We start from the raw sequence: 72,089 nt of genomic DNA, 5'->3' as shown, positions 1-72,089 counted from the left end.
TGACCTATCTGTTTCCTATAAGGTCATTGTTGTGTTCCTTTCTGAGGTTGTTGGCAAAATTTGTGTGTGTCTATCCAAGTGAAGACATACATGATTCTTGCCAGAACAGAGGAGAGAAGTGATACCTGTAGAGTGTAAGTGTAGAAGGTGAAGAAGAGATAAAGGGGATCTGCATTGGCATTGAGTGTTGTTACCATATTATTGTAATACCTATTGATCTCTAACCACCTCAATAGTTGGAAAATCCCTTGACAGGGTAGCTCTAACCAGCTTATTGAAAATCCTTTAATAGGGTGACTCAAATTCATTGAGTTCTTGAAATCCTCTAACAAGGTAACCTTTAACAGGGTTTAACCCTTAACCGGGTATCTTAGCTATCCCTTAACCGGGTGATCCCTAGCAAGATTGGTTCCTAACAGAACCTGTTGTAATAAGTCTTTAACTGGACTAGGCTCCTAACAGAGCGGACTTCTAAAGAGTTCAAAACAGCTTGTGGGTATTCATCCCCACCATGGTTTTTCCCAGTTGGGTTTCCACATGAAAAATCTGTGTGTCATGTGTGGTGTTATTCATGTGATGGTTTAAGTGATTTGTGTCTGAAGGTAAATCATGTTGATCTATCTATTTATATATGTTTGATGATAGGTTGCATGTTCATGTACTAGGGTGAAATGGAAATGAAGTATTAGATTGTATGAAAAGATAAGTGTCAACCAGTTTATGCTTGTCTCAGCTATTTTGGGTTTTGTCGGTTGTACTCTGTTTAATACCGGTGTTACTGTTTGTCTGCCAAAGCATAATGTCTGTTGACTAACCAGTTTGAAGATTGTGTTTTTGTCTATACTAATTCACCCCCCCCTCTCAGTACCGGTTTGGTACTATCCGTTCATCATTGAGTTATTAGGGCTTGCCAACATTTTATGGACCAACAGCACGTACGCGATTATTAATGTAGCATGTACATGATACATAGACATAGTTTTAGTTGCCCAAGAGCCTCAATGGTCTCAAAAGAAGTTTTTGAGGTCATTAAAGGCCCCACTGGAACTGTGTCTACACTTCTATCATTGTTTTATACATAGAAGTAAGTGAATTTTTTATTTTTACACGATTTCAAATAATTGAATTGTTGTTCTTATTAGTTTTGTCAATAGTGTTGTGATTGTTTACTAGTTTGATTCCAAAAAATAGTGATAAGATGCATATTTATGGTTATTTGTTTGTTTATGAACTTTTGTTTACATATATATGTAATATGATTCTATTTAGGACAACCGATATCAACCATGGGAAAGAACAAGTGAGGAACGATGGAACAACAAGAGGCTCAAAAGGAAAGACAAAGGCAGCGTATGAAGAAATTATGTGACATAAGAACAATGGAAGAAGAACGTATGTCATCCTCAACATCTCAATTTAATTTACCAAACGAATATAATGCACCTAATGCAATTGAAGAAGAGACATTTGATTTACCGTATGAACCTAATGCAATTGAAGAAGATACCACATTCAATAATCAATTAAATGATGAACATACACCTTCTCTACTTGATGAATTGAATGTACATAATGCACCGATGTTAACACCTCCTAGAATCATTCGTAGGAAACAAAAGTATCTAATTGACATTGATGATAATATATTGAAGCCAATGCCCAATAAAATGAATGAACGAACTTGTAGGAGAATGGTTAATAGAATATGGCAAAACTATTTTGGAAACTTAAATCAAACTGCAAGATGTCAATTAATTGTTCAAATGATTAAAAATTTGAATTTTAGAGAGAGAATGAAAATCGTAGGCCTAAGATCATTTGAAAGTAACAGTGAAAGAACTATTGTGAGAAATCTATTTGATGCATATCAAGCTATTGGTTCAAAATCACGTACTAAAGATTCTAATGCTACTCGACTTGTCATTACATCAACCATAATGAGCAAGAAAATAAAAAACAATCGTTTGATAAGAAAAACAAGTAAGTCATTAAACGTTAGTAGAATGACATTAAGTAAAGCATTAATGAGGCAGGAAAAAATAGAGTAACCTAACAATAATTCTCTTTGGGCATTTTTGGGTAGACTACCACGCAAAGACAAGGTTGTTGTTGATGCACTAAAAACATTAATTGAAAAATTTTGGCACGACAACACAAGAGTTTTGCCCAACCAAAGAGATGTTGTTAGAAGGCGAATTAGGTCTACAAATCGTGAGCCACATGCCAAACACTATTTGGATATGACTCAAACTAAATTTTATGAAAGATTCCTTCAAAAGTTTCCTCAAATAAGAATTTCTCAAAGATTTTTTGAAATGACAAAACCTTTTTATATTAAGATTAATAATGTATGCACCACATGTTGTTGTAGGATGCATATTGAATTTTCCATGCATTATGATATTTTTCATCATATTTGTTCTACTTTGCACACTAACGATGTTTTGCAGGAATGTAATATACAAGCATCTCCTAAGTTGGTAAGAGAATTTATTTCAAGTGTGCTATGTAATAGACATGATGGTTGCATTTATTATAAGATGCCTTGTTTGGAAGGTTCTTGTGCTATATGTGGTGGTTTGCCACGTTTACCAAGATGCGTACATTTGGAGAGTACACATGAAATTGGTACGAAACTAGTTTCTTTCAGAAAATACAAGATATTCACATATGGAGTTAAAGATGGAAAAGATTTGAAGAGATGTGAGCTAGTGAAAATGATATATGTGTAGCTCAATTTATGAAAATGTTTTAAGAGAAACTAGTTTATGAGTACATAATGCATACACATGGAGCTCAATGGTTAGATGAACAATTCAAGTTATGTAAGGACACATTTCCTCTTGGCACCATTGTCTCTATCATTGATTTCGCTGAAAATTATACGCTACAACCTCAAAATGAAGTGCAAACCATGTATTATCACTCTACACAAGTTTCTATTTTTGTACACATAGCATTCATGCATGCAGATGATGACACAGCGGAGGATAGAAAAGTTGTAAGAGAGTATCACTTCTACATAAGTGATGATCATACTCATTCATCAGATTTTGTACAAGGATGCTTTAAAGTTTTCTATGATAGTTTAAGGGAAAGGAACATATGATACAACTGACACTTAATATGGTTAGATAATTACACCGCACAATTCAAGAATGCAAGGATGTTTTATTGGTTGACAAGGATGCATATGACAAGTGGTGTACAACATTTTTGGAATTTTACTAAGGTTGGACATGCTAAGGGAGAGCACAATGGTGCAGGAGCATGTGTGAAAAGAGCCCTAGCTAGGGAATTATTGAAGTACGAAGGTGGTGCTGAGTTGATAGATGCAGAAACAATTATGCGATGGTGTAAGTCTATGATGAGTCCAGGTAATCCAAGTACATCAAAGGTTCATAGATATTTTTTTTTGATCACTGAATCTAACATTGAAAACTATCTAGATTGTTGTACAGTTGCAGGATCGAGTGAATGCACTCATTTATGAGTTCAAATTCAAGTTCATTGGTAATTTATACGAGACAGATGGTATGTTTTTGCTCTTCATGCATGTATTGTTTATGGGAAGAATGTGAATCACAAGAGTGGGTTGACAAATGGTCTTGTAGACTGTTGGTTCCCATTGATTCATATCAAATTCCCAAAGCACTACAATTGAGCCAGATGGAGACATCAGTGGATTTTGACCATGTATCTAACCTAGTGGATTCGGGTGATTGTTTGAGTTAATTTTTTTGCAAGTATTCTTTTTGGTTCATTTTGTTGTACATCATACTTTATTTTTGGTATTAATTAACACTTTATAAAATGCAGGTCATGTGTATGCAGTTGTTGTAGAAGAGAACAATGAAGAAGGAACAGATTACTATTTGTGTCGTTGTGTTGAGCCTAAAAGAAAATTGAAAACCACAGTCATTGATAGACAGGGTATTGAGTACCCAATAGGGTCTGTTGTCGTGACAGGAACATGGCTTCGTAGATAACCTATCAAGAATTCTGATGTTTGGTTGTTCGAGAACTTTGAAACACATAGACATATTCTTCATTTCTCTAACCTTGTTGTTGCAACAAATATTCATTTGATTAAGTATCGTGGTAGACCTCATAACAAGATTATGGAAAGTTTGTGAATCTGACCATGAGGCAATACTTGACACAATACAAGTTAGAGCCAATCCTGAAGGCTCACTTGATTGATTCTACAGTTCAGAGTAGAATGATTTTGAGAATTTTATATAGATCGGCGACGAATTGTTCTATATTCATTTTTTGTATATATAAATGCCCATGAGCTGATTTTTACATGTTTAGGGGCATAATTTTGTATATTTAAATGGTAGTGAGCTGATTTGTACATATGTACATGCCAAATTTTATATATTAAAATGGTGATGAGCTAAATCACACATATTGTAATGCCAAATTTTGTATAAAAGCCCATGAGATTATTTGTATATTAAAATGGTGATGAGTTGAATCGCACATATTGTAATGCCAAATTTTGTATAAAAGCCGATGAGATGATTTGTAAGACTTTTTTTTGTATAATCAAATAGCCAAGAGCTGATTTGACCATATTTAGAGGCAAATTTTTGAATAATATGTGACAATGTTTTGTGACTATTTTGTGTGTCAATATTTTGTGACTATGTTTTGAGTATATGTGATGTGTCCCTGGTCAATCATGAGCATTCTTGATTCTTGTATAATCATGGAGAATTATTTGAGTCATTATCGGGTCATAGGGATCATAGATTGAGACTAGATACAATTTGAGCAAAAATTGTCATTGTTGTCAAAAAAGTTGTCAAGCAACTTCTACATTGCATCGGTAGGGTATGACTCTCGACGTTCCAACACTTTGTAATGCATGATAGGGGCATTCCTAGCATAAAACTGCCCACCCAGATGCACTTGTGACGTCGGTTTTTGCACACGACGAACTGAATCAATTCTAGTCAATCCTGCAACTTTACATTGCATGCAACTAACAGCTTTTGCAGCAGGCGAAAAAATGCTACCAATTGAAAATGGCTCCAAGTCGTCAAAAATTGAGATAGGCCATTGTAGCAAAGCCTCACGCAACCCTATGTGTTCAAATAGATCAACCATATGTGTCCTGGATTTGAAGAAACAGTCCATCAAATTTTGACAATTTTTTGTACTCGGGGCACTTGAGAGATCGCACCGGTATGGTATGACTCTCGACGTTCTGGCACTTTGGGATGCATGATAGGGGGATTCCTAGCATAAAAATTCCCACCTGAATGTGCTCGTGACGTCAGTTTGTGCACATGATGAATCGAATCAATTCTAGCCAATCCTGCAACTTTGCATTGCATGTAACTAACGACTTTTGCAGCAGGCAAAAAATGCTACCAATTGAAAATGGCTCCGATTCATCAAAAACTAAGATAGGTCATTGTATAGGAGCCTCACGTGACCCCACGGGCTCAAACGGATTGACCATATGTGTCCTAGATTTGAAGAAATAGTTTGTCAAATTTTAATAATTTTTTGGACTCAAGGCACTTGAGAGATCGCACCGGTATGGTACGACTCTCAATGTTCTGATGCTTTGGGATGCACAATAGGGGCATGCCTGCGTAAACTTTCCCACCCAAATTCACTCACAACGTCGGTTTGTGCACACGACGAACCAATTCAATTCTAGCCAATCTTGCAACTTTGCATTGCATGCAACTGACAGTTTTTGCAGCAAGAAAAAAAATGCTACCAAATTAAAATGGCTCTGAGTCATCAAAAACTGAGATAGGCCATTGTAGAGAAGCCTCACACGACCCCACTGATTCAAACAGGTTGACCATATGTGTGTTGGGTTTGAAGAAACATTCTGTCAAATTTTGACAATTTTTTGGACTCATGGCACTTGAGAGATCGCCCCAGTACAATATGACTCGACGTTCTGGCACTTTGGGATGCACAATAGGGGCATGCCTAGTGTAAAGCTTCCCAACCAGACGCACTTGTGATGTCTATTTGTGCACATGACAAACCGAATCAAGTCTAGCCAATCTTGCAACTTTGCATTGCATGCAACTGACAGTTTTTGCAGCAGGCGAAAAAATGCTACCAATTGAAAATGGCTCCGAGTCATAAAAAACTGAGATAGGCCATTGTAGAGGAGCCTCACATGACCCCACGGGTTCAAATGGATTGACCATATGTATCCTAGATTTGAAGAAATAGTCCGTCAAATTTTGATAATTTTTTAGACTCAGGGCACTTGAGAGATCGCACCGGTATGGTATGACTCTCGACATTCCAACGCTTTGGGATGCATGACAAGGGCATGCCTAGCATAAACCTACCCACCCGGATGTGCTCGCGATGTCGGTTTGTGCACATGATGAACAAAATTTGACCATTTTGAGCATGATAGTGCTCTCGCACCAAACACATATTGTTGTTTATATTCATATTGTTGATTACAGCAAATACACAATAATGAACTGAATACAAGGATTTTTGTAGGGTTAATTCAACATTTTAGAAATTTTATCAAATCATATTCCATGATTGCAATGTTTTATATCATATATTTTTGTTGTTTATATTCATATTGTTGATTACATATGCAAATATTCATTTAAATTTATAAAAGGACAACCACAAAATACAACGAATGCAAAATAATGAACTCAGTACATATTTATTGGATCGAATATCAATATTTATATATAAAAAAAGGCATGTCTGCCAAGTCAATACAAGTATTACAAAAATGCAGCATATGCCATGTCCAAATCGATATACAATATAAATGTAGAATATATCCACATGTATTGGTCATTCTATGACCAAAACTAACACTATATGATCCTAAACTTTTGGTGGATCATCAAAATCAAGCCTCTTTGATGCAGTACGTGGCTCTATAGATGGCTGCAAAACCACAATTCAAAAGCCAAGTTAGAATTCTTTAGTAGAAAATAGTTCACAATTAACAACATAACTATGCATTTAACTATAATTCCTTTACAATTGAAATGTAAATTACCTCATCGGCTAATCTAGGAGCTAATGTCTTCACTCTCCTCTCCTTGTCACTCTTAGGAGTTTTTTTGAAGACATACTTTAATGGATCCACGTTATGGTCATACCGCGAAGGGGTTTATTGTAGATTAAATGTATAATTAATACAATGTACTAACATAAATATATCAAAAACACTTAAAAGCTATAATATAGAAAACAATGATGTACATGTGCCTGAGATGCTTCTCCAATGGACTGAGGATGGCTCACCATCGATGTAGAAACTGTCGCTATTACCTATACAAAAAATGTTCAAATATTAAATACAATTAATATAATGATAAGTATTGAAGGTTAAAAACAATTAATTTTACATATCAAACAAAAGTGTACTGGATCCTGAGATGCTTCTCCAGTGCACGGAGGAGGGTTCGCCATTGATGAAATATGTATGGATATTTCATGTATGAAAAAATTATAAGATTATAATATATCACAAGTTCACATGTACGCGTGCATATAATCATGAAATCAAGAAAATAAAGTAGAGATACATACCTCCACCCTCTCTTGATCCATGGGTGAATTAGGTGCATTCAACAATCTACATAGCTCAATGGCCGTTGTACATGTAAAATAGACAGAAAACACTAATCAATCTACAAACCCCAACTAATACTTGATTTCAACATTTTCAAACAATTGTACAACTAAAAATGTGTTCAATTACCTTCTTGCCACGTTTTGGCATCTTCGAGGAATTATTTTTCTTAGGACAAGCCTAGATGCGGAGGGGGTACCCTAAAAAAACAAAATTAACATGAGATATTAGTACAGATAATAAATTAAACATAATTTTAAAAATCTAAAATGAAATGACTTGCATATTCCATCAAAACAATACATAAAAAGGGTTGTACAAAATATGATACCGTATAGCCTTGTAGGCAAAAATCGATCGCTGAGAGCGTGATGTCATCAATCTATGACATTTTGTCCCCTGTCAACACCTACAAACCAAAAATTGGACCAAGCATTAAAGATAGTTAGTATATCTTGTATTTTTTTGAATTCAAAGTGTACTATTCTATTTTAACATGTTACAGAATTTATACCTCAGGTATTAAAGTTGCAGCTATAGTAACTGGGGGAGGAGTATGGGATACCACTACTGCATCTTGAAATGCATATTATTTGTCTCAATTTAAATCGATGTATAAATAAAAATTCATTTATATAATTACAAATTTAAAGTGACTGATAAATAAAATGCTATGAATTCAAATCAACACACCTACGCATGTCGCTCATGGGCAAACACCATGTCCATCAACTCATCTATCAGCGTGAAATCCTCAATCATGTGAGCCTGACATTTACTCCCGCAAATCATGCACAGATGAGATGAGGATCCATTTGCACCATCTGCATCATCTATCCCCAAGCATATCCCCGAGCAACTAACACACATATGTTGGATGGGCTCTATGTCACCACCTAATGGCTCATCATCCAATACAATAGGGTGTGCTAATGACGTTCCATGATGGATGATGGCACTAGTCAATGTTATGGCCGCCTAAAGAGTCTATAGCTCCATCGACTCTTTCAGCTACTGGGATAGCCCGATGCACCTTGGGTTTGGGTGCTAGGGGATGGTGACTCTCCGCGGGTAATCACCTACGGGCTCTAGGTCTATCTTCGGCAGAGCCACCACCTCTACCATGGAACTCTCTTATGTCAAAATAGTTTGGGCGCACATTGAGAACAAACTCACAATATACTTTTCTCAAAAAATATAATGGTACCTCATAATTATTACAAGGTGGATCATCAAAGACCATCCACCACCTCTGCCAAAAAAGATTCTTCATTTGCATATTGGTACACCAATATATGGGAAACCTCTTTGCATTAAGAGGTAATGACTGACCAGTTTTGGAATCAATGAAAAGGGCACATATTTGTTGTTTAGTAATATTTTTGTTTTTTACTCCATCATATGATAGCCCATCGACATAGAATTAATGACACTTATCCCTAAAGCTTCCCCGTTTAGTAATTTGTATGGAAATAGCTATGGCACCGCTAGCTAATGTTTCTAGGCTAGTGGCGAGGGATTGATGATGCTCAAGTTTAGAAGTTTTCAATTTAACAATCAGTTTATTGATTTTAGACATATTTTGTCCTAACCGATTAATTAATTGCTTCTGTGTTTCGGGTGTGTGATCAAAAGGAGGAATTGGAGGTTGTTCTTATGTGTTTTCAGGAGGTGCATTTGGTTGTTCTTGTTGTGGATTAGAAGAATCTGGTTTTTGAAACAAAAAATGAAAAACCTAATCAAAATTAATGAAATTAAATTAAAAATGTAAAACAAATTGAACAAACACGAAAGAAAGACAAAAATAAACAAAAACTAACCTTGATCCATAGCTTGGAGGATAAATCTAGCACCCCGTTCGTGGTTTAGGAGAGGAAATGAAAAAAAACAAAGTAAAAACATGCTATTCACGAGTAAATGAGACCCAGTTTTTTTTTTTAACTTTTTTTAACAGGCACCACGTACATAGTTATATTTGGATTATTAGCACGTACGTGCTCATTTTCCTATGAGCAACGTGTACACACTCATTTTCCTAGGTATAGGGCGTATGCATTCATTTTCCTAAAAGAAGCACGTACGTGCTACCTTCTCTAGGCTCAGGAAGAACAAACCTAAGGGCGTATGCGGGAATTTCAAATTTTAGAACCGCATATGTGTTGCTTGTTTTTCCATGTTGTTTTTGGGTGGTGTCCACTTTTCTGACCACCATCTTTGTGCACATACCCATCTACAAGATCTTTTCCTCAATTTGTTAGGCTTTTACATTAAGAGGACCTGAGATGCTCTGATACCAATTGATGGTATGATGAAAGAATAAGTATCTGGTAGAATATTGAGAGGGGGGGTGGTGAATCAGTATATTGAAAAACTGATACAAAGTTCCCAAACTCAAACCGAGTTAAACAAAGTAAACATATCTCAATCAAGATCAATATTCATAAGAATACTTAACATCAACCAGTTTAACTATTATGACAACTTAATAATAAACAACTTCAATATTGTAAACATCAACAATGCTTAATCATAACCCCACATATTCATCTCTCAATTCTTAGGTGCTTATCATGCCTTATCAGAAGTTAATCAAATCAACAAATAAAATCACAACCACAAAAGCATTCACCACTTGACACAAATGTTTATACGTGGAAAACCTAGATAGGTAAAAACCACGGTGAGATGAGACTCACAAGGATAGCTATCTAAACTCTTCTGAAGTTCACCCTGTTAGGAGCCAAGCCTATTAAAGCTTTACAATAAGTCTTGTTAAGAACTAATTCCAGTTAGGAATCACTCGGTTAAGGGATTTACAAGTATGCCTTGATGAAAAGCACAATACCCTGTTAGGAGTAACCTCACTGGAGGATTTAAGAATACAAGCTAGTGGACCACCTTGTTAGAGGATTTAATGAGTAACCAAGCTTGTTAGAGCTTACCCGATCAAGGGATTTCACTTCTGCTATAATTGTTAGAAAACAACAGGTTTTCTTGATCTATCTGAGTAGCACTACATTTGCTTGATCGGATCCTTCTAAGCTTCAATCTGCATTCACTCAAAGTGCAGATCCATTCACTGGTTAGGTAGCTACACACTCAACTAGTTTCAATAAATCTTGCCAACCACCTTTACAAATATCTTCATTGACCTTAAATACAAATCAATTAGGTTGGTAACACAACAAAAACCTAATTCTCATCATCGAGATTACAAACAAGTCGGTATAATCTTGACCGTTAGAAATCATGACAATCTCTTCACATTCTTCAAGAAAATTCCATCCGCTCCATGATCACCGCTTCATCAAACTTTGTAACTCATCACACGTTGTGCATTAGATATAATCCACTTTTCTCCTTCCCTAGACAAAAACAAACGTGTCAAAACAATTTGAACATATCCTCATACAATGATCACATGTGTCTTCATCATTACTACTTATCAGATAATAAACCATCAAACTTGATCGGTTAGGGTTTTAACAGTTGATAGGGTTTACCGATTACATTGCTTAGAAAGTTTTAACCCTTTACACTAGTTCACCAGTTCAACTCACAAACTTTACATACTGGTTTACAACATCTTCCACAAAGCTCTTCTTACCAGTTACTAGCCAATATCAAAAACAACAATATTAGCAATAACATGAATACCATTACCGGTTCAATTGACATCAATGACAACATATCATTAATGCAATCTCTATGCAAAATGCCAACAATAACATTCAAGATAAGATCTAACATGTGAGTTTTATGTATGCGGGATCATTTGTATGCGAAAGCAATATTTTGTAATGATCTATAGATTATTTCTAAGGTACTCATAAAGTGTATGTTATTCCAACAAGGGTTTAGGGTTTAAGAATTGAAACAATCAGAGTCTTAACCAGAACTCATTCAGGCATAGCAAATGCATTAAATGAGTTCAGTTTTGCAGTTTTTTAAATCAAAAATTGATTGTAGTCAGTGAGACTCTTTGTGATGAGTAGTGTTCTCTAGGCAGTGTGCCTTCCTACATGTGCGGGCCCCTATTGTATGTAATATCTCTTCATCTGGCCAGTGAACTGATATTGTGGGGATGACGAATCCCACTGTGGTTTTTCTTCATGGAGGTTTTCCACATATAAATTCTCCTGTGTTATGTTGTTCATTTATGTGATTGCATTATTTGTTTCAGTTACATGTATTTATGTTTACCGGTTGATGAATGAATGTTTTGATAAGGCTAAAATCTTATATTCTAGTAGAACACTGATTCACCGCCCCCTCTCAGTGTTCTTGGATTCCAACAGATTATAGATATGGATAGATAGAGAGGGAGAGAGAAAGATGGATATATATATATAGGGGTTATAGAGAAGGATGGGGGGAGATAGCCAAAGATATATAGACAGTGATTAAATAAAGAGATAAAGGTAGAGAAAAGGAGAGATATAGAGAGAGGGCAATAGAGGAAGTGAGGGAGAGGTGGATTAATCATTTATAGAGGAAGAGATATAAATATAGAGGGACAAATAGAAAGAGAGATGGATAGGAAAAGAGATAGAGATACGAAGATGGAGGGAGAGATAGATATGGATATAAAGTGATAGAGAGTAGGACAAATGGAGGGAGAGATGGAGTGAATATGTGAGATTTAGAGATAATGAGATATAAATAAACATGAAGATATATCTATAGGGAGATAGAGATAGAGGGACAAGACAGGGAGAGAAAGGAGGTGATAACGATGATAAATAAATAGGTATAGGTAGGATAAGGTAGAGAGGGAAAGATAAATAGAGAGAAGAGATATTATTAGAGAGATATAGAAGTAAGGAGTGACAAGGATAGAGTGGGAGAGGGAGAGATAGGAATAGGAAGAGAGAAATATATGTAGAGATAGATGTAACTTGGGAAATATCTAGATGGGATGAGAAAAGGAGTGAGATAAGTAGAGAAGGAAGAAATAGATAAAAGATATTTATAGAATTATAAGAAAAGTGATATATAAAGGAGGTGATAGGAAAAAAGAGAGACTTTGTATGGAAAATTTATGAGTATTTAAAGTTTTAAAAAATGAAGGATTAACTTCAAATGATTTTATTTAATTTTTGGTCTATAATATAATAAATTACCTTATCCATTTGATGGGTCTCTGAATTACCTTTCCAATTCCTATAAAAGATCAAAATTTCAATAAGAAACACAAAAGCTATTCTCATTTTACTAAAGTATGTTTTTTATGTTGAGCAAAACAGATATCTATTTTGGAAAACATGGTCCACCACAATAATGATGTCACAAAATAGATATTCGTTTTGTTTTGGTTTGGTATTATTAAAAACCAAATTCAAATTTCGGCCAACCCATACAAAAAGTCAAAGCAGAATTTGTTGTGTTTGGGAAAGTTTAAAACATGTTTTTTTCCCCATTACCACTTTTTGGCCCCTCATGATCCTACACATACCCACTTCTAAGACTAGACCTCTGAATTTTATTCTCAAGGCCCTTCATGTACATACTATCCAATCTGGTTGGACCTTCCATATTCAAATTTATCCTTTAGACCATTCAACAAAGACGTTGTGTCCTAGCTTGGCAAAGTAGTTTGGCGCAAAGAACCTTTAGAAAAAATTTCTAGCTTACAATTCCATCCAAGAGTGTGTGTAGAAATGGATCTGGACAAACCACTACCTAATATATTATATTGTTTGGTCCTAGGTTTGAATTCGAGTAGCCAATAGTTTACTTGAACAAACCTAATGCATGTTTCTTTTGCCAACAAGAATGCGACCTTATTCGAGATTTTCTTGAGGAAGTCTAGACTCCCCCTTTCCCACTCATCCTTGGCTCATCTCCAAAAATATGCTAAACATGATTCTCCGAGCCCTTTTCAGATGCCAAAATTGTTGCTTCTACTCCCTCTCAAGCTAATACTTCTCCCTCTACCTCTATTGTCCAACCTCCTTGTATTGCCTAGTAAAACACATGCGCCTTATAAAGATGGTATTATATGTCATATGAGGGGATAACTATGAGGAAGAGAAAGGAACCCTCAACTTCTATAATTATATTTCTAGTCCTCATTGCACTTCTAGAGACCCTTACTCAACTCATTCCTCTATTCTCCAAAAGTCTCCTAAAAGGATATCTCTTTCTCCTCCTCCCAACTCTCAGCAAAGATAAAGGCCACCATCATTATTTTTGGATGAACAACAAAATTAGGAGCATTCTATCTCCCTCTCTAATATCTTTGGAGTGTTGCCACAAGAAGATGATAATATTATTCTTAGTTCATGTCATGAACTATAAAATATTATCATGGAATGTTAGAGGGTTATCCCTCCCTTAGTGAAAATTTAGAGTGAAAGAGATCTTGTTGAAATGGAAACTAAATGTTTTATTCCTACACAAAGTCAAATTAAGAAACGTTTGCCTCAAATTTTCTCTATTCAAATTATGGAAGGAAGCTACTTTCTTTCATACTTCGCATAGAGAGGGTAGTGGTAGGGTTGTTATTGGTTTGGCTCTTGGATACCTAAATTTGACATTGATAATGATAAAAACCCTTCTCATAGTTGTGTTTGGGCCCTTACTTTTATCAATGAATGGCCTATTTGTTTCTACTCTCTCTATGCTCCTAATGATCTTAAAAGAAAATATATTCTTTGGGATTGGATGGCCAAAAATCACCCTAATGATGATTGGGTGTTGGGAGGTTATTTTAATAGGGTGGAGTATCATGAAGATCGAAGTTGGTATAATTATTGTAGACTTAGCAATGAAGAATTTGACAGATGGATTTATTATCACAATTTAATTGCAGTGGTGCACCCCATCCAACATAATTTGCAAGCAATATTAACAATTGGTTTACTTGGTCGAATTGCAAATTTGGTTTTGATAGGAAGATGAGAAAAATGGACAAATTTATTTATCACATAATCTCCAATTGGAATACTCCTCTTCCATGGATTTTGTGTTAGTATATTACTACCCTATCTAATCATTTTCCTATTTTCCGCTCCATTTCCACTTCTTAAAAGTCAAACTTTCCATCTCATCTCCCCCACAAACTTAATATTTACCACCTAACAAATCCTAAATGTGTTGCTACATTAATAGGAATTTAGAATTCTATTCCTAAACCTTAGAAGGGGGATTCATAGATTGAGTGGTTGTGTCTTTCTTTGAGCCAATGTGTGAGTTTTTTTTAATTATTTGGATGTAGAATAGGCTTGGTGACAAAAATGCAAAGAAAAATCTCTTCATGGAAAGTTTTATCATGCTAGGAAAATTCTTAATGTCAATTATAATAATAAAAATATTCAAACCTTTGTTTCTATTATTAAAACTCGACTACAAAAGATAAACAATTGCAAAGGCCAAGGCACTAAGATAAGGGCTCGACCTAATTGGATCAAGGAAGTAAATAGGGATTCTAAATTATTCTTTCAATATCTCAATTATAAGCATAAAAATGAGAGAAACGGTGTCATATTAGATGAGAGTGGATTACATACTAATCCTACTGATATATCTATGGTATTCCAAAACAAATATGAAAAAAAATTCAAGGAAGAGAAAAATTGGATGAATGTGCAACCAACATTGGAAGAGATCATTAATGAGTATATCCCCAATATAATTAACCTTGGATATAATTGGATGAATGTGCAACCAACATTGGAAGAGATCATTAATGAGTATATCCCCGATATAATTAACCTTGGATATAGTCTTTATTTGGATCATATCCTTTCCTTAGAAGACTTAGAATGTTCTCTTTTCTTAAAACCTTACAAGAGTCAAGGTTTTGATGGTCCCCTTATTGATTTCTATCAAATTATGTGGAATCTTATCAAGGAGGATTTTTATATGCTCTATTTGGAGGCCTTCCATAATGGATCTCTAGGACTTAACATCAATAGAGGGTTAATCAAGTTGATTAATGAAGGGAAGAATGAAAATATTATTGCTAGTTGGAGACTAATCACCCTATATAATATAAACAAAAATAAGAACTAAAAATATCAAGGTTTTATAGTTACTAGATACTTGAGCTCAAGATAATATTTTTGTAGTCTTTTAAAGGAAAATATTTAATGTGGGTTAAATTTTATTTTTAGGTTAAGATGAGGAGCTTTTCAAATCTCTCATATAATTATGACACATATGTATATTGGGAGAAACAATGAACATGAATGACAAATCAAAAGAGGTATATGTTGAGAGGGTCCCACATGAGCCACCTTAGTGGCCAATGCTTAGTTTGTATTGTTTAAGTTGGGCCCATTTCTTAAACTCTTCTACGATCTCCTGAACCATTTTCTTAGATTCTACTCAAGACCTTACCCAACAAATTTCAATGATTACTAGAGATGCACCAAATGGTTTTTTTCTTAAAAAAGTTTTAGGAGTTCCTACACAAATGATATTTTGATGAAATATTAATTTTCCTATCTTGGCAACATTTTTTTCCACTCTTGATTAATTGTAGCCAAAGGTAAAAGTGAATTCCCTCTAGCAACATTTGTCTCCCCTGTTTTCTCCAACTCCTCTACTACTATGGCTATTTTTATCCTCCTCACAAAAACACACCACAATGGGTGAAAGAAGGTATGTAACTTATATATGTATATACATGCATACACACACACACACACACACATACATATACATACATACATACATACACACACATATATATGTATGTATATTTATATGTATATGTCTATATATGTGTGTGTGTATATGTTTATGTATGTATGTATGTATGTATGTATGTATATACATACATATGTACATACATATATATACATACACATGTAATAGATACATACATATATGCATGTACACACACATATGTATGTATGTACACACACACATACATTAGAAAGGCATCAAAAAATGAACACAAACTCATGACAATATACAAGCTAACTCCTTCATGTGTAAAATGCATTAGCATGCAGTCAAATCACAACTCTGTGCAAGTGTGTAGATCTTCAAGGTTAATATTGATCATCTACCACATTGTTGCCATCTGACATCTTCTCTTGGATGATACTTTCCCTCAACATATTGAAGGGAAAAAATACTTTCCTAAATTCATCTCACATCAATACAAATGGTAGCATGTCCATCATTGATATTATAATTCCAAATAAAACAAATTAATATCAAAGCAAATACCCAATCTTAAAATATGTCTAAAGTAGATGATTAAAAATGGGATGTAACAATTATGTATAGATGCACTAAATAAAAATAGGCACCGACATAGAACAAAAGAAACCAAATTTTATATTAGAATGACCCAACATATTTTCTTTGCTTTTTGGAATTCAAAATAATTATTGAACTTATCATTTTTACATATGGGTTATAATGGAAGGTATGGTCACCATGTAACCATGATATCCAAAATGTTGAGTGAAAAGCTAAATGAATCATTAGGTAGCATTTATTAGTTGTAGACTTGTGGCATCACTTAAGTTAGTATTTCAGGAATAAATTTTCATAAAGATTATAGAGTACTTTGTGCTTTAGATCTTCCAAGGACATGTTTGTGTTGAAATCATTACCCCCTTGTTCTTTAATTCTATTTATTCATAAGATGTTAAGTCAGTTGAATAAAAACTTGCCTAAATTTCAATTTATTTGTACACTTTTTTATATTTACTACCTTTTAAAAAGAACAACAAGAAATAGTTAGAAATTAGTTAAAATATTATCAAACCACACAATTAATAATAATAAAAATATTTAACTTATTCCTCTTCTCTGATGATGTCAAATCTATTGTTGAACCCTTCAACGTGGAAACCTTATGGGAATGTGATTGCCTGTATCTATGTAGAGGATTACTCTCTTGAAAACTTCAAAACTTCTTGCTTGGATCTAGTGCACATCCTAGTTTGGAGTCTCTTACCCAATCGAATGTTGTTGATCAAAGGGCTTTAGGAAATAGTCTTGTTCACTCGTAGTGCTTGACAACAGAGTAAAAGTGAATCTCATTGGGTGCCTCTTTTGACCACTTCACCTGGGAAGCTCATTAAACCCTTGGTTGAGAAGGAGAGATTTAGGGTAACCAATAATGATTATGAGGACATGGAAAGACCCATCGAAGGTTCTATTAAGCTCATCTCTCTGGTCTTTGGTGAGGATGTTAAAAAAATAAATTGTAAAAAATCAAGATTCTATAAAGCATGGGCTAATCTACATATTCAGTCGTTTATAGCCCTATCTCTTAGAATTTCACTAATGGATCACAAAAACTAGCAACTTGCCTAGAAAGAAAAGCTAGAAATTTATCCATGTGCTAGCAATTTCTTTATTATGATATTTGATTGTGTGGAGGAATAAAACACTATGCTTCACAACTTGTGGGCTTGGGGTCAACATCTTCTCTTGATCAAACTATGGTACCCTACTTTCAACCCCCCCATAGAATCCTTTAGTGTTAAGCCAGTTTAGATTTGTGTCCCTAATTTGCAACTTCATTTTGGGAGTGATTATTACTTTGAAGCAATTGGTGATTCATTGGGAAACCATTTGGCTATTGATAATCAGTCTTCATATTTCATTCACATGACCTTTGCCTGCATTTTGGTAGATATAGACACTTCTAAGGATCTCTTAGCAGATATTATCCTCAATGTGGATGGCCAAAGATGGGTTAAACCCTTCAATTATGAAGGGTTGCCTTTTCATTGTCAAAGATTCTTTAACATTGGCCATCTGACAATAGATTTCCCTCACTACAAATCTAAAACAAAGTGTCCTACCACATGGTGGAAAAAGGTTACCCCTCACAACTACATAGTTAGCAACCTGAAAGATGATCTAGAAATTCTTTCAAAGCTTGGGCAGAATGGAAACAATATTGCACACACATGAAGCAATTCACGACCAAAGGAAATCTAGCAAGATGGATGTGGCTCCTAAACAGTTTGTAGTTGTCGACTTGATGGACATGAGTCCTCACACTTGGGTTACTACAAATCTTGGACAAAAGGGTAGGTCTACAACTTTCATCCCAAACCAAGAATAAACCCAATGAAGTGAATAGGCTCCACCTATGACTGAAAATGATCTTTAGTTTGGTGGGTGGGGGACATCCCCTTCCAGGTTTGAAAATGAAGGAGATTGAGGTGAGGTTTGCAAAGTGGTGAAAAAGAAAAAGAAAACTTTTAGCAAAGGTTATAATGCTAGCCACAACATGCACTCGTGCTCTCATTCTAAGAATTGTGTTAATCTCTCCAAACTAGATTAGTTGTTTCAATGTTCATTAAAGTTAGGACTTATGAGTTCTGAGTGTGTTAGCACGGCCATCTATATCAATTTATCAATGTCAAAATCGGTGATACTGGTTGGAGGAGGCCAGAACGATAAAAATACAGATTATGGCCAAGCTCCACAATCATTCTGCAAAATTCACTTGTGTGTTACGAGCAATAGTCAATGCAAAATTTACAACTTCCACGATACCAAAATTAGAAGAAACAGCTCTGGCTTTAGATTCAAATACCATTGCTGGAAACCACAACGCCTATGAATCTCTGTTAGATGCCTACAGCGCCTCCAAGGCTTTGACACCAGGCAAGCAAGTCCATGCTCACATTATACTCACTGGACTAAACCAAGACAGTTTTTTGAAGTCTAAGCTTCTCAATTTCTATGTTATGTGTGAGAACTTGAAGGATGCACGCCAACTGTTTGACACAATACCCAAGCAAATTACCCATGCCTTCTTGTGGAATGTTATGATTAAGGGGTATGCTAGCGGTGGGTTCTCTGAGAAAGCTATTGGTATGTATTACCAAATGTATTTGGTGGGTATTGAACCGGATAATTTCACCTTTCCCTTTGTTCTCAAAGCTTGTACAGATATTTCTGCTCTTCAAGAGGGTATGGAAATTCAGGGTTATATAATTAAGGGAGGATTTGAGTCTGATGTTTATGTAGGGAATGGGTTTATTGCGTTGTATATGAAATGCGGTTGCACAGAGGATGCACGACAGGTGTTTGACAAAATGGCTGCAAGAGACGTGGTGTCGTGGAATTCAATGATTGCAGGTTATGCACAGAATAGGTGTTGTTATGAAGCCCTCGAATTGTTTAATCAAATGGAAAGTGCTGGCGTGATACCCAATCATGTGACCTTGGTGAGTGTTCTTCCGGTATGTGCTGATTTAGAAGCTCTGCAAGAGGGCAAGAATATCCATGACTCTATATGTAGATTTGGGTTTGATTCTCATGTTACAGTCGGAAATGCCCTTATAGATATGTATGCAAAATGTGGGGTTTTAGAGGCTGCATGCCAAGTGTTTGACAACATGTCTGAAAGAAATGTCATTTCATGGAATGCAATTATTGCAGGTTTTGCCCGGGCAGGTTACAGTGATAAGTCTTTGGACAAGTTTTGTCATATGCAGAAAGCAGGTGTTGAGCCTGATGCAATCTCTGTTGCTAATGTTCTCCCATCATGTACCCTTTTAGGAGCTCTGCGGCAGGGTAAGGAGATTCATAATTATGCAATCAAGAATGGACTCGATTCTGTTGTTTTTGTAGCAAATTCTCTTATTGACATGTATTCTAAATGTGGGATGGTAGAAATTTCTCGTCGAGTGTTTGATAGACTTAATGGCAGAAATGCAGTCTCCTGGAGTGTCATGATTGCAGGGTATGCTCAGAATTGTCTAGATCAGGAAGCATTAAACTTTTTCCGGCAAATGCAAATAATAGGTTCCAAAATGGCTTCAACCACTATCACAAACTTTCTCCCAGTATGTGCCCGCCTTGCTTCTCTGTATTTGTGTAGGGAGATTCATGGTTACATAATAAGAAATGGATTTGATTCAGATACCTTTGTAAACAATGGCCTTATAGACATGTATGCAAAGTGCAGAAGCCTAGAGTTGGCCTACAAAGTTTTTGATATAATGTCACCAAAAGATATAATCTCATTCAATTCAATGATTGCAGGTTATGCTCAAAGTTCTCACCACACTAGGGCTCTTGAACTCTTTCGTCAAATGGAACAGTCAGGTATGAAACCTGACTCAGTAACTATTCTGAGTATCCTTATGGCATGTGCCCATTTATCAACACCGCGACAGGGAAAAGAGATCCACAATTACATAATTAGAAATGCATATGAGTTGCATGTGTTTGTGTCAAATTCCTTAATAGACATGTATGCCAAATGTGGAAATATAGAAACTGCAAAGCTGTTGTTTGATAGAATGCCTCAAAGAGATGTGGCCTCGTGGAATACCATGATTTCTGCATATGGCATCCAGGGTCGCAGTAAAGATGCTCTTCAACTTTTCCATCAAATGGAGCATGCAGGTTTGAAACCCAATCACATCACCTTCGTTGCAGTTCTGTTTGCCTGCAGCCATGCAGGCTTAGTTGATGATGGCTGGCGATATTTCGATTGCATGTGTCAAAATTGTATCCCTCCACAAAGAGAACACTATGCATGCATGGTTGATCTTCTAGGCCGTGCTGGACAGCTCAATGAAGCACTGGACATCATTAATAAGATGCCTTTTGAACCTGACGCCAATATGTGGGGAGCACTGCTTGCTGCCTGTAGAATCCACAGTAATATAGAGCTAGGAGAACGTGTGGCAGATCATCTTTTCGAGATGGATCCTGAAAATACTGGATACTATGTACTGATGTCGAACATTTATGCTGCAGCTGGAAGGTGGGGTGATGTAACAAAAGTGAGAAAATTGATGGAAGAAAGGGGATTGAAAAAGAAGCCAGGATGGAGCTGGATAGAGGTTGATAGCAGGGTGCATGCATTCCTTATCGGAGACACATCACACCCACAATCTGAAAATATCTATGCAATACTGAAGAGCTTGTCTCTGCGGATGAAAGAGGTGGGGTATGTTCCAGATACAAGATTTGTTTTACATGACGTAGAGGAGTATACTTAAAATATATACAGCAGTCACAATTGAACATTTGGTTAATCATGCCTAGTAGGCATGTGGAGGGAAACTTGCTAAATTTCATCAACAGTTGTTGCTGAGGAAATTTAGAAAACTTTGGCAGCTGAATGGTATCCTGGGATATGGATTCCTTTCAGCCCCTCTACGTTATCAGGAGCTCCTGTCCTCAGTTTCAATTCCATTTGGTGGACAATTATCTGAAAATTTAAACCAGAGATAGGCTGCCTCCTGGCAATACCTTAAGCAGGTGCTGCAAACTTTCAGCCCCTCTCCAGAAGCTGCTGAAAATCTCCCTCTTAAATGGCAGTAATTCTGATTTATAATTTATGAAGAATCATTTTTCATAAGGTGGTAACCTGCAACATGAAAATTCGAGCAGTAGCGCCCTCCATGGGATCTCACTCTTGGATGAATTCATCGAGGACAATGATAGTGAGACAGTCGTTTAGTAAGATGTCACTTCCACACTATATCACTTTATGCGAGCATCCATTCTAAAGGAAAATCCTTAGGAGTGGGCTATTCCTACATGCAGAGGGACTGACTAAAAGTCCTTAACACGTGCTGCTGAGAAAATTTAGGAACCTTTTATGGATAAATAGTTTCTTGAATCTTTTAATTATTTTATTTTTGAGAAATTTAGATGAATTGAAATTCTAGGTGAGAATTATAAGAATTAAATGCAAATAGCTGATCCAGATTTTTAAATAAAATTAGTAGTCTGAAACAAGATGTCATGCAAGATGCCTAATAAACAAAGTTCTTGGTTGGAATACTTGCAACCTATCCTCCCATGCATAGGAGAATTTATGGGCTCAAAAGATATTCATATTATAGAGGAAAAGATTTATTTTATTATTATATTTGTATTTTTTCAATATTATGGATTAATTCTAAAGTAAAAATAGAAGTTAAAAGCTTCTTTTTTACTGAGATTATTTTGAAGGTTTATTGACCTATTCAAATTTTTTACATTTGGTTTCTTTTGGACTAAACTCGACTTTTATTCATAGGGCCTTATTTTAAGTTGTCCACAAGTTGACAAAACTATTATATTCACCTTCACTCATCTATTATATGATGGCAATGTCTATCTAGCCGACAGAATGACCCTTTCATTTAATAGTCAAGCACTTTAGCCATTTCATTATATGATAGCCTTGATACCAATCATTAGTCTATCATAGTCATTGGCCACATCACATGTTTTTTTGATAGATTGTGATGGTGGCATCACTATATGTTTCTATTTCACAAAATGCATCACTAATTCTAATATGAAATAAGTAATTTTTTTATAAAGTTATGTTACATGAGTATCTATTTTTGATTTGTTAATCATTCTCTATTAGAGTTTCTTAATTATAGAGATCAATAAGAAAATGTTTGAAATCATCATTTTTACCATTACATGATTGTTACCATCAAAATTTATAATTCATGATCATATTTTTGGAAATATTGTTTCATGTCAAATGTGCTTGAGGAGGCTATCACACTAATATTATGATAATAATAATAATACTCATTACTAAATAAATATAGGATGACTTTGTATTAGAAATAAAGACCACACTCATTAGGAAGAAGTTTACTTTTAAAAGTAATTATCTAAATTATTTCAACTAATTGTGATCAACATATATTATGTATTCCCCAAACTTAGAGAAAGGTCTAAGTCTATCTTTATTCCAAAATAAATAAAAATAAATTGTTAAAGCTTAGACTTGTTTGCAGATTTATCTAGCTTGAGTGATCGACCACAAATTTGGTTATAATACATAAACAACCACAAGCAATTCAATAACATTACATTATCTTGTGTTATATTACTAGCTTATCAATTTATCAATAAACTTTTCTAGGCATGCTATCTGATTTTGTTGAGTTCCATATTTGGAATCCAAATTTGAAACCTATCTTCAAGAAAAGTATGGAATGTCATGGCAAACACAATGAGTTGTGATAGGAATTCCATACTAATGTTGGGTTTATGATTCTCGTGAATTCATTTAAGGTTATTTTATGTGAAGAAGAATTGAGAGGTCATCATACTCACAAAAGAAAATTCTCCAGTTTGGAGTAGGAAAAATACATATAAACCAATAAAAGAAGTGTGTTAACAATATTAATACAAGCCCATGTTTGATCAAAGAGTAAACTCCACAAGCAATGACAAAAAAATCAGTATGTTAGTGGTTTCAACAAATACCAAACAATAGATTATTTAGTACTAAATATTAACAAAATGAGAAAACATGTGTGAATATTGCTGCTTGAGATACTGAATCTATGAACTTTATATATGCATCGTTCAAGATACAAGTTATGGGTGTAAAAATATGCAATTGCAAGTAACACATACCAGGTATATATTCACCTATGTAAGTTACACAAATTGATATGGTGTAACACAAGTGTTGGTAACTCAAAAGGACCCAACAAAATTGGTTTTTCAATTAACATTCCTTCCTAAAACTCAAACTAGTAGGGCCAAAGGAAAGTGATACTTTGGCCAATGCTTTAGATATGTTGGTCTTAAACATCCCTTCGTGGTAGTTTTTGATGGACTAAGCAACCTATATCTTTAAAAAGTAATTATATGTCTACATATATATGAAATTGAGCATCTTTTGTACTTTCGTTCTTCATGAAGTACTACAAAGGAATCCTTGATAATCTTAATTATCACTCATAAAGAGATATCTCATATTCTAATTAATTGCTTTTGAAACCTCATCTAACTCAAAACAATACGCTGATCACTTGAGGATTTTAATTAGTTATTATTAATGCTTCTTGTGAATATGAATATGTAAGAAGCCAACTATTACAAGCTACTAAATCACTGTTGTTAAAGTCCCCATGAATTCGGCAACAAGTTGATCGTTATAAATTACTAATTACGTGTAGAACCTAATCATGAATAACACAATTTGATCATTAAAAACTTCAAGTTGAGTATGGATTAGGCTGTCTTACCGGAGGATTCTTGCTCTTCTTATGATTAGGCTTTGCATTGCTCTGTCCAGAACCAAAGGATTCTCCTTTCTCAAATCCAAGTCCTCTCATGTCTTTTCCATGTCTCTAACTATCCAGCATCTCATCAAGCCTTATTGAGCTAGCATTAAATTTGTCTTTGTATTCATTTTGAGTAGCAAGTTCATCTCTTAGGGCAACAATTTGTCTTTCAAGTTCTTGACCATTATTCCTTGATTGTGTCAACTCAAGCTTCAACTGATCATTCTCATAGGTAAGCCTGAAGCATTCATTCGATCTGTCTTTCAATGATTGGGTCAAACTTTCTTCATTCTTCTTTCGGTCTTCAATCTCCTTAGTCAGCTTCATGATAATGGATTGCATCTCATTCTTCAATACAACATTCTCTCTAGCAAGTTTATCACATTCATCAACTTTGTTCTGATTTTCCATGGTTTGTTCTTCTTTCTCCTTTAGCTTGTCTATTAGCTCTTTCCTCTTGTCTCTTGAATTGTTCACTTGATCTTTCAAATCATTAATGAAGTCTTCTATTGTATTCATGTTTTTCTTTAATAAACTTATTTCATTTCTCGTTGCATCAAGATCCTCAAGTGCCACCAAAAGTTGTCTCTGCAAACCGGAATCCATTGATTCAATCTCCTAGACCTTCCTCAAGTAGTTAGGCTTCCTCAGAGGAAGTAGGTTCTGATACCAATTGCTGGAATCAAGGAACACTTAGAGAGGGGGTGAATTAGTGTTCTACCGGTAAATAATTTTTCTGTAAAGTGGAAAATTGAACCCTAGTGACTCACCACCTAGGAGAGAGAAGGGAAGTCACTAGAATTGTTTTCACTTGAGAGAAACTTTACATTCAAAAGAGGGGCTTGAATCCACTAGATCCAAATCCAAGGGGAACAAGGATATGAATTCCAAGTGGATTGCAAGGGTTGGAAAGTGATTTGCCCTCTTTTTGCAAATAGATATATTGATTTGTTGACTATGTAGAAAAGAGAGATAAAACAGATGAAATGAGGAGCTACCAGTTCGGGATCACACTATAATTTTGGATCTAAGATATTCAGAATGATACGGATCTACCTTGCAAATTTGGAGAAAAATCATCAGGACCATGTTGAAAGTGCACACGGTCCTCCGAAAAATCCTTGCACCAAAAAGGGTTTTTCCATCTCTATAAATGGAGTCCAAACCTGCAATTACAGTTGTGCACATGCAACCTACACACATAAAAGAAGGGAAGAAAGGTTGTGCATAGGGATTTTCCTCAGTCAAACCCCATTTGAGGAATCAACCTTGAAATAAAGTAATTGCAAATGCTTAAAATGTAAATGATAGAAATGTATGTACCTTGTAGATCTGCAATTGATTGATGATGATTGCTTTGCTTCTTGAATGTAATCACAAATGTTGTATGCAATGGCATGTAACATGACAAAACTGTAACACACACACATGCTTGCAAATGAATGTTGTAATGTTGCTCCAATGGATGAATGAAGAAGACACATGAAGAAGAGAACTTGGTGGATTCTTGAAGACTTGAACACTTGATGCTTGAATTTCGCCTATCATGTATGTCATGTAAATCACCTATATGCAAATGAGAAGACTAACTCTCTTGTACACATACCTTAGAGAATTAATTCACCTCACCAAGGGTCGACATTAGGGAGGTTTGAAATGTCGAAATGAAGATAGGGTTGGAGGGACCTATCTTGGGGCCACCCTAAGAGGGGGGGATAGGGGCGCCACGCCCCTGTCTTGCCTTATCTTGGGGTATGGACAGGGTCCTGCGGTAGTCTCAGGGCTAAAAATGGGAGGAACTTGGGGTGAAGGTGCAGAGAGGGTTCTCGACTGAGAGAGGAGATGTTGTCACCTAGGTGAGGACCTAAAATGTGGTCAAAATTACAGGGGTCACAATTTCATGATGCTACATTTTCAAACTTATTCTTAGACCACTGAAATAAAATGCAAGAAAGTAAAATGCAGAAACACAAGATAAGCAACCGCATAATCATAACACTAGGATTTTTACGTGGAAACCCAGAAAGGGAAAAACCACGGTGGGATTCGAACCCACAAAATTCATATACTACGATCAGGAGTACATAAATATTACATAAGGGGAATGCACTTGCATTCAGGCACATTGCCTAGAACCAAAGGTTCAATTACAATATGGAAGTCTCACTGACTTATAGATCAATTACAATGATAACTACAATTATTGAACTCCAAAATAGTACCAAACAATGCCTGAATGAGTTTCAGTTAAGTGCAAAAAGTCTGACTGTAACACCTCTACAACTTTGCTATGTTATGCTTCTCAGTTAGCTACCGGATCAAGAATGCAAACATGAAATTGCACCAAATAGGGTTCTCAATCTCAACTCACTCATATCATCACCAAAAAGATCTTTTACATCGGTCATATATATCTGCAATCAATAAATAAAACATTCATCAAATTGACCAAGCACAATATATAATGTAATGCGTAACTGGGTGTCATTTTAGACTGGATCACAAAACACATGCAGATCAACCAAATAATGTCCAAATGATTTCCATATATCGACCCTATCACCCCATGCATGAATCTGACCACTGCAATCACCACCAAGATTCCAGACCAAAAATGCTCTGTTTATCTTGAAATACCGGAGATAGATTACCGAACCACTTTCTCCACCGGATATCAAAGTCCATGACTACTAGATAGGATTTCCAAGAAGAGTTGCCATCAATGACAACCCTAATCCATTATCAATGCATTAGAATTCACCAGATGAGTGTCAATTGCTAAAAATCTCCCCCTTTGGCATTGAAGGCAACACTCATGAAAAAAAATGACTAAGTGTTGAAACCTATATACTAGATCAAAATTTCTAAGGCTCCCCCTTAGACCAAAAACTCAAAACTTGCATCATCTCTGTACATTTCTCACTCTACTCTCCCCCTTTGACAATAATGCCAAAGTTGGGGTGCAACACAAAAAATTATACACAAGGGTATATACTGGATACTCTATACAATATACTTGAAGATATCTACAAAGGTGGTCTTCAAAAATCATGTGTACAGTGTCCAATCCATTCTTCAATTTGTCCAAAACTTTAATGAAGGCACTGAAAACATAGGCATATATCTCTACATCTTCCAATTCATACGAAACTGGTTGTGCCATTGTCTTCAAGAAATCAACTTTATTCCTCAACATGGTGTCTATCCAGGGAGCAATAAGGTTCCGAAGCTCACCGACCCGCCTCAAAATTCTCTCCTTTTCTGAATTGAGGCTCGAGATTTGATCAGTTAGAGCCATCACCTCACCTTCTATGTTGCTCACAAGAACAACATTGGAATCAAATATCTGATATATACTGTCAAGCTTGCCCTGGAAAACACTGATCTGCTTATCTATATCTAAGGTGAATTTGGACAGTATAAGGCACGACTTGTATATCTTCCCTCCTTCACTTAATGCCTCAAAGATAGTCTGCAGTCCTTTGTTCAACCTAACTCTATCATCTTCAATCATCTTCTAGAATGTCTATATTCGCACCTCTTTGAATCTATCCAATACCTTCTTGATGGTTGCCTTTTCTAGTGATTCAAAATTGGTATTGATGTTATTGATTAACTTTAAAATCTTACCAGAGGGGTTCGAGTTTGGATCAAGTTGCAGTTCTGGTACCACCTTTTGCAAAATACTCACAAACATATCAATCAACTTTTTATCCTCGGTCTCAAATTTGACCAATTCCTGACTAGCTTGAGCCTAGACTGTTGCAGCTACCATTAGCCTTTATGCCAAAGACATCTATCCAATGTCAAGTGGTTTATCAAAATTAATGGAGATTTGTGGGAGAACTCTTTTCCCTTTGTCCTTCAAGAGTGTCAATTGCCATGATTACCGGTACATTGTAAGTTTTTTGCTCTTCCTTATCGACCTCTTCTTCCTTATCATGAACCATGTTCTTCTCTGCTTCTTCTCTTTCTACAACCTTTCCTTCTTTATCCTTTTCCTTTTCTTGTGCACCTTTGTCACCACTTTGTGCAGTGACATCATGAGCCATTTCACCTTTCATTTCCATTGTCTCTATATGATCAATTGGAGGATTTTTACTATCTTCTGCATCAAGGGTAGGATTGGACTAGTCTACCGGATGTGAAGTATCATCCTTCTAAGATTCATCATCATTGATTGGCACCCAGTTTTTCTTTAAGAACATTTTCCATATTTCTTCAGTTTCTTTTCTTACTTCCTCTACCCTACCAACCATGAGCCTTTTTACTCTTTTTTTGCTTCTGAATTCCTTTTTGTTGGCTAACTCCATGAGTCTACTAGTTTTCTCAAAATATGCTAAGCATCAACCTCATAGCCCATCAACATTATCCATACTATCCTAGGCTCTACTGCCTCCATATGGCATTGGTCTTTGTCCACCATGAAACATATAGTATCTACATATTTATCCACCACTTCCTTAGGGATCCTTACTCTATTCTTCATTTTGCCTTGAAAGGTTTTGAAGAAGCTCCACAAGGTAGCTATCTGGTTCTTTCTATTTCCCAATCTCTACAAATCTTGTTTAATCTGTGTGGCCACCAGTAAGTCATAAGCCCATTAGACCCTGCTTGTGCCAGGGATTTCATTCATGAATTATAGTGCTAGACAAACAATCAGTGAACCAAATTTGAAAACATTCTTCTTGTCAGTTTTGATTTTCTGTAAGTTGCTCAAGAGTTCTTCAAGAAGAACTGTGCACAAATCATACTGCATATCGTCTTTTACCATCTGATAGGCTGCATATATCATTATACCAAAGACTGAAATCAATCTGCTAGACTGATAAAGTTTGTACCCAATGATCATAGATGAAAATCTGACATCATGTTATAAGATATCATCAATTGTCATTGACCTACTGTCAAATTGAGCACCGATTAGCTTTGTGACAATCAGATTTGTTACCTTCCTCAAATTAGGTTTTCCACCGGTTTGATTCAGGCAAGTGACTGCATGGCTTGCATGCTTAGTTATCTTGTAGGGTTTGTCCAACCATATGAATTCATTATGGATATGAATCAAAATGTACCTTACCCACTCATCCTCATCGAATATCGAAAAGTGAACAAACTGCATGAAACCCTTCCTTTGCAACTGTGCATATTTCGATTTGGGATTTCCAACTTCATCCATTATCTACTTAGTATACAAGATTAGGATATCCTTGTTTCCACTTTCCTCAATTGTGCAGTGAATGTATGCTCTCACATCATCAACATGCAAAACTTTGTAGGGAATGGATGAAAAAGCACCATTGGCATTATCATCAATAGACTTAAAAGGACGTCTTTTAAATTGTGGTCTTGATCGCTCAAAAACCTCTACTACCAAAGGTGTATCAATAGAAGAAGATGCCATTTTGAAAAATATAGGGTTCAAACACTTCGATAAATACTTTTTTGCCTTCTGATTGCCTCAAGCCTTCTGATCGCCTTGGAAACTGGTTCGCCTCACTCTGCAGTCTCAACTCTTCCTTCATAGTGTGAGAAATGATTCACATTTTGCCCCTTTTAACTTCACAAACCTTAACTTTAAGTTGAAATAAATGCAACTATAAAGCTCAACCAGATGTCCTATTCAAAATAGTCCATTTAATCAGATTCCAAGAATAGTATGAATAATAATCTCCAAGCATCTACAATCAACCTTGATCGATCATAGATCTCTCTAGGGGGTTTCACAAGATTATTCATGAAGATTCCACCCCCTAAGGATGAATGCCTTAGTTACGGGATGAAGATCTTGCACCGGATTCAAGTGTAGATCCATTGTCTACTTTGGATTCATATTTTCTAACCCATATCTTCTCATGCTTGTTTCGGATCTCTTGTACCTTTGCCTTTCCTTTCTCATTTGATTTCCCTTTGTTTACCAGATTATCGTTCTTGCTTCTACAATATTTTACAATGTGACTAGTTTTGTTGCATGCATAGCAAAAAACATTTCTCTGCATAGGTCTGAAATTCATCTGATTTGGTCTCATCTTGCAGTGGTTAGAGATATGTCCAAACATCCCGCACGCATAACATCTATTGCTCTAAAAATTGTTCAATACTGCTCTGCACATGTTTGACTTGTGACCAAAATTATTGCATATGAAACACTGACCCGTAAAGGTACAACCATTGTTCATACTATTCATTCCATTATTCATCCTACTTCTGCATTGATTTGTCATATGACCAAATTTATTGCAAGTAAAACATCTACCATTGAATTTATGGGCATTAGGTTGTCTTACCGAAGGATTCTTGCTCTTCTTATGATTAGGCTTTGCATTGCTCTTTCCAGAACTGGAGGATTCTCCTTTCACAAATCCAAGTCCTCTCGTGTCTTTTCCATGTCTCTGACTATCTAGCATCTCATCAAGCCTTTTTGGGCTAGCATTGAATTTGTCTTTGTATTCATTTGCAGTAGCAAGTTCATCTCTTAGGGCAACAATTTGTATTTCAAGTTCTTGACCATTATTCCTTGATCGTGTCAACTCAAGCTTCAACTGATTATTCTCATAGGTAAGCCTGAAGCATTCATTTGATCCGTCTTTCAATGATTGGGTCAAAATTTCATAATTCTTCTTCTAGTCTTCACTCTCCTTAGTCAGCTTCATCACAATGGATTGCATCTCATTCTTCAATACAACATTCTCTCTAGCAAGTTTATCACATTCATCAGTTTTGTCCCGATTTTCCATGGTTTGTTCTTCTTTCTGCTTCAACTTTACCATCAGCTCTGTCTTCTTGTCTCTTCAACTATTGACTTGATAATTCAAATCATTAATGAAGTCTTTTGTTGTATTGAAGTTTTTCTTTATGGAACTTATTTCATTTCGTGCTGCATCAAGATCCTCAAGTGTCACACAAAGTTATCTCCGCAAACCAGAATTCATTGATTCAATCTCCTAGACCTTCCTCAAGTGGTTAGGCTTCCTCAGAGGAAGTAGGCTCTAATACCAATTGTTGGAATCGAGGAACACTAAGAGGGGGGCATGAAACAGTGCTCTACCAGTACATAAATTTTCAAACTTATTCTCGGACCACCATAAGCAAATGCAAGAAAGTAAAATACAGAAACACAAGATAATCAACCACAAAATCATAACACCAAGATTTTTACGTGGAAACCCGGAAAGGGAAAAACCATAGTGGGATTGGAACCCACAATATTCATATATTGTGATCAGAAGTACATAAATATTACATATGGGGAATGAACTTGCATTCAAGCACATTGCCTAGAACCAAAGGTTCAATTACAATATGGAAGTTTCACTAACTTATAGATCAATTACACTGATAACTACAATGATTGAACTCGAAAATAGCATCAAACAATGCCTGGATGAGTTTCGATTAGGTGCAAAAAGTCTGACTGTAACACCTCTATAACTTTGCTTTGTTCTGCTTCTCAATCGGCTATCAGATCAAGAATGTGCACAAGAAACTGCGCCAAATAGGTTTCTCGATCTCAACTCACTCATATCATCACCAAAAAGATCTTCTACATCGGTCATATATATTTGCAATAAAAAATAAAACATTCATCAAGTCGGCCAAGAAAAATATGTAATGTAACATATAACTAGGTGTTGGCTTAGACCGAATCACAAAAACACATGCAGATCAACCAAATAATGTCCAAATGATTTCCATATGTCGGTCCTATCATCCCATGCATGAATCTAACCACTGCAATCACCACCAAGATTTTGGACAAAAAATGCTTTACTTATCTTGAAATACTAGAGATAGATTACCTGACTACTTTCTCTACTAGATATCAAAATCCATAACTACCAGATAGGATTTCCAAGATGACAACCCTAATCCATTATCCGTATGAAGAGGGGAAAATGGAATAAGAGGTCAAACGATAAAAAACACAATGAAATGAGCAAGGAAACACCAAAACATCAAAAGATCATTTATACCTTGCTATTTTACCTCTCCCTCGGATTGAGCCTTCGATGAAGTTGAATAGCGCCTCTCTTCAACTTATTTGGATGGGCTCCTTCTTGATGGATGTGGAATGGTCTCCAAATGCTCAACAAGGTAAGTGGATTAGGATAGGAATTGATTTGGATTAAATGGAAATGGATAGATGGATTTGATAATGGAGGATTATGAGGACATGATAGAGGGATGATTAGAAGAGGATGAGTGGAGAAAAGAGCAACATAAGAATGCCATAGAAGATGCTGATTTTTATTTGTGAGGAGAAGAGGCTCCAATTTATAGATTGGAGGAGGCCAATGGAGGGCCAAGATTGATTTGATCATGAAGGGTTGAGATTGATTTGAGATAGAAGACATGGATCAAGGGTGTCTTGGGAAAATAAATAGGAATATAAAATTCCTTGGGAAAAGGGGAGAGAAATTTGAATTTCAAACATGAGGAATTAAAAATTTCAAAATAAGGATGCATTGAGGGATTCAAAGAAATTTGAATTTCTTTGAGAGACTCAATGTTGATGTGACATGAGTGGGAATTAAAAATTGGAGAATAATGATAAGCATGATTATGAGAGATTCTAGAAGGATTAATTAGGTTGAGTGGGATTAGGAAAAGTGATTTGTAGGAATCACATGACTAGGTTAATTAATTAAAATTAATTAACTGAGTAGGTTTAGAGGAAATAATTATTGGAGGGGACTTTAGAAGAATAGGGGAATAATTATTTTATTTGATAAATTAATTATTGGACAATAGTGATATAATTAATTAAATTAGATTTAATTAACATTGAGAAGAATAAGGATAACACAATTAAGTCAATTAATTATGTTGACAGGATTGAATTAATTAAATATAAATTTTAGGTGTCTACACCATGCATTATAATTCACCGGATGAGTGTCAATTGCCAACAGAGGCAACCTAGCTAGGAACCTTTGAATCTATTTTTTACCATTCAATATATTTGGAAGTTCTTGAATACCTCTGAGAACATGGGGTTGCAATTTCATTCTACCTTTGTCCAGATGTAATCCCAGAAAGTCAATCTCTATTTTTCCAATCACCTTTTTCTTAGTTGGATTGAAAATCTCATTTTTCTTATTGTTGCATACAATTGCCTCAACTATAATGTGATCAACAATATTATCATAGAAAACAACAATGGCATCTATATATACAATGCAAAATTCTTCAAGATGCCTAAATGCTTGATCCATTCTTCTTTGAAAGTATGCAAGTGAAGTGCATAAACCAAATGGCATAACATTCCATTCAAATAAACCTTGTTGAATTGAGAATGCAGTCTTTTATATGTCTTCATCTTTAACCTTGATTTGCCAAAACCCTTATACAATCAAACTTAAAAAATATCTACTTGTTAGCTGCTCTTCTAATCAAGTTTGAACTGAATGGTATAGGATAAATGAATGGAAAAATAATATCATTAAGAGGTTTGTAATTTATACAATATCTTTATAAATTATGTTAAAGTACCCAACCTAGTGGATTCTTTCTTCTTTATATGTACCATAGTTAGGTAGGTGAACTATCAAGTCATGAGAATATGCATGGGAAGTGTTGGTTAGACATGATACCCATAGGATAAAATTTGAAATAGACAAGCTCAAACCATTACATACCCAATTTGTGGAATTGCTTCAAAATGCTTTGATTAGGCCATGTGCATCAAGTTTGGCTAAGGACTATCATTACTAAAAAATAGACAAGAATATTTGTAGCCCTCATGTAGCATTGAATGATATCTATTGTGGTAATATTAGATTACTCACATTTCTTCAAGAGAAACAACTCTATCTCTTTCTTAATAGTCTCATGAGTATGCAACATGGCACTTCTCAAGAAGCTCTAAGGAGAAAACAAAAGAGTCATAGGTGGGCTCATTCTTAATGATGCTTGATGCAAAAGGAAATGTGGACTTGCAAAATATACACGAAAAGATGGTGGGGCTTAGGATAAAAAACAATTATGCTATACTTTCAATCCTTGTGTATAACCTAATGAATGATTGGAAATAACATATTGTTCAAACCTTAAAATAATATGAAACTACTTTATGTGCACCACAAACTTGCAAAAATTGAAAGGGGTCCCAATATGCTAAAGCTATGAGCTATATTGATCAAGAATTAAATCAAGTAGAGAGACATTTTTTTCCTATAGAAAAAAGTCAATACATGTTAATCTCAACATACTATTTTTCTAACAACAATCCTTAAGAACTTGCGGAAAAAAATCAACAAATTCAAATGGGGAGTAGAATGTTGAGAAGAATTCAAATAATTATATAAGAAACATGATTCCAACATTTACATGAATAGAAAAGATATAATATAAATTCCTCAAATGCCTTGATCACCTTAGTTAGATGCCCACATAATTCGACTCCCCTCTACGCTTATCCTCATTGTTGTCAAGCCCATAAGAAAAATTTATATTCATAACTTAATTGCTTTTAAGTACTAGAATGCTTCACAACAAATTTGAAATACTCTTCATATTTCTCTACTCTATATTTTCTCTAATATGCTTCAAGGATATGCTCACGAAGTCCCTTTGGATTTTTTGATAGCCCTCTTTTACATTTGCTCTTAACTCTTGTAATAAATAGGAAAGATATTCATTAGTTGTTTTTGTTGGTACAAATTATGTCTCATAATTACACTTTACTTAAGTTGACCTAGGGTAATGCATTTCATAGTAGTTTGGATATGAGACACTTAGAGAAGTATGCACATAGGGATGATGTATGTAGGAGAAATTCCACCTTTTGTGGTCTTATCTTGTTGTTACATGCCACCTTTAGTAGGTGATCCACCTCTTGTGGAATATTTTATTATTTCTCCTACCTACCCTTGTTTCTCATTGAGTCATATGTCATGATTGTGTGCTCACATATACATATGACCTTACCTTTATAAGCAGGCTCATCTACATTATATGTAATGATAATATTGATAGTATTTGCATCTTGATAAAAATACAATTTATTCTTATAAAATCTATTCTCTCTCTTATTGTGCTATTTATTGTGCTCTATATATTGGCTATATTTGCCAAATTCTTACAACTTCAACTATTGTCCACCCCTCAGGCTGCACTAATACATTTGGACTAGATTTATGACTGAGGTTTCCAACGGAGAAGGTATATTGTGGCCAAATTTGATATTTTTTGAAAAAAAACCCGCATTCATCATAATTCCAACGACAATTTCCCATTTGGTTTCAACAAAGAAGGCATTAGCAATGAGAATTTTCTTTTTTTTTAAAAGTGCTCGATTTTGTCGTAATTCCGATGACAATGGCCATTACTTAAAAAAAAAGAAGAGGGGAATTCATTTGTGCATTGCAATCCTGCGTAGGCATCCGTGGTGACTTCAACCCCCAAGAACATCAAACCGGCATCGAAGGAATTTGTGGCATTGCTTGCAATCCCACGTAGGAGGTAGATTCAAATTGCCCTAGTTTTTAATTTCATGTTGCAAAAAATATACATGTGGTGGTTAATTTCCCTAGTTTAATCTCGTAAAACCATAGAACTGTGATTGAGGAGTGAGCGTTCAATTTTGTAGCAGCAATCCCTTCCTCCCATATACGCGCGTGTTGATTGTTCACATGAGATCACATCTCTTTGCGGCATCGTATCAAACAATTCACGAGCCTTGTCCATGTTTCCACATTTTGCATTCATGTCAAGCAGGGCATTTGCAAGTACAACACCTAACAAAATTCCTCTATCCATTATGCTTTGATGGATGTCCATACCCTGTTCCAAAGCTCCCATTTTTGCACAGGTAGGGAGGATGCTGGCAAAGGTTGTGGAATTTGGCTTTATGCCTTCCGATTTCATTTTCTTGAAAGTATCTAAAGCCTTTTTGACAAATCCATTTTGTGCATATCCAGCAATCATTGCAGTCCACGAGACAACATTTCTTTCAGGCATTCTATTAAACAATTCATGTGCCTTGTCTATGCTTCCACATTTTGCATACATGTCTACCAGGGAAGTTGCAACTACAACATCTAAAAAAATTCATCTATCCTTTATGCTTCGATGAATGTCCCTACCCTGTTCCAAATCTCCCATTTTGGCATAGGTAGGGAGGATAGTAGCAATGGTCGTGGAATTTGGCTTTACACCTACTGATTGCATTTTATTAAAAGTTTCTAAAGCCTTCTCAACAAATCCATTTTGTGCATATCTGGCAATCATTGTAGTCCAAGAAACCACATTTCTTTGAGGCAATCCGTCAAACAGTTCCTGTGCCTTGTCTTTGCTTCCACATTTTGTATACATGCTAACAAAGAAGTTGCAACTACATCTGACAAAATCCCTCTATCTTTTATGCTTTGATGGATGTCCATACCCCATTCCAAAGCTCCCATTTTGGCATAGGCTGGGAGTATGCTGGCAAACGTAACTAAAGAAATGCAATGATCAGCTCCAAAGACATCAAACCACTACTAACAAAACCGAGAGTCTAAAATATGATAGGGAATAGTGTGAGCTATCCTGAAATAAAATATTTTATTTTCAATTTCAACTAAAACATAATTACTCAGCCATTTAATGTTATCAAAAAGTGTTTAATTTATGAAAGAGATAAATGGTTTGCCACAAGTACATGAGTTACTAAATGCACACAAATAAGTGAATTTGATATTCAAAACTATCTACAATGAATTCAATTCTTGTCCATTAGTCATTTATGTTTGCAATAAGCATCTTTCTTTGTTTTTCTTAATCTTTATTCATAGTTATGTGCATATTTCACATTCTATAATTAGGATATCAATTGCTATAGGTGAACACTAGCATGATGTTTGTGTTGTGGTATAGATGTGTGGAAACATAATTATGGGATTGTTATATTATAGAGATCAATCTAGATATCGCATATTAGTTCTAGCTCTTATTGGATTGAGTCTAAAGTTGACATACAATCATAAAGCCATTATTATCAGATCTATCCATTTCTAGTAAAGACAATTAAGAAAGTTATTTTGATATTGAGAGTTTTTTATCTGTTTACCTATTGATCATTATTAAGCCATAATATTTAGGTCTATTTATCTCTCTTGCAAAACCTCTGTAAGTGTCCTAAATTGTCCCTACTACTCACTCTTCAATGAAATAGTGGAGTTCTAAAGATTTGTTGCACAAGATGGTGTTGAATGTATCAACAAGGCTAGCATGGAAGGCATGTTCAAGCTTCCACTTGTACAACTTACAACAAATGATTTGTTGATAGAAGAAATTCGTGAAATAGGGATACAATCGAAAGACATGTAAGTACATACAAACCTCCTCAGTTGAAAGTAAAATATGTGTATAAAAAGAGTACATTGAATCCCAATCCATAAACACAATAGAGATACTAATGGGGACTTAATTGGATGTAGCATGTCACACCAAAGTTGTTAGAGTATGCTAAGCTAGTACATAATGTCTCGTAAAGCCACATTAGTATTTTACCCAGATCATTATCTACCAAAACTAACTATAGTAATCCTTTTGAGGATTCATTTCATAGTGCTAGATCTTCATTTAGTTCCACTTCTTGTTGGAGAAAAGAACATTTATTTCTTGAGGTAGATGAATATCCCATCAACAAAGGACAAGACCCTTTCTAGAATATAACAAATTCTACTCTAACAAAAGATCATGGGGGTTTCACTAGAGATATTGAATAAGAGATAGACTTCTACTACTGCATTAAAAGCATTGGCATGTTCTTCATTTATTGATGTAAACTATCTATGATGCCACCACAACCAACAAAGGTGTAAAAAGTTGTTTGCAATGCATGGATTTTTAGGATTGTCCTGTGAGAAAACAGAATTAAAGTATGGAAGTAGGATCTACCAACTCTTGAGGGAATCTTGATGAAAAATAACTATAAAATATTTGGGCGAGCTTATATGCAAAAACTCGTTCTTCTTGATGGGTTTATGTATAGAAATAAACATGAATTAAGTGGTAAAGGGGCTTCTAGAAACAAGAGGGACAGAGAGGCAGTGGAAGTGAAAACTTCTGGTGTTGTGTCTGCTCCATCTTAGAATGGGAATGGTGAAGGTGTTGTAAGAGGAGTTGAGAAGGGTGTTGGAAGAAGTGGGGGTGTTTACATTCCCCCATTTAAGCTGGCTCAAATGATGAAAGATGTGGAAGACAAGAGCAGTGTGGAATACCAGTGCATGACATGGGATGCCCTTCAGAAGAGTATCAATGGGTTAGTAAACAAGGTAAATGCATCTAACATCAAGAACATCATTCCAGAGTTGTTTGCAGAGAATGTCATCCGTGGGAGGGGTCTATTTTGTAGGTCTTGTATGAAATCCTAAATGGCATCCCCTGGATTTACAAATGTTTTTGTTGCGTTGGTTGTTGTGGTAAATACAAAATTTCCTGAAGTTGGCAATCTGCTTTTGCGAAGAATTATTTTGCAGCTTAAGAGGGCATACAAACATAATGAAAAGCACATGTTGATAGCAGCAACCAAATTCATAGCTCATTTAGTGAATCAACAAGTTGCACATTAGATCATTGCCCTGGAACTTCTCACCCTTTTAATAGAGAACCCCACAGATGATAGTGTAGAGGTTGTTGTTGGGTTCATGAAAGAATGTGGTTCTTTGTTGCAAGACCTTTCACCCAAAGGTCTCTATGGGATTTTTGAAAGATTTAGAGGTATTCTCCATGAGGGGGAAATTGACAAACGAGTAGAGTTTTTAATTGAAGGCCTTTTTGCAATTCGCAAAGCTAAGTTCGAGGGTCATCCATCTGTGCGTCTAGATCAGTTAACACGTGAAGTTTTCCTAGAAGATGAACTTGATCAAGAAGCTGGTTTGGATGTTTTCAAGCTAGAACCTAATTTCTTAGAGCATGAGGCAACCTATGAAAAACTAAAGAAAGATATCCTTGGAGATGCTTCTTCAGATGAAGCAGAAGGGGAGAATGATTCAGGTGATGATTCAAATGATGATGATGATGATGATGAGGAAGGTGAGGAAGCACTGAGAATACAGGATGATACAGAGACAAACTTGGTCAATTTAAGACATACAATTTATTTGACAATCATGTCAAGTGTTGATTTTGAGGAAGCTGGTCATAAGCTACTAAAGATCAAGCTTGAACCTGGTCAAGAGAGAACATACCTTCATTATTATGGTCTTCTTGGGAAAAGATTTTGTATGATTAATAAAATTTATGAGGAATTTTTTGATAAGTGTTTTTTACAACAGTATTCTATGATACACAGACTGGAAACAAATAAACTGTGTAATGTTGCAAAGTTTTTTGCCCACTTACTCGGCACAGATGCTCTTCCATGGCATTGTCTTGCTTATATACATCTGATAGAGGAAGATACTACTTCCTCTTCTTGTATTTTTATAAAGATTCTCTTGCGAAAGCTGGAAGAGCAGCTTGGTATATTGTTTCTTAATGAAAGGTTGAATGATCCAACAATGCAAGAGTCTTTTGATTCAATTTTTCCAAAGGACAATCCCAAAAATTCACGGTTTTCTATCAATTTCTTTACTTCTATTGGTCTTGGTGGTATCACTGAGAGTTTACGTAAGTATTTGAAGAATATGACAAGGCTTGTAATGCAGCAGCAAAAGTCTATTCCTGAGTCAAATGAATCTACCTCTAATGACGATTCTTCTAGTTCATCAGGTTCGTCAGATTCTAATACATCAGACTTAGATTCTGAGAGTGAAACTAACAGTAAGAGGAGTAAGGAGTCACCAAGAAAGAAAAATAATTCAAAGTATGACAATGAGTATGAAAAAACAAGAAGAAAGAAAAGGGTGAGGATGTTTGACTTGGAGGATGGAAGTGACAGTGAAAAAATTAGAAGGAAAAAGAAAAGGAATTAAAAATCTTTCTAGTTAGTTATTCAAGGCTCCAGTAGACACCGTTTTCCTGGACCGTGACAAACAAAAGAATCACTCCCAAGTGCTTTGGTTTTATAACAGATGATTATAAGATGCTACAATGTTGTCTTATGTATTTTAATAGCCACGGGTTTTAGAGTTCTATACTTGACAGGTAATGGATAAACAGTGTTAGGAGGAGAATATATTGAAGGCCAAGTGTAGATTGTGATAATACTAGATCTATGAGTCCTGTTATTTATTGAGTATTTCTTGTTTTCCATGTTGTGTGATGTACCATAAGCAAACTAGAAATCTAAATTCAATAATATGCTTTGTTCAATGATGATAACTTCTATTTTCTTGCCTGTGAAGAAAGACCATGTCAGACAATATCAACAAATGACAAAATAAGGAGACAATTACTAGATTGTAGTCTAACTTGAAAAGAAAAGGTGATGGAAAATGTTATTGTCTGTGCAAAATTTGTAAGGGGTTAAATAATAGAAGACTTCTTATCAAAATAACGAAGAAACATTGTAGGCTACATGGTCACATTGAAGGTGGACATGATTATCATCCATTGGTAAGTTTTTCATTATATCGTTTTGACAATTTATATACATAATAAATCATGTGATGATGAGATCATGATCACAGTTTATTTATGTTTATCAATTTTATATAGGTCGAGCATCCTAGAGCACATGGTATAAATGGATCAACACAACCCTGAGAATATGGTTTTCAAAGTGGACGAATATGGAGGTGTGAATATCAAAGATGAAGATAATGATCCCATGGAAGATGACAATCATGAGCCAGGAAACACAATTGAAGATGATGGTACAAATACATTGATCCATGACTCATTTAGTACTCGCACAACTGATCATGATGATGAAGATGACCTTGATGTTGTTCATGATGTCCCTCTACTTGAGAAGGCACCTAAGGCCCTTTACAAAGGCTCGCAGGCAACTCTTCTCTCCACTGTATTGTTGTTGGTGAACTTGAAGGTTATGAATGGTTTATCCAACATAACAATGTCACGTATGTTAAGGTATGTCATATATGTCATAATAAACTATGAATCATGTTGTACCATTAATATTCTTTATTATAACAAATTATATTTTTTTGTTGTAGATTGATAGGTGAGTTTTTGTTACCACCATCAAATATTCTACCTCGCTCATACCGAGAATTATCTGCCATTATGAAAGATATTGGAATGGAGTATCAAGCAATAGATGCTTGTCCCAATGATCATATTATATATCACAAACAACATGAATTTCGAACTGAATGCCCTGAATGTCATATCAGTAGATATCGAACAGATCAAATAACAAAAAGGGTTCCTTGCAAGGTTCTTCGCTATATTCCCATTATTCCACGTATGCAACGATTATTCAAGTGCACTAGCTTGACACAATTTATGGATTACCATGCATGCAATAGAAGTTGAGATGACATTATTCGAATGCCTATGGATGGTTCAACATTTATGGACATAGAGGAAAAGTGGCCACACTTTAAAGAAGAACCTCATAATCTCAAGCTTTCATTGGTAGCGGATGGTGACAATCCATTTGGAGAGATGAGATCTGTTTACTCAGTGTGGCCTGTTTTTGTTATCAACAATAACATTCCTCCATGGATGTCAATAAAGAGGGAGCACATAATGTTGGTAATGATTGTTCCAGGTATTTTATCATTTAAATATAGTCGTCTAAATTTAATTATAAATATTGCAGTAAAATGGTCATAATAATTATGTAATGTTTTTGTTCATTCGATTAGGTAAGTACCAAGTTAAAGATATGAATGTATATATCGAGCCTCTTATCGATGAGTTGCTGGAGTTATGGAATGGTGTCACTATGTATGACGTCTCTAGACCAATAGGACAAAGACAATTTCAATTCCATGTGATGTTTCTATGGACAATACACGATGCCCCGGGGCTAACACATTTTTGTGGTATGTTATAGTGTTTAAGTTGTGCATGAACATTATAATTCAAAAAATTATCATATTTAATCCAATTATACATTATCTTGTAGGTCTTCAAACAAAGGGAAAATTTGCATGTCATGTTTGTGGTCTAAAGATGAAATCTCGTCATTCAAAAAGTTTAGGAAAGCAGGTGTTTGATGAGTATAGGCACTTTCTCCACAAAAATCATAAGTATTGAAATACTTAAAAACATCTTTTCAATGGGAAAGAAGAGAATACATCAAAGCCACGAAGAATTACACCTCACCTGTGGAAATTGGAATATAATAGAATTAATCGTCAAGGTAATGCCATTCCATCTATTGGTTTGTCATAAAACATCTTTTCTATTTTGTTTTGTTTACTGATGATGTGATTGATGATCATGACGGTCGTGAAGGCATAAATGACCAACTTCCTAAGGGATTAAAAAGTTATCCCCGACAATTTAGTAGGTTGCCCTACTATGAGCAATTACAAATTGTTCATTTGTTTGAAAGTATGCATATTGGAAAGAATATAACATAGACAGTATGGAAAATATTGGATGGAAGGCGTGACAAAGAAAAAATTGTAAAAATATGTAGTGACATTCAGGATTCCAATCATGCAATGATAAATGTCATTCAATCATTTATAGCCATGGAGACCAAATTAATATAAGTGAGCTTCCTTGGTTATTAACTGACCAACAAAGCAATGCTATAAAAGAAGTCATACAAAAAATTTGATTTCCCATAGGATTTGCTGCGAACATAAGCAATCTCATATCAAAGAAAAGTGAATTTGGGCTAGGGATGAAAATGCATGATTGACATACCTTCATTAAGGTAATTCATGATCTTGTGTTTTTAGTATGTATTTAAGTACTGCACGTACGTGTACTTTTCATTATGTTACAAAAAAATGAAAAGATAATTTTATAATTGTTGCAATACATTCTACCTCTATCTCTCCCAGATGACTTTGACAATAATGTCAAGCAAGTCATATATGATCTTGGAAAATAGATGAGGTAAGTAGTGATATTTGTTTAGTTTGTTGTATAGATATTATATTTGCGATTTGTTTTACTTGTTATGTAATATATTTTTTTACGTCTTGAATACCTTGTAGGTGGTTGTCATGTAAAGAAATCTATAAAGATGATATAAAATATTGGAAGAGAAAAATTCCTCATTTAATCTATGAAATGCAAAAGTGTCTACCTCCAGCTTTTTTCAATACACAAGAACACTACCTCATACACCAAGTTGAGGAGATTGAATTGTGTGGACCTATACACACTAGGTCAATGTGGATGGTTGAGAGGCACTTGAAATTTTTGAAGGCTTTGGTTCGACAAAGAGCACATCCTGAGGGTTCTATGGTGGAGGGATATATGGTATACCAGTCATACATTTATGAATATCTTCCTAAGTCTACAGCAAAGATCCATGTGGATCGCATTTGGGATCCCAACACCATTAACAAATTCGAAGAGGAGTACTTGATGGGGAAAGGTAGATTGAGGAAAGTGAGAGGTAATTATAAGATGTTATTGTAGTTAATTAATTCTTAATCTTCAAAATAAATTGATTGTAAGACGTTTATTTATTTTTTGTACAGTTGGTCGAGAGTGGGATTCACTACATTTGTATATTGCAAACAATCTTGATTGGATGACGATATGGATTGAATGTTGTCAACATTCTAGACGCACATTAACATGGGAAGGTGTGGCTTCATTGGTTAAAGAAGCACATCGTAATGGAGATTCCAATGTTATGCAAAGGGAAATTGATTTAGCATATGGTTTAAGAGATAAATAGGTATGTATAAATTTATTAATCACCCATATGTTTATCAACTCACAATGCAATAAATTTTACATGTTTGACATATCGCAGGTTAAACACCACAACGCTATGTGCTGCAATGGTCATAAATTTCGCATAAAAAAGTTGGATGACACGAAGAAAAATTGTGATTCTGGCATCACTGCATTCTTTGAGGTGACAAATATTTCATTGAGAAATGACATTCATCCTCAACAGTCTCAAAATTGATACTATGGTATTTTGGATGATATACTTGAGTGTGACTTTAATTCCTTCAAATTAGTTTTGTTTGTCGTCAAATGGTATAGGCTACGATTGAATGAAAATGATCTTGATAGAACTGTTATTGAACATGATAATGGTTTTATAATGCTAAATACAAGGTCATTTGAACTAGTCAAGTATTTTACTCAGAGGTTCCACATAAACTGGGTTGGTCAAAACAAACTTCCTCAGTTTTTCAAACCTCGACACTAGCAGATACAATTATCAACACTTGAGGCCTCGGTTGGACTTATTCCAATTTTCATCTCAAAATCAACTTTAGGGCCGACTTCTTCATCAACATTACCCTCATTTACATAACTCTCTCATTTCATGGAGTGTAGGTACCCCCAAATAGGTATTTGTCAGATCTATCTTCGTCGAGTGAGGAAAATGCAGTAATAAAAAATGAAAGTGACACATGTAGTAGGTCTACAATAGGGAGATCAACAAGAGGTCAAAAGATTAGAAGAAAATTCAATAAACACATGAAATTTTTCCTTGCTCAAGGGGGGTCATGTTCTTATGACGATGAGACCAAAGGCGGCATTGAGGTGCCACTGAGGTACAAACATCTACAGAAACAATGGGTGCCCAAGGAACTTCCTCCAATAAACACTGATTTTTGTGTTAACGATAGGATATATCACATAGCACCTTCGTTGTTACATGGTTTAGGCTTATTTTCCATGGACGGCATAAAGGTCTATTACAATAGAGTTGCAGAATTGATGGAGTTTGTCAGACCTTGTTACAATTACAAACATTGGATGCAGATTGTTAAATATAAAAAAAGTATGGGTAGGTATGCACTGTCAGCAAATTATATACAACAAAAAGATAATGATCAAAGTAAACAAGTGGCTGTATACATTGATGGTCGGCCAAAAGAAACAGGAAATATTGTAGGTTTTATAAATAGTACGTGACCTAGGTCAACTAATAAACAACCCAATTGCATATTTGAGGCGCGCGAGGGAAATCGTGTATTTGTATGTGCGATAAAATCAATAAGTGTAGGCGAAGAGCTTCTAATCGATTACAGTTTGAATTGTATAGATACAAACAAAGTTAATATCATGGGGGTGGTACATACTATATACCATTTAAATTAACCAACCTCCAATTAATGAATCCAATATACCATTTTATTATGAAGTTGTTTTGCTAAGTCTATTGGTTTAATTTCGTTAATGTTTTTTATATTTTTTCTTTGTCACAAGCCGACATGGATCCATCACATATCGCAGACAGAGATGTAGCTTGCGAAACTTCTACCGAGTAGGTAAACCTCATTGTAATTGTACAAATTAGATAGAAGCAAACTGTTGCATTATTATGTTCCCTTTTTTAGTGATTTATACTAATTTTGTAATTGTTAATGATATTCTTGACACAGATGGATGTTCGGGGAAAGGGAAAGGGAGTTGCAGTACCTAAGCACCTTTCTAGGGATGTGGAATCATTAGGGTTAAGTAATGATGACCCTGAAGATCCCACGGACCTTATGAAATTCTTGAAAATGCCTCTTATAAAAATTAAAAAAGAGATTGTTGCTTTGGCAGCCGTGCATACTACCACTAATGAGATATGAGAGAGGGTGAAATTATTGCTTCGGACAATAGAAAACTTGCAAGTAAGCAGTAATGGAAGCTTTAATTATAACAAAAGTTCAATAATGAATTATATTTTATTCTCTTTTATGTCATTAACTAAAATATGTACGTATTGTTTTTACAACAATTTATCCGCCCTCATCAAAGTCATTCCCACGATCAGGGTGTTGCAGGATCTTCAGGTGATGACGATTTTCTTGTATTATCACTTGCTTGGCTTATCACTCTGAGTACCCAAAACACATTATACTTGATGTTGTTAATTTTCAAAATAAAATTTCATCCTTGTTTACAATTCTTGCACTTTTCATATATTTAATGTTTGATATATTTAATGTATTATTATTTAGGTGCTATCAATGTTACTGTGCAAATGTTGCCGCTGCCTCATCAGAGGTTACCCTCACCTGTATTTCTGACTACAATGTCGACAACACATAGCATGCATACATCCTCTAGTGCACGTCATATTGGCCTGCCCACTGTTGGTAGATCCCTCTTTTTCTCTATTTTTTGTCATGTGTTTATTTCCCTTCAAGCGTTCTTTCTTGAATTCTAATGCCATTTCATAGAGGACTCATTTTTTGCGGGAGAAGATGCACATGAGGATGTGCCAGAGGCGACTACTGCTGATAACATACCATCATTTCCTGGATCTTCTCGTATTGCTAGTACGAGAAGGTTGCAGGCCACATTGGTGGTGAGCGATGAAGAAATGATTCCCTTAAAGATACAAAAGGTTCCAGGTACTTTAAAATTATTATTATATATACTCTAATTGTAATTTAATTTATGATTACTCATTTTGGACTAATGATCCCACAAATTTTTTGCAGGAAATGATATTTTCTATAAATATCTTAGTGATATTGCATTGCAGATATTTGGGCCTACCATACGTAAAAGGTAGTACATCATATGTGAACTAACCCTAATCCACTTTTGATTTCATATCATTGCTAGAATAGTTTTCCTTTGATCCATTTCTTGAAGTGTAATAAATGTAGCTTCAGTTCATTTTTTAATCTAACAGGTTTGTTTTTTCTTTAAAAGGTGGAATGAACAAGAAAAAAGGTTAAAAGATGAATTGACAAACCAAATGGTTGAGTGGTTTGGAAATGACAACTTTGACAAAACCAAGCTCCTTGAAAACGCTGGCACATATCTAAAGTATGTGAGGGACCAATATAGGACCCATTTGGAGAGGAACCTAAAGTAGGAGCGTCCCCCCATGATTCCAGAGAGGGAGTGGAAGGACCTGACTTTGGATGCCAAGGAGAGAATTGAAAGGAAAAAAGAAAATACACCACTAGACGCCTGAAGAAGGTACGAGATACTATTAAGAATGTAATTATGTACTAATTAATTACTCTTCATATTTATATAATCTAACATATTTCAAACTTTTTATAGACTAAGTGACACGTCAAAGGCAACCAAGGCAAGGCAAGAAAAGCACGAGCAACACAAACTTGACTCTGGTGGTTACATGAAACTTGCTACATGAATTGTAAGTATCTCATGTAAAAGAGATATTGCATCAAAATATTAATAAATTGCAAACATTTTTTTTTTATCAAACAATGCAAGCAAAATTTGCGGTACCAAGAAAAAATACAGGGCTCTAAATTCAATAGAGCACCCACAGAAGATGACAAGAGAATTGCCTACTAGCAAGGCTATTTAGTCATGGTTGATTGGCTATGAGAATTGAGTGGGTGATGAATACTAAGAGGGGGGGTGAATTAGTATGCCAAAAATCTCAGTACTTAAACACTTTGCTAGACTAATAGTAAACCGGTAAAACAGTTTAGCAGACAAACCAGTTAGCACACATGCAAACCAAATAGAAAATAATGCATTCACCCACAGAAGCACAAACACCATAACATAGGAGATTTTGACATGGAAACCCAAATGGGAAAAACCACGGTGAGATGGAACTCACAAGTAACTATCTGTAGAATAGGAACCAAACCGGTTAAGGTCATACAATGTTCTTTACTAGAACAGATCCTGTTAGGGATCTCAATCTCTATTAAGAGATAAGTCCGATCAAAGACTACCTTGCTAGAGGATTTTAGATCCACATATGTGAACCACCTTGTTAGAGGATTTTACAAAGGCTACTCTGAACCTACCCAGTTAACGGCTTTAGACTTGTCGAAGATGTGAGTAATCAATAAGTGAGTGATCTAGCTAATAGCACAGATTGCTTGGTTAGATCCTTGATAGTTCATTTCTAATGCATTCCAGCATTACTTTAGTCTTCAACACATTCACACTTTGCCTCTTCTCATAGACCTAAACTTCTCTTCTGTGTACACACTCACACAAACTCTTCAACCACCTTAAACCCTTGTGACTTCTAAAACCCTAGACATGATGTCCTTATAAAGGAATCTGATTTCATGTTGGTCTAATAGGTTTACAATCCAATTTCCTAGGTTTAATGAATCTAGACATACTTGGTAACATGACACAAAAAGCACCGCCAAAGTGTCGGCACCGTCAAACATTCGGGGGATGATAACTCATCACAAAATGTCGGTTGGCAACTCATCACAGAGTATTACCGGTTCATACAAAATACCGGTTGCCGGTTTGACAAAATGAAGACTGGGAAAATGAGAGTTCTACCACTTTGATCCTTCGTACTGTTTGGGATCCTCGAATTGCTTGGGGTCTACATACCACTTCATATCAGTAATCACTTTCTGCAAAACACCAATAGTCTAAGGACTATAATGCATCATACTAGTAGGAACAAGTACCAGTTGAGCTTTAACTTATACATACAAGAGTGATCTCAATGCAAGTGTGTGTCCATCAATGACAATCACAACATAATCATCAAAAATACCAACAATCTCCCCCTTTGGCATTGATGGCAACACTTAGGAAATTTTGACATCTAAGTGTTTTACAACAAAAATATGCCATAATCAAAATTACCCCCCCAAGCATATACACTATCCCTTTTGCAGAAAATACAATGTATACTACTTCTTAATAGAAATAACATGAAAGTATACATCAAAACATTCAAAATTTATACTTCTCCCCCTTTGCCAACAATGACAACAATATTACAGACCAATCCCTGTTTCATTAAAAGAATAAGAGTTTATGACAATAAAGAATAAAACTTGTCAAAAACTGATTTGAAGTCCTGCAAAAATTGTTTCATAGATAGGGACCAGGACTCAAGTAGGGAGGTAGCCACTTCTTTCTCTGTCTGGATCTGGGAGACCTGCTCTTCCATGGCATCTATTGTGCTCATCTCTTGAGTCACCGTTAAGGCATACAGATTTAGGTAGCACTTCTGAAGTATTTGCAGGCATGGGAGTAGAAACAGTTGAAGTTCCTGCAAATCTTGTGACCGGTTGCTGATCTCGAGCTCTATTCTCGTAGACTAGATATGAAACCGTTGAACAGTTTTCCCATAAGCTCTCAAAGAGTCATATGGCAGCTTGAAGGTGCTCATGTACAACTGCAAGTCAAATTGAAGCTTTTGCTTCTATGCAAGCACATCATCACAGAAGAGATGGGGTTGGCAAATCTTACTGAGTAGTAGATTCCCCTCATCCAGAGCATTCCTTATGTCTTTTTGTGCTTTTTGCAGATCAAACCGGAGCTCATTTAGCTTCTTCACTAGGGCAATATTGAGAGCTTTTTTATGCTCTTTCTTGGCACTTGCCTCTGCTACCTCTTCTAAACTTTGAACCTGATCATCTACTACAGTGCATAGGAGCTTTAATTGAGCTAGTGATGAATCAGTAGTTGGGAGGTTTGTACCAGGCATCAAACCGGTAAGAGTGTCGATCGCAACTTGGATCATATCTTGCTCCTTTTTCCTCCTTATCACTTCAAGGCGTTCTTGAGCAACCTTGATGCTCTGTAGTAGCTCCATTTCACTTGCGGACTGGAGGTCAATAGGACTAGTGAGGTCAACCGGTTTGGCTTGACTACTGGTTGCCTTTGGAGTCTCCATCTGCGTGATCTTTGCCGCTTCTGCTTCCTTGTCCTCCTCCACCTTCTTCTTCTCTGCTTCTTTTCTCTTTTCCTCTTCCTTCCTGTTCTCCTCTTCATCCTTCTTCATCTTCTCCTCTTCATCCTTCTTTTTCTTCTCCTCTTCCTTTTTCTTCTTCTCCTCTTCATCCTTCTTTTTCTCCTCCTCTTCCTTTTTATTCTTCTCCTCTTCATCCTTCTTTTTCTTCTCCTCTTCCTTTTCCTTCTTCTCCTCTTCATCCTTCTTTTTCTTCTCCTTTGCTTGCTTCTTTGCTTCTTCCTTTTTGTCCTCTGCTTCCTTTTTCTTTTCTACCTGTTCTGCCTGCTTCTCCTATCCTGTTGCTTCTGATGGTGTGTCCTGTGCAATGTCCTCTACATCCAGAGCATCAACATCAATAGTTTCTATAGTTTCAACAACCGGATTGCCTTCATCATCAAATACTTCATTCGGTTTAGATATTGCTGGTTCTTGCTCAGCCTTCTTGTTGGCTTGTAGCACTTTGTGCGTATGAACCGCAATTGTCATATGCAGATGAGTGTCCTTTTCGACATTATCAATTCTTCCTTCCAATAACCAGACTCTTCTTCTTCTGGTGAAGAAGAGTCCTTTATTTTGATTGATGGCATCAAACAGTTCTGAATTGGACAGGTCAGGAAAGTGTTGAGCAAAAACTTTCTCCTTAATTTCTTATTCCTTCTCTATGGCAATGTGTCATTTATTGTCTAAGGACTTATACAAAGAATCTGGTGTCTCGGATCTAATTTCTGAAGGTGATCGGTCATTAGCACATAAATACCTTATAACTTCTTGCTCTACTTCTTCCTGTTCTTCATCATTAAAATCATCAAAATGATCTACCAAATCATTTAACAATTTTCTCCTAATATTCTTAATTGTTCTTTGACAATGTGTCAAAGGTTTGTAGGAAGAAATGTCGATATTTACGGGTGCAGATGATGCCGGTTCAACCTTTGTCTTTTTCCTTGTTTGCCTAGTCTTCTTAGGTGGTTCTTCTGACATAGTTTCTTCTGAGTCAGATGAATTTCTTTTTGTCTTCCGCTTCCTCTCAAAGACTTTTGCTGGTGTCGCTTCCAGTTTCCTCTTGATCGGTGACAACTTGGTCACTTTGGGACTGGCTGCAATAATCGGTGTCAATGTTGAAGGCACTGCCTTTCCTTTCTTTTCTGAGGGTTCTGTAACTGGTGTAACCCTTTCTAAATAAGTACTAGTTCTCTTTGCCTTAGGACCAAGGGGTGAGGCGATTAGGGTGGAAGCATACCCATCCAGCATATCATTCATTACCTCATAGCCCATAGGCTCTACTTCCTCCTGTCTAGGCTCAACGACCTCCATTAAACATTCATCCACTTTGATGGTGAAGCAAATGTACTGTTCATATTTCTTGACTATGTTACTGGATATCCTCATCCTCAGGCTCATCTTGCTTCTGAACTCATCAAAATACTTGTTCAGAACTTCAGGGTAGCCGGTTCCGACTGCTTGCAGGCTTTCCTTGATTTGCTTGGTAACCGGTTGGTCAGCAGACCACTGAATGTCTCCCACTCCTGGGAAGTAACCTTGGAAGTAGAAAAATAATCCTACTAGTAGTTGACCAAACTTGAATTTCAATGCATTATCCTGTTTGATTGATTTGAGATTCAACAAGAGTTGCCTTTGCATACCGGTGCATAGATCAAATGATGCATCTTCTTTAATCATCCTATAAGCGGCATTTACTGCTGCAACAAAGAGAATTAATTTTTCTAGCAGAGAATGTCCAGTAACCTATCACCATGCAGACATACTTCACGAGATCATCCTTGATTGAATTAACAGTCATTCCTCGTGAATCGCTCACTGAACCGATGAGCTTGGTCATTTCAGTTTTGATGATATTCCTCAAGGCCGGTACCTCACCGACGTTGCAGAAACCGGTGATGGCATGAAGAACTTGTGGTGTGATATCATGCACTCTTTCAAGATACATTTTGTCACCATGAACCCTGCTCAAGATGATTTTAATATGATCATCTATGAAATCCTCAAGGAAGTGACCTCCATTATGAAGCATCCTAGACCGTATTATGAAGCGTCTTCTTCTCTAAGATGTTATATTCTGGTTTGATCTTTTTATCCTTCCCATAGAATAGACTTAGCTGCGAGTGGATTGCGAGAGACCCTAGGTCTTCAATTTTACAATCTATATAATCAGAGATTCCTTCTTCTACTATTACTCCAGCAGGAACTTGTGATAAGGCATTGTATTTGGACTTGCGTTGAATGAAGTTTACTGAATCGACAGATGCACTCGAGCCAGTATGAGATGCGAAAGCCATGATAAAAATAGAAAACTCGAGAAATACCTTTTGGAAATCATGAATTTAGGGCTTTCAGATTCTACTTCACCTCACACTTCATCGGTTGCAAAATCACCGCTTTGCATTCTTCTCTTGACCATTTGCAATTAGCTTCTGAATCTCCTTCAAGATTTCTAAAATTCTCTGAATCGTAGCACAAATCACTTTTTCTTCGCTCTACACTTGAAAAACTTCTTCGCTTCGAAAAATGATAAGTGAGAAATGATTTCAAAATTCCTTTTAAATAAGTTCCTCACCTACCATAATTAATGCTCCACTATTAGGGCGTAAACCCTAATTTGCCTTTCACCATTTCTGGTCTTCTGCCACAAGACAAGTATCACACACCAGTTAAGGTCTTTTACCAGTGTAAACTGGGGGTACGAAACATTTTGCCATTTGCTCCCCCTAAGCCTTTCTGAATCTTAGTTCGTCGGTTCCATGATTTCCACACTAGGTGCAAAAACCAGTTCTTCTTGCAATACTCTTGGTTTCTTCTTCCAGGTTTTGTTCATATCTGCTTGAACAGTGTCAATGTCAATCTTTCCTTCTTGAGTGACCGGTATATCATCCGATATACTCTTTCTTAATCTACAGAATCTGGCAATGTGACCCGGTTTGTTGTAATGATAGCAAACCATTCCAGGTGCTCTCCAAGGTCCATTATTCATGTTTCCATTCTTCCTTCTACATGTTGCAGCAGTGTGACCATGACCATGACAAATCCAACAGTTTTCTCTCCATCCGGTTACCGCTTGATAGCCACCGCTTCTTTACTGATGATTGAAAGCATTAAACCGGTTGTGATTCTGGTTCACAAAAGGTTCCAGACCAGCTCATGGAGTCCTCTGAGGATATCTTCCAGTGTTGTTCATAACAGACCTGCATTCAGATGCTTTATGCCCAAACTTGTTGCATGCATAACAGTTACCATTGAATCTATAGGATCTAGGCTTATCATTTAGAAAATAAGGAAAGTTATTGTAAGCCTTATTCCTACATACATTAGCAGTATGTCCCTCTTTAAGGCAGTTAAAGCAAACAGGTTTGAACTTTTTCTTACCTTTACCTTTGAATGTCGGTTGCTTCTTTGATGCTTTAGTATTTTCATCTGAGGTCTCACCTTCCTCATGACCAGAGAAACCAAGTCCATCAGTATTCTTGACAGGTTTGACAGATTTAAGCTTTTTCTCTAGCTTAACAGTACTCTTGTTGAACTTAGCAAGTATTTCCTTTGACTCAGAGAGTTCTTTAGAAATAGCATCATTTGTCTCCATCAGGTTTGCATTCTCAGAGATGGTTGTGTTTAGTTCACCTTGTACTTCTTTTTCCATTCTTCTTTCATGAAGGTGAGCAGTAAGTGCACTGATCTCTTGCTTCAACTTGGAGATCTCATGATCTTTGTCCTTCACCAGATCTTCAGTTTTTCTCCGGTTCTCAAGCTCTTAATGCATTCGGATAGTCAGTCCTTCCAGCTCCTTTCTCGGGTCGAAGTTTGATTCATTCAGCTTTTCTACTTCCTGAATTAGGGCTTTCATATCTGCTTCATCAGAAGAACTATTTTTCAGATAGCTCCATTAGTTTTTCAGCATGTTCTCTCCTTTTTGCCCGAGAGGCCTTATATTTTACCATGAGTTCATCATAGGCTTGCTCAGACTGAGTGAGCCGATGAGTAAGTTCCCTCAATGTGTATTCCCCCATATCTCTTTCCAAGTGGTTAAACTTATAGAAAGGTAGGCTCTAATACCAATTGATGAATACTAAGAGGGGGGCTGAATTAGTATGCCAAAAATCTCAGTACTTAAACACTTTGCTAGACTAATAGTAAACCGGTAAAACAGTTTAGTAGACAAAATGGTTAGCACACATGCAAACCAAATAGCAAATAATGCATTCACCCATAGAAGCACAAACACCATAACACGGGAGATTTTGACATGGAAACCCAAATGGGAAAAACCACTGTGAGATGGAACTCACAAGTAACTATCTGCAGAATAGGAACCAGACTGGTTAAGGTCATATAATGTTCTTTACCAGAACAGATCCTGTTAGGGATCTCAATCTTTGTTAGGAGATAAGTCCGATCAAAGACTACCTTGCTAGAGGATTTTAGATCCACAAATGTGAACCACCTTGTTAGAGGATTTTACAAAGGCTACTCTGAGCCTACCTGGTTAAGGGCTTCAGACTTGTCGAAGATGTGAGTAATCAACAAGTGAGTGATCTAGCTAATAGCACAGATTGCTTGGTTAGATCCTTGATAGCTCGTTTCTAATGCATTCCAGCATTACTTCAGTCTTCAACACATTCACACTCTGCCTCTTCTCGCAGACCTAAACTTCTCTTCTATGTACACACTCACACAAACTCTTCAACCACCTTAAACCCTTCTGACTTCTAAAACCCTAGACATGATGTCCTTATAAAGGAATCTAATTTCGTGTCGGTCCAATAGGTTTACAATCCAATTTCCTAGGTTCAATGAATCTAGACATATTTGGTAACACGACACAAAAAGCACCGCCAAAGTGTCGGCACCGTCAAACATTCGGTGGATGATAACTCATCACAAAATGCTGGTTGGTAACTCATCACAGAGTATTACCGGTTCATACAAAATACTGGTTGTCGGTTTGACAAAATGAAGACTAGGAAAATGAGTGTTCTGCCGCTTTGATCCTTCGTACAACTTGGGATCCTCGAACTGCTTGGGGTCTACATACTGCTTCAAATCGGTAATCACTTTCTGCAAAACACCAATAGTCTAAGGACTATAATGCATCATACTAGTTGGAACAAGTACCGGTTGAGCTTTAACTTATACCTACAAGAGTGATCTCAATGCAAGTGTGTGTCCATCAGTGACAATCACAACATAATCATCAAAAATGCCAATAGTGGGCATACACAACATTTGAGTGCATCTGTCACATAGGTAAATATGCTAAATGGAAGTTGTTTCAAATTAAATACTTTACCAATAATCTAATTGATGTTGAGTTCCAACATAAAGTGGCTATATTTGTTTTAAATAAGCAAGCAATTATAACAATGTGCATGTCATTGGAATGCAGCCTGCTAATTGTGAAACACCACCTGCACATGAAGGTCCGGATGTGCATCCCCATAGTGGAGGTATTCATTTTCTATTCAAATTTATTTATTTAGCTATTAATACAATTAAACATCTTAATTTGTAATTAGAGTAGTAATTAATGTAACCTTTTTTGTTAATATTTTAGAGCATGTAGTCAGTGGTGAGCAAGTGGAGCATGATCTGGGTACACAACATCAAGAACGTGATGCTCCCCACTCAAGTAAAGAGGACCACTGTTATTGCTTTAAACAAATATAATTTCAATTGGTGTTCAACATTAATGTAACATTTAGTATTTCAACTCTAGATGATCTAGAGGGTGTTCAACATGTTGAGGTTAAGGCTACACAAAATGATGTGGCCCCATCAGGTAAAGAGCACAACAATTATGTTCTCTAAATTAATAAAATACTTGTAACAATAATTTTTTTTTTTCTTGAATTTAACCCATTTCTTTGTTATTGCAGAGGAACCCCCTCGCTTCAATGTCCTTGTCCTAAATATAGGACTAGGCATACATTGAGATCACGAGCAATTGGTGGAACATCAGCAGAGGAGGGAAATGATGAAGAAACTGATGTTCCACTTAGTCTTTTCATATCTTCAAAGAAAAAACAAAGAAAGAAATGATTGTAATCTAACTTATTTGATAATGACTGATTTTTATGTGTTGGTGAATGTAATTATGTGCTAATTAATGGTTATGGATGATATGTGTTAATTAATATTGATGAATGTTGCATGTTAATCAATGTTAATCAATGTTATGTGTTAATGAACGTTATGTGATATTAATGAATGAATGCTATATTTTATTAATGGTAGAAAGAATGAATGAATGAATGTTATAAGATGTTAACGGGGAATTTAGAGTGATGTTAGGGGGGGGGAGGGGCCAAATGAGCTTCCACCTTCACGTGGTTGGCCTTGTTAAGTAGAGAATATTAAACTATTCTCGAAACCAAGTGAAGCTCAACAAGATAACACACTTTTCAATATTTCATTATGTTGCATAGTTAATCTTATTGAATAATGTATATTGAATCTTAATTGCAGGGTCCAACAGAGTCAACACGAATAACAACACCACAAGTTGCTGGGTATAATGAACTCCCATATTGTCTTGTCTGTACACGAACAATATGAGTTGCTTCTAGTGTTGATATCCAAGGTAGGACTGCAAAAGTTATGAATATGCCTCATCCTTGTAAGTTTTTTTATTACTTGTAAGTAATGAATATGCCTCATCCTTATAAGTTTTTTTATTACTTGTAAGTCATGAATATTTCTCTTTAGTTGATTAAAATTAAATGAAAATATTTAATGAATACACAAAACTATATACATATGCAGGGGCACCATGGTTGAGATGGTCCAACTCCCTAGTCGCACTCTACGACTAAGCTCATGCCATATCTAAATCAAAGACATCTCAAATACATCGTTGGTGGAAAGCTACAAAATGTCATTTTCATACATGAGCAAGACATACACAATTGGGCACAATCACCAAGAGAACGGTAAAAAGTGTGTTTGAGATTGTATCATGGATGCTTTTAAGGATTGTATCATGAATGCAAAAAATCTCTTCATTAATCCTTGACTCATGATTGCTATAATACTTCTTTAGACTTCTCATGTAATTTGTTGCACTTCTTCACTATTTTGGACTAAGTTTCAACTATGTATTTGCCTTGACTTATGACTGTACCTAGCATGGGAGACTGGCAAGTCTATGATTGAATGGAGAAGCCCTTGATAATGCTCTCCCTATTCCAAACTATGTTGAGGCTTGATACAAAAAGTTTCAGTTGGAAAGTTAAATGAATTGTAACCTCTGAACCTTTATCTCTTCCCTCAAAAATGAAACTTGCCATTTAAATTCCTTTCTCATATTGATTAGCTTAATAATATTTGTTCAATGTTTTTTATCATTAAAATATTACCTTCCTTTTAGATAAATTAGTTAGATTCTTATTATGTTGAAGAACATTTAGTTAGTTTTCTCCTTCAACTGAAGTAGTTATGTTTTATTTTGAAATGCTCAATTTTTTATCTTAATATAGATCACAATTTATTTTCTTTAAGTATAGAATTAATGGAATATTACATATGGTATCAGAGCAACCAAGTTCGGCATTGAACCTTAGGCTTTCCACCTATAAACAAAACTATATACATATGCAGGCGCACCATAGTTGAGATAATATGTAGGTGCACTATATACAAAACTATATTCGCAAATAAATCTTTTATTCAAATCCACAATATGAAACACAGAGTTTTACTGGAAGAACACAAGTAACCTTATCTCTTTTAGATAATATCATAAGCAACTGCCTACAAAAAGATGCAGTAATCCACAACATATACACAAAGGAAAGATGACTGATTATATTATGTATGTTCACAAAATGGTACAATAGTAAGCCTGAGGCTATATTCTACTTCTTCTCTAATGATCCTTATTGTTACAAAAGTTCCCTCATTTATATGAGGGTATACATTGTCACCAAGCATCGTGGCTTTTCAACACATAACTATTAATTAGCACTTTTGTTAACAAACTAGAAGATAAACAAGTTCAGCATTCCTATGTGTTCAATGTACTTATCATCTTTATACATTAGAACATCATTGTTTAGTGTCCTCATGTCTCTTTCTATGTGGAAATGATTGGATAGAATATGGTTAACACAAAAGTGACAATTCTTTGTCTCGATCCAACTCTGCTACTGCTCGATTCTTCTCATCACTGAACTCTTGTTTCCACTGTTCCAACGATACTAACTCACCATTATTGTGAAAAGAGGGCACCCTAGGGGTATTCCCATCGTCCAGCCTCTGAAGCTCTTTCCTTAATTGATTTGCCAATTGATCATGGGACTTCAAGTAAACCTCAACTTCAATTTTCTCACCTGGATTCATCAGACTGTTGTCATTCATCATGCCTTCCAACTGAGACCTGAGCCTTTCATGCTCTTTCAAAGCTTTGACTGTTCCAGTGTATGTCTTCCAATAGATTTTTGCAACCTGCGCCATACTTTAGAATCTAAGCTCAATGACCTCAAGAACTAACTTATCCATCTTTTGTTGTTCCTTTTTTAGTTGTCCAGATGTCTTTTCGACCCTGTTCCTCCAATACATAGCGTCTGTCAAGGCATCCATGGCATCTCTATCAAAACCGTATGTCATCCCTATTTGACTGGTACCTGTATCAATCTGAAGCAATCTTGCTTGCAGCCTCTATTTTTCTTCATCGGTTTTCTCATATAGGCTTTTGTATGTAGAATTTTCTCGGACCAGAAACTCTATCTGATCTTGGTTTAGTTTAACGACATCCAAATTTAGTTTGGCAGTTGTTCTAGGGTCAATCTTTCCAACTTGTTGCACCATCAAATGTCCAAAAGCTTCTTCTGTATCAACCAATATAGGTCTTTTATCTTTGGGATAGATAGCCCACTGTAGAAGAGCCTTCTGATCTAGATCATATCCTGATCCTCTAAAGAGTTTATCAATCTCTTTTGGCATCATTTGCTTACTTGGGTCCTGTTTCTTGAGGAATCCATCAAACAACAAGGCAAAGTTCATGTCCCATCCAGAGTATAATAGCACACTAGCTTCCTTAAGAAACTGTCTTCCCTTCTCAGGTGTCATTTATCTCATCACAAGATCCATCTCCTCTTGTAACTTTTGAAGTTGCTGCTCTTCTTCACTATTTTTCATGTTATTCCCAATTTGAGATCCTTTATGTTGATACAGGAATGCAGTGAACTCCTTGGAAGCAATGAAGTCACTATTAGCAATAAAATCCTCATGCTCTAGGAATCTGATGTCAGCCACTTCTCAGACATTTAGTTGTCCTATTGCCAAGTCTATCGATGTATCCTCTACATAACCAGGGGGTAATCCTCTCGAGGAGTGAATGGAACGAAGCCAAATGTGGAAGCAGGAGACATATGAGCCAAAGGCTCTGTATTCCTAATAGTATCAATATAATCCCTAAAAACATGAGGCGGGACTCCCTCAAGTATTTCCAATTCATGCTTCATAAGTTTGTTGGCCAACTCCAAGGGGTCTTCAATCTTTTGTAGCACGTTCTCAACCATTTTCCTTCTAAAAAGCTTCCATTTATAAGTCTGCATTTCTTTCTCAAACTTTATTCACTTCACTCTGGCCTCTTCTCTGCCAATGTTCTTAATGAGGTCATCTGGTAGGTAAGATTTATGCTCTCCAACCTTCAGCTTTTGTGATGACCGGGATATCCTTATGTATCCTTCAGGATCGAAATTAGGCCTTGGATCTCCCATAGCCATGCCATAATAATCCAATTTTGTCTACAGCAGGCCATAACTCTTTGAGATTTTCATAATAAAATCTGAAAATACTAACAACCCAGATACAATTGATTGTTTCTCATGGCTTGTCAAATGTTTTGTACTCACTATTGACAGTTGCCTCACAATTTCCAGACAAGCCACTCTGTTAGGGACCGTAAGTGGTAGTAAGTATGGTCTCCCTTCGAACCCATATACCCTGACTTGTGTGCAATCTGAAAAACAATACCAATCTCCTCAATTGTGTTCAATTGAGGGATCTTCAGCAAAATCTTTTGGTCTTAGGAATCTTTGAACCTTTGGTGCAAGGGCATGATCGCATGGGCATCCCAACAGTCTATATAATGGCTTGACAAAGAACTCCTCAAAATGTCAATATTGATTATTCACATACCTCTGGTCCCATGAAGAAAACCATAGTTGCACTAGTTTTCTCATCCCAGCATTGTCATATGTCCTAACACATAACTCTTCTAGCCATAACCCTTCATCTTGGCCCACATACAATAGCATATGCATAAGTAAGGAATAATTCTTAAAATGAACATTGATGACATCCCTCTTTAACTTTTCTAACCCATGATTCAAAACTTCAACCAAATAAGCAGAAAAATCAAAGAAGCGGGGGTCCTTAGACTGCAAATCGGCACAAATGACCATGGCTGCAATATCCATCAAAGGATGGGCTTTTATCCTTAGCACTTGGGCAACACAGTAATAGGTATACTTGAAATATGGATGGAAAGAGTTGACATCATAGGGAGCTTAGTCATCCTAACCTAGTGGCACTAAGGACCCTACATTCCTAGGTCTATGTATAGGGAGTCTCCACGTTTTGTAAATGTGCTCTAGGTTAAAATATTCACTTGTTAACTTCTTGAGGTCAATCAATTCTTCAAATCCCCAATCCATCTCAAACACGGTTTCAATGACCTCCTTTGTGATTGCAAGAATTGGCTCACCCATGTAGTTATATATTGTCCTAGTTTTAGGGTCATAATTGTTTGTTAATGCCTTCATGAGCTCCACATTCATGAATACATTAGCCACAGCTAACCTTCCTAAGTTCAATCGCCATAAATTATTGATAGGTTGAGGGGCAACTCTTCTGTTGTACCCATATATGAATAATTCATACCCTCTCAATTCTGTCCATATGTCTCCAAGATCCTCAAATCGGTCCTCCAGGCCTTCCTCATCAGCTCTAATCTTCTTGGACCTCAAATTGGATGATGGCCATTGGTCAATCAGGTCCTGGGCCAAAGAACGCCCTTCCCTTTTCTGTCTTTTAGGTTTTTCTTCTGTAGCGATAGGTTCTTTTCCCTTTCTGGTCTTATTAGTTTTAGATGATGATTCCATTTGAATTTAAAAAAAGAGGTATGTGTGAAAACAACTTACTTGAAATTACTGAGCTTTATCTATGAATTCGCCCAATTCCTGCTTTCAGTTCGTTGCCTGTGAATTCCTTAATGTTGTGTCCTTTGATGTTGATCCACTACTTATGGCGTATTTAATCAGTTAGTAATGACGGTTTGGACAACGGTCACTTGGGCACACGTTTGAATTTAATGGCGATGTGACCTTCCCTAGGATTTGTTTCTGATTTTCGCGGCAATCAATATTCATTTCGATGAGGATATGTCTTTCGATCATTTGTTTCTTTAGTCCATCGATCTCTTTGTTTCTATCGACAATACTTTTGTTTCGAATATTACTTCGATCAAGTATTTTTTCCCTTCATCGAAATACTGTATTCGGTCAATATGGTTGTCTCCTCATCGAAACATATCTAATATCCATTGGGTCTTATGTCAAAGAAACCTTGGGCTTCGGTGTCATCCTTTATTTTTCCATCGAAATACTTCTTTCATCGATATCACTATGCCCCGTCGATGAATGAGTCTATTATCTCACTGAAGCTTTTCTTTATTTTCCCTTATCGTTCTTCACCGATAAAGTTACATCGACAAAACCACGCATATCGAGAACATGCCTTTTAACCTCCTCAAAACCTATATCCTCATCGATATCTTTTATTGATGTAGCTTCCTTTTGTCTAATTGATTTATTCTTTCAATGAAAACGCTCCTTTCGGTGGGTCCTTTTTATGTTGCACAAATAGTATTATTTCCTCGAGAACTTTTCCCGTCGATGAAGACCCTCTCTGCTTTCTTTGATATCTTTTGTTGATGAAGTTATTATCTTCGGTGAGTCCTTCCTAGAATTCATCTGTGTTTCCTTCCTTGGATAGCTCTTTTATATTGATGAGACATTGCTGGGTCTCATCAATACCTTTTGAATTTGGATACCTCTTATAAGATGTTATTACACTCGCTTGACAATTTGTGGGCTATCATGACATTAATGAAAATAATGATTTCTTCTAACAATAATAGGCTTTTTATGATTTAATTCCACAAATAAATATTCAATTTTGATGCTCAACATGCCTGATCATATTAGCTTGAAACCATACGCCTCATATTAGCCTCAAACCTATGCCCCTACTAGTAGGTGGTGGGGATAGAATATCATTCACTGTACATATCAATGACTGGATAATAATTAATTTTTTTTGATAAAAATTATCATCGTCAGAATTACAACGAATACCAAGCTTTCGACCGACGATGTAATCGACGAACATACAGTGTTCTTGTTGGTGAAATGTTCTGGAGTCGTCGCACTTCTGACTCAAACGACATAAATATCCGATGAGGATGATGTACGTGCAATGACACTTCGTAGTTGGACGGTTGTTGATGTCTCCGAATGGACCGACGACACAAGTGTCAGATAAACATCATCACCATCGATGCGAAGTTCCAAATCGTCGTCGGCTTTGCGACGAAATCTACTGATTCTGACGACTTCTTTGACCATCGACAAAGTCCATTGGATTGTCATATTTCCGACGGGCATGGCATCGTCGACCAATCCGATGCCAAGTTTTTGATGGTTGATTTTGTCGACACTCCGATGAAAATTCATCGCAAATCCAACAAATGGCCATCGAAAATCAGCTCTAAATGTACTAGTGCTGGCATGAATGATGCTCTGATGCCAATTGTAATGTCTCCAATTTGGGATTAGCCAATTACTTGGAATGTCTCAAATTTAACTTTGCAACAATCTAGATGTAACAACTCACTATACCCTAAAAGGAGGGACACAAGAAAGCATTTTGATTCCTTATGGCAGAGATAAAAAATAGTCAATACTTTAAATAGTTACATAATGAACATTTGGGTTATGGAATAAGATTTTAATCATTATTGTACTAAAATGATTCAACCACCAAAACAAAACTCATGGGTTAAATTTGACACTCCACTTTACCCATTAAGAAAAAAAATCATGGTATTTGTCCATTTAACATCGATCATAAAATTTGAAGACAACCCATGATTAAATATAAAAAATATTACATTGGTTGAACGTATATGCAATCATGATCACTATGATGTTTTATTGTTTCTCCATAATTTCCTCTTTCATCCAATATAGTCTGCAAAATTGATCATATTTTAGAGTAAAATTGTATAAATATTGATGAGAGCAAATTATGTTCCATTTTATGCCATATTCTAACCTATTTCATGTACTTTCATGCTCATTCCAACAATCCATTTATGTTCCATATCATACCATTTTCCCATTTTATGTGGATTATGATTTAATAAATATGTAATATTTAATTCAATTATTGGATAAATATATGTGAATACATAAATATTAGATTGTATATTGTAGACACCCTGCCACTTTCTATTCAGGAAACTTCTTTTCACTCAAACCCTTCTTCCATATGTGTTTCATTGGATTACTTCTTCCACAACAACGGACATGTATTTGTTTACATTGTTGTAACCATCAATTCATTCAATGGTTTCAATATTTAGTTATTTTAATGCCTTCATGATAGTTGTTCTCCATTCGCAAAAAATCCTTTTCCAAGTCACGAAACAACTTCTCCCAATGGTGTTTGGTAGTGATGATCAAATTAAGGAGAAATACCTGCTATATTTGCCAGATGTGTAGAGGAAACCCAAAAATATTCTATTTGTTATAACATAACAAAGTTTAATTCATAGCCAATAGAAAATAGAGCAGACTCAACCAAATGGACTATGGAAGGAAACCCATGGTGGAGGTGGTTGCATAGAAAAAACTATTCCTATCTCTATTTTTGCTTCTTGTTATAACAAACTCGTTTCTGATTCGTTGTCATTACCAAAGGATTTATGTGAGCCTTGTTGCTCACTAGTTTGTTGAAACAAACTATTTAGTTTAATTTTGCTTTAGTTATCAACTATTATATACTCAACATATACATGTGTGTGTGTTTCTTGTAAACAAACATATGACAGATATAATACAAAATAGATTATTTTTGTTCGTGGATTAAAATACAAGAGTATTGTGAATTCTTGTGCTAGCATAATAAATCTTTTCAATTGCAAACCATGGAGCAAGGGCCCACTCCTTAGTGAAGCACGATCACATTTATTTATTTATTTCTATTTATATTAATGTGTTTATGCTACGTATTTAAATTAATGTTTTCAATCAAAGTGTTTGATTTCAGTATTATTAATTTGACATTCTTTTATTTGTACTTATACATTGTTGTTTTCATTGTCAATGTTGCAGATTGTTGTTGTTGGTTGGTGCTGCCATGGATTATTGTCATACCATCGCCAGGAAGTCGCCAGAGTTATTTTTATGTATTGTAGGTTTATTTTCATAGTTGCATTCATAATCGCCCATCTCACGACTTTCACCCCTTTGTGGCATACAATCAACACCTTTTGCAAGTTTACGTCTAGATTGACCAGGTTAAATCTAGTGATTAATTCCTCTTATTTCTTTACCCCAACGTTGACCTATCAAATATAATCATATAATCATCAAAATTATCTTTGACTTTCACTTGATTAAATATGTCATTCATAAATAAGAATAGTACATTATATACATTTTGTAGAAGATTTTTAAAAATTTAAGATTGTGTGAATGAAGAAACTATCCATTTAAGCTTCTCTTGGCTCCCCCTTCTTAACCATCTTATAAAACCCTGTTCTCCCTCTCCTCTTGGTCTTGTTCCCCTTCTCGTGCCATCCCCTTGCCCTTCCCCTAGATGTTTTCTCTCTTTTCCTCCTCTCCCATGCTTTTTTTCTCTATTCCCCTCTAGTCTTATCCATTCCTTAGCTTGTTTCTTTCCTCTCCGTCAGGTGTTTTGATCCCTTCATTTCTCGTCTTTTGTTCTTTGTTGGTCGTTTTTGGCTAGTCATTAGTCTTGTTGGTTTTCTTTGCCCTCTTTTTGTTTTTGTTTTCTTGTTGAGGCTTTGGTTTACACACACACACAAAGGTTATTTTATATAGAGGTAATTATTTTTGTATATAAAGGTAATTATTTATATGAAAAATAATTACCTATATATAATTATATATACACACTTGATGCACATTCACATTGATATATTTGCACAAATACTCTTTCATATTTTTGCATCTATGTACCGAAGGGTATGTGTGTGTGTGTGTGTAAAGAACATGACAGGGGTGAAGTTAGAGGGCATCGTGAAGTTATAAGGCACCTTTTAGCGCCAATAACAAATTTGATTTTCCATTATAAAGTCGGCTTAGTAAAGAACCTTTTCCATCATATAACTAAGCCTTGAAAAAGGCTAAGGTAAGTTGTGCTATCAAAGGAGAAAAGTGCCAAGCCCTATATTATTTTAGCTCATTATTTTTCGAGCTAAGTTACAAAATAAACACTCCCTCTTAACTAGGGAGAAAAATAATTACATAACCAGATTTTCATGTCATGAAAATTTATAATTGTTATGATTAGGGTCCATCCCTAAGTGATACATTCATTGTGCAATCTATAATCTGAACTCAGCCAACACTCCTTAGAGAGGATCACAACAAGTAGCCAGTAGCCATAAGTAATAAGTAACCAAATCACATAATGGTAACTCATCATGGATCCTTTTATAATATTCATCTTGCCTTGCCTGTAGAGGATGAATCTAGAACTTTATCATGTACACCTGCAAGACATGAATACAAACACAAGTATATATATGCACATCATGGACTCTTTCCATGATATCTATCACGCATATACACCATTCATTTCCTGCTAAGAATGATGAATAACTTCCATTTTCTCTCAGAGAAGATTGCAACACCAACTTTATTTGCACACGAGTATTCTCCTTAATCTTCTCCCAAAGAAGAATGCATTACCTTTACCTCAATCTTCTCCTAGAGAAGAATGTAACACCAGAAAATCATAATCTTTCATCTTGCTCACAAGCATAAAATGAAGTTACATAAACCATAGTACTCCATTTTTCACACAAGCAAAGAATGAATAAACATAATCTTCTATCTAGTGTAGTTTCCATCCAGCACACAAGCATAGGATGAAATTCCATCTAGCACACAAGCATATAGTGGATCTAGCACCTCTTTCATCCAACACACAAGCATAGGATGAGATTCCTTCTAACACACAAGCATAGAGTGGATCCACCTTACATTGCCCGCAAGAGGGTGAAGAGGATCTTTTCTACCATCTTACATTGCCCGCAGAGGATGGTAACAATTACTCTTCTCCCTGAGAATATTACACTACCACCTTACATTACCCATAGAGGGTGGTAGATGAAACACAATGCATCACTGAGGTTGAGACTCCTTCTCAATCAAGGCGGTGTTCTCCACAGCCCCAAGTCTATCTTCTGAAGTACTCAAGCTTCAAAAGACTTGGTGAGAACATTTGCAACACAAGATTATCCTGCCATAAGACACTGAATTTTCAGGTATCTCTATACGACTCTGATAATAAATAATTATAAGAAACCATTCAACAAGAATTTGAAAAACCACACAATTTCCTTGATATAGTTCATGCTCCAATGAATTCAGCTTCAGCAGTACTCAGTGCGACTGAGGACTGTTTGTTGTAGTCCTAAGAGATCATAGGGTATCTAAGTTACAACAAGAGATTGAAGTGACTTCGCTTATCTGAGACATGTCAGGATCTGAGTTAGCCTTCTGAGGTGATTACAGTCTTCTACTCACAATCGTTTGAGATTTTCAAAATACAACAAGATATGCTTGGTAGCAACAACATGCTTCAACCTTGATCATGAATTAGCTGAGGCATCCACCAATCAACTGCTTGTCTTCAGATGGATCTGCAAAATCAGACTTTGCTATAGACATCCTCAATCTTTATGTTAGTTTTCATAAAGGTTTACAATCCATTATTCCCAAAAAAAAAAAGTATACTTGACTTGGAATAATTTGGTTAGATCCTTGACATATTTCTAATCCTAGAAGACAATAAATTCAGATCCTTGCGATAATTATTCCTTATATTCCAATGATGAGAATAGAGTTAAATCATCACATCAAAAACCAAAATACTAAAAAAAAAGAAGTTAGAACTTTACAAAACCCTATACTTAACAAATGATTGTCAATTCTTTAATACCAAGTCTTTATTGAAGATAGGACTCCCTCTTAATCCTTAATCAAATAAGAATCAATAAAGGAACCAGAAATCATATAAAACTGAAGATGCTACTTGCTTTTCTCTTACTTTCACCTTCTGCAAGGTGAATTTTTCAGAAAACCTTCATCTTTAACCCTGAGAGGCTGAGATACAAACTAGTTCCCATCCGAATAACCATGCCTGAAAGGATCCTTATATACTTATAAAAAAAAATAGGTGTGAGATTCAAGAAAGCAAAATACATAAGCCAAATCATCATTCAAACTGAACAACTGAAATTGAGATTTCTTAGAAACCCAATCACAAGATATAGTATGACTACATACATATGATTGATAAATATCAAGTAGAACATAACCTTCATACTTTGCTGAACAAGATCCTAATTATATTCAACTTTGGTGGAAGTAGAAGAAATTAACGAGTAAAATGCTTACCTCAACCTAAAGAGATCTCAATGCTAATCACAGAAGGAGACCACTGACTTGTTCATGTTTCACTCTTCCTACATATGCTATTTACAACAAGACATTCTAACTTCTACTATGAAGGAAGGAGCATCATCATAACCAATTAACTGAAAGAAAATTGTCATGTAGTTATTTTAATAGATAACTGACACATAATAAAATTGCATTTGTCACAACATTTAATGACATTAGCTCAAATGCAACAGGGATGATATAAGGATGGTAACTCGGGATAACACAAGCACAAACTTGCTTGCAGACCTACAAGGATAAACACCTGACACAGGGAACCCCAAAACATGATTGGCCCAACACGGGTTAATTTAAAGAGAATATCATTTTCCTTTCACACAACCCAACAGGGGTTTTACAAAACTAAGTAAGCACAAACCCATAAGAAGCAAATATTGATAATGAAACCCTTATTATTTCAACTTAACAAAGAAACCCCATATAAATAAATTGGCAAAGTTATTCAATAGGAATACTTAACCTTCAATTATCATAAAGTCTCTCATCACAAAGTTAATAAGGAATTAAGAAAAATACACCTATTGATGTTTAGATAACACTGACACTGGAACCGAAAGCTTCTCCAAAAGAAACTATCTTTGCAGTCTATCTTCAAAAGTCATAATTCGCAATCTCCTCTTGATGTGCCTTAGCATAGTTAGCTAGGGTTTGAAGATGGGTGGGAATACAACTGATTTTGTTAGCAATACAAAATAGTAGTTGCATGTCTAGTAGCAAAATAAATCTACCATACCATCAAAGATTCAATCATTATTAAAACTGGATCGGATCACGTCAAGGGTTAAGAATCATGAAATATGTACCAATCTAGGGTTTAGACCAATTCTGAAAATCAACAACTCTGAAGGTCTAAATAAGGTAATAACTCCAGAGTATACACTTTGCATTCTAGAGATCTGAAAATCTGAAAGGAGAAATATCAGTTACTTCCTTCTTTGGTTCTTCACTCGAATCTCCACAATCTTTAATGAATTAAAGAATGACTCCTTGATGAGGACCCGATGATGCCCTCTAACTTCACCCTTGTCATTATCTTAATAAAAGACGAACAACAACCTGAAGGTAAGAGGTTACTAAATCTGAGGGTTAGTATAACCTTAGCTTTGATACCATGTTGAATTTTAATATCTCAGATTAACAGTAAAATGGAAAACAGAATTAAGGTGTTGATTTTGTTAAATAAGATTATTAGATTTGATGACTTAAACCAAGAAATCAATAAAGTAAATGCACAAGAAGACTCAACACGAATTACCCTGGGAAAACCTCCACATCTGGAGGAAAAAAACCCAACAAGAACGATCATCCGATCTGATTATGTATTGTATCTAAATTGTAACTGTTCAATGCTTAGCTTTTAGAGCTTGATGACGATGTCTAGGTTTGTACACCAACTTGCCTAGATCAGCCAGCAATCTGAAGCATTTGATTCATCAAGGATGAAGGGTTTCATGCTTGCAGCCCATTTGGATTCATGCATTTCAACATCAATGAGTCTTTTATAGGTTCTCATTAGTTTGACATGTATTCGCACCAGTCATCAATCTGGAAATGCATGTATGTCTGATTGAATCATCCTTGCTCAAATCTGCACCAGGTTTGTCCTCCTTTTAATTCACTTTCTTGACTGAAGCATACACCAAAGGATTTGCTCTAGATCTGCTATTTTCGCATCAGGTATCTGATATAGGTTGCATGATATTTTGCACCAATCTTCTGATCTTTATCACACCAAGCATCTGATAGCATTCGCACTAATAATCAATTATAATTCGCACACACACACACACACACACACATATACATATATGCATTTATTTTATTTCTTATATATTTTTGTGTGTGTTTGTAGGTTTATTTGGATGTTTGTTTCCTTGGTTTTTGTTTACATATATGCATGTTCACTTATATGCACATATATGTATGTAGCCGCGTTATGCTTTTTGTCTCTCTTATTAGTTTGCTCTTTCTTGCTCCTCTTGGTTATTTTGCTTCTTTTTTTATGTTTTACAACTTTTTTCTGTTGTGTTTTTTCTGTCTTTTGTCTCTTTTTGTGTTATTTTTAATTTGTTTTTTACTCCTCTTGGTTTTCGTGTCTCTTTCCTTTTGTTTGTTCTTTCATCTTTTTAATCTTCTAGGTCTGCTATCATCTTCATATTATGCTCTCTTGCTCTATTACTTGCTCTTTTGCCCTAAGGATGGATCATGGTATTTGATCTGCAATGTTGGCAACACAAAAATTTACACAATCGAATCCAGAAAAACAAAATCAAATCATATCCTTGCATACTTCACATACTTCGAGGAGTATAGAAAACTCATGGTTACAATCTTAATTTAACTAATTTTTTAAAAATATAATAAATATTTACCATACTTTAGGAAATTTGATAAGCCGAAGCTCTTCTTTCACCACTTGCCAATTGGAAAATGATTGTTGGTTGAAGCATAGCCCTTCGTAAGCCTTGAGCTCATATTAAGCCGTTGGAGAATTTTCCTTGACGCAAAAATCAAATCTTTAACTAGCTGTCGATTCACCAAAATCATTTGTTTGTTGCATAATCTTCCAAATTGATGGCTACCATGGCATTGGCACTCTCTCCTCACCACAAACATCAGCATAATCTCTTCAATACTCCTCTCAAACATCCTAAATCCAGAAACACCAAAATGGCTTTTATATCTGACATTGCTGTATTTAATAAACGCAAAAACACTCCACAGAAAATCGAGATGCCAAAGCCTTTCCCAAAATTAAATACCGCAGAACCTCCCTCGAAAATCGTTACAGCAAAACCTCCATCAAAAATCAATACAGAACATTATCCAAAAGTTATTACAGCACCAGCAGGAGAGACAATAAGTGAATGGGGTAGAATCCAAAAGAAAACGAGCCAAAGATCTTCAAAATACCATAAGACATTGACTGCAATCTACGGCGACATGAATGATTTGTGTAGAGAAGGCAAGCTGAAGGAAGCTCTGCGTGCTTTAGACGATACCCAATTCAGAGGAGGCATTCCAGTAGATGCCAACATGTACGAAATTCTACTGCAGGCCTGTGCGAGGACAAAAGCATTGGAACAGGGTAAGCAAGTCCATGCCCACATGAGATTAACCAGGCTTGATAGATTTGAGTCTTTAAGGATTAGGCTGGTCAAAATGTATGCCAGTTGTGGGAGTATTGAGGATGCACGCCAAGTGTTTGACGAAACATCTTATCCAAGTTTACAGATGTGGAATGCATTGATTAGAGGGTATGTTAGTAAAGGGTTCTGTGAGAAAGACGCACTTGAGATCTATTGCCAAATGAGGTTGGCAGGAGTGAAGGCTGACCAGAATACGTTTTCTTGTGTGCTTAAGGCCTGTGGTGCCATGTCGGACTTGCAACTGGGTAAGGAGATTCATGAGAGCATAGTTAGATGTAAGTTTCAGTCTGATGTTGTTGTGGCGACTGCTCTTGTGGATATGTATTCCAAATGTGGAGCTATTGAGGATGCACGGAAAGTATTTGACAAAATGACTCAGAGGAATGTGATCACTTGGACTGCAATGATTTCTGGGTTTACACACACAGGGATTTGGGATGATGCATTAGATTACTTTCAGCAAATGCAAATAGAAGGTGAGAAACCTAATTCAATAACCTTGGCGTCTGTACTTCCTGCATGTGGAAATACAGGAGATCTTCAATTGGGTAAGGAGATCCATAGCTATGCTATCAGAAACGGATTTGATGTATATTCGTTTGTGGCGAATGGCCTTATAGAGATGTATTTTAATTGCGGCCAAGTAGAGGCTGCTCGAGACATTTTTGGCAAAATCCCTGAACGAGGTGTGGTTTTGTACAGCACCATGATTCATGGGTGTGCTCAAAATGGTTATGCCAATGAGACTTTGGAAATCTTTCGTCAAATGAATTGGAATGGTGTGAAGCCAAATCAGTTTACTATGATGAGTGTGCTCCCTGCATGTGGTGATTTAGGAGCTTTGCACAAGGGAAAGGAACTCCATGCTTACATAATTAGGTGTGGATTTCAGTTTAATGTATCTGTGCG

At 35.8% G+C, this 72,089-nt stretch overlaps 2 protein-coding genes across 4 annotated transcripts in view; both read left to right on the top strand.

Moving 5' to 3' along the window:
- Positions 1 to 18,676: 18,676 nt before the first annotated feature.
- On the top strand, positions 18,677 to 22,438 carry LOC131036564 (pentatricopeptide repeat-containing protein DOT4, chloroplastic-like). Of its 2 annotated transcripts, none has more exons than XM_057968463.2 (2): positions 18,677 to 20,113; positions 20,282 to 22,438. In XM_057968463.2, exons 1-2 carry the CDS (start codon positions 19,003 to 19,005, stop codon positions 21,550 to 21,552), a joined length of 2,382 nt encoding a protein of 793 aa, XP_057824446.2. In that variant the 5' UTR covers positions 18,677 to 19,002; the 3' UTR covers positions 21,553 to 22,438. The 2 variants fall into 2 exon arrangements, with proteins under 2 accessions (XP_057824446.2, XP_059077702.1); XM_059221719.1 differs by having other exon boundaries at positions 20,258 to 22,438.
- Positions 22,439 to 70,474: 48,036 nt separating this feature from the next.
- Positions 70,475 to 72,089, top strand: part of LOC131036563 (pentatricopeptide repeat-containing protein At1g15510, chloroplastic-like) — a 2,861-nt gene continuing 1,246 nt past the window's right edge. The window contains exon 1 of one of the 2 annotated variants that reach the window (XM_057968462.2): positions 70,475 to 72,059. In XM_057968462.2, coding sequence (XP_057824445.2) covers positions 70,606 to 72,059 — 1,454 coding nt within the window. In that variant the 5' untranslated portion in view covers positions 70,475 to 70,605. The other variant, XM_059221718.1, reaches the window with a different exon arrangement.

This window comes from Cryptomeria japonica, chromosome 5, assembly GCF_030272615.1.
Source record: "Cryptomeria japonica chromosome 5, Sugi_1.0, whole genome shotgun sequence".
Classification (NCBI taxonomy): Eukaryota; Viridiplantae; Streptophyta; class Pinopsida; order Cupressales; family Cupressaceae; genus Cryptomeria; species Cryptomeria japonica.
Note: the sequence above shows the minus strand (reverse complement) of the source record. Positions and strands in the feature narration are given on the sequence as shown.

Bases quoted from the DNA above. Each gene is read 5' to 3' on its own strand.
- LOC131036564 (XM_059221719.1), top strand. From the start codon at position 19,003: ATGGCCAAGCTCCACAATCATTCTGCAAAATTCACTTGTGTGTTACGA. The intron at 20,114-20,257 runs GTAAGGAGATTC...GCAGAAATGCAG, and splicing joins TTTAGGAGCTCTGCGGCAGG to TCTCCTGGAGTGTCATGATT.